Raw genomic sequence first — 67,590 nt, forward strand, 5'->3', positions numbered from 1 at the left:
TCTTACAATGGTGTCATTTTTATATGACTTATTTGCATGGTGTAATTGTATTTTCATGCCACAATTCCCTTCATGCAGTGCCACCATCGAGCAAAAGGAGGAAGGTGATCTGCATATTAACAAGTTGCATGGTGAGTAAGTATCTAATCTAACTGCTTCTGGATTATCATCCCAGCAGTGCAGCTGGCTTTCAATGAGACTTTGAGCTTCTTTAATTAACAGCAGGGCCACTGTGATTTAAAATCTATTAAATTAATCTCACTTTGAAAATGTGCACAATTTCTCTCAAATGCATTGCCATCCATTGAATCAAACAAAAGATGGCAACGGGTAATCGGGTAGCTGCTTACTTGTCGGTTTCTGCGTTTTGTTTTTGAAATGTGGGGGAAGACACACATCTGGAGGAATGATGTGAAATTCAACAACAGCGAAAATAAGACTTGGTGATTTGGAAAGCGCTTTTCAAATGTGAATGATTCCGTAAAAACATTCGATGTTTGTCAAAGGTTTAGTTTAATGTAAGAACGAAAGCCCTTTATTTTGTCATTGTAATGATTACGCACTGCAAACACACAACAAAATTACATTTACACCCTAGTACAGCAGGCCCCTTGAAACAGCCACACACTTGCATATACAGTATATACACATAGGGGCCGGAGAGGGAGTAGGGTGAGGGCGCCACCATCATTGGTGCGCCTGGAGCAGTTGGGGGGGACGGTGCCTTGCTCAAGGGCACCTCGGCAGTGCTCTGGAGGTCCACTGGTCCCTCTCCAGCCGCCAGCGCACACTCCACGTTTTGTCTAAGCAGGGACTCGAACCAGTGGACTTCTCCACTTCCCAGCCCAAGGCCCAACCCACGGAGCCACTGCCGCCCATAAAATAGCAAAACAAACAGCACTTTCTTGTGAAAAGGTCTTAATTTTACCTGATTTGATTGCCGCTACCACGGCTGGAATCACGGGTCCTTCGAGTCCCGTCTCAGCTCTATCAACCGTCCTGACCTGCATTACACCGAGCGTCCTTTTGGGGAACACAATAATGCGTTTCCATGTACGACACCGTCTCTGTCATGCATCCATTCCACACATTCCAGTTATGGTCTTGCAGCTATTATAAAGTCCACTCTTTGGATTGCCACTACCACCATCAGCTTCCCGGTTATGTTTGTGAGCCGTGGCCTAAACCAAATGTGAGGAACTTTGATTTTTATATCCCCCACTTCCAGCAAGGTTTGTCGCATTTTTCATTTTGCTATTTTGCATTTCTCATGTTCACACTGGATAATATTATAAATGAGTGGTTGTGACAATAATATTTGATCGAGGGAACGATAAACTCTTTTTCCCATCGGAGAATAAATTCCAAACTGCCTCATGTTCAGTTAGTTCCTGAATGTGGCTTTCTTATTACTGTCTCAGTAATCACTCAATTAGAGTTTCCCTGACTGAGCTGAAGTGAATTAGTCTGATTCTGGAGTTCATCTACTGTAGTTAACTCTGTATAAAGAGGCCATTCAACCTGCGAAAATGGGTTTTACCTCAGGGATGAAATCATTTTGCTGTTAGAAGAGACTCCACAGTTTCATTCACACATAAGGTGAAAGTTGGAGGACTAATAATAATGTTATCTGATGTGTTGAGGTTTTTTTTCAGTTTGTATCTTATTATATTTTCTAATAGGAACAAACAAACAACAGTAGGAACTTTTCTATTACAGTAATACCTCAAAATAAGAGCGCTTTGACATACAATCGTTCCAAGATACGAGCAAACCTGCGAGCAATAATTTTGCTTCAAGATGCGAGTATAAATTTGAGATACAAGCACACTTTGAAGCGCGATCCACTCGTTCAGTGATTTTGGCTGTGTCTGTGAGTATTCTTTATAAGTAATGGGTCCAAAGAAAGCGAGTGGTAAGGATGGCAGTGAGAAGGCAAGACGCAGGATGACGATGAAGCATGAAATTATCAATCAACGTGACCGTGGTGTCCGTGTGCTGTAAGTGATTTGGCATGCCAGTACGAGCGGAGTGCATCGACGATCTGTACAATCCTCAAACAGAAGGATGCTATCAAGAACACTAAGCCTTCCAAAGGCAGAACTATTATGTCTAAGTTTATGTAAGTGTACGTGTAAAAAGGTACAATTACGCTATAAAGTGTCTCCAACTCTCTCTCCCTCCCTCTTCCATTCCAACATTAAAAATGTTTTTTTCTTATGTATAGTGTGAAAATTTATACGTGTATTTAAAATGAATTGTATTAGCTATACTTTTAACTTTGTGGTGTAATATTTTACTTTCTGTTTGGAGTGGTGTTTTACTATAAATAGGCTTTACATTGATTGTGCTGTTTTTAATGGATTACTAACGTCTGCATTGTTAAAATGCCTCTGCTTCATGTCACAAAGATAAGGCACTGCAACGTCACTGTAGTTTGTTAAGTGAGACATCACGAGGCCGTTGCACTATTGATTGTGGCGGTGGTTCCTAATAAGGAAGAGAACACTTTTGGTTATGTTTTATTTTTACTTTTGTCAATTGGGATAAAATCTAGAAACCCTAATAGCTATTAATTCTGAAATCACTTTGAGTTGATGTGAAAGACAGAATGGAATTACCGAAGAAGCTGAGACCACAAAATGAAAATGTCTCGATGTCTGAACGGCATTAAAATTTCACTTGGTACAACTGTCATCAATCATGATGGAGGTGAGATGCCACGTGTGTTGTGATTGACACAGGGTGGCACAGCTGCTGTAAGGTTTGCATGCTAGCTCCTTAAACCGAGGTAATGACGATGGGAAACAGTAAAACCTGCAGGATAATAACAGTAAACTCAAAGCACCGCTGTGCCTTAATGCAGCACAAATCCTTGTCTTATTAACAAAATATTTCCCTCGAAAGTTTTAAGACACAATATCTAAGGAGACCAAAAAAAAAAGCCTCGTCATAAATAAATTCAAACAATATTTATCATGGTACACAATGTCCATATCTGTCCTTTACCTCCAAGGTAATTTTCTATTTTCTATCTGCACCTTTTCCCTCTCGACCCTCTGTGATATCCATCTATCCTGAGCTCTGGAGGGACACGCTCATTTCACAGGTCAATTAATTTTAATCAGAGTGAGTCAATTTAATCTGAGTTCAAACCGCTAGATGGACACTTTGTGAAGATCTCATTAACCTTCCCATGTCCAATCTGCTCCCTTCATCATCAGGGCAGAGCAATAACTCAGTCATTTTCGAAACCACACTTTTGACAGCAAACAAACTCCAGAATCGAGATAATGTCATTGGAAATGAGGTGTCTGGCAGGGGAAATGCACAGCATTCCCTCGCGCCAGATTTGACACTGAATTGGTCTCAGTTTTTTCTTTCTTAAAATAGAAGCACCAAGAAAATCTATTTATCAGTTTACGGTGAAGATTGAAAGATTGTTACGAAAAAAAAGCAAGAGAAGCAGGAAGTATAGAATATAGAATGCTTAACTAACAGGAAATGGATGGTAAGATCATGCAAAACATGGCTCAGGAGATTAGACCGAAATAATTAATTATAAAGAGTAATAATTATGAAAGAGGTTTGACTTTCTCCAGCTCACAGAAAACATTTCAAGTTGCATCAGACAGATGTTTTCGACTCAACAAAAAGTGTGACTGTCTGTAAAACATTAATGAAACACTTGATTGGATCATTCCAACCTTAAAACAGGTGATGATATCATGATGAATATGAAAGGGACGACCTCAATAGACTGTAAAATCAGATTTTACTCCTCGTCTTTCAAAGTAACAACAATGGTGCATGTTTAAGCAGCAAAATATGCAAATCAATGCAAAATAGACAAAAGCAAATGTCTTGTATTTTAAAGAGAGAAAAAATAACTGAATATTTTTATTATTATTAACTCTTATTATAATAACGCTCTCTCTCTCTCTTTGTCTCTTTCTCTCTCTCGGTCTCTATCATTGAACATATACTATAATTATAATTACAGTAATACCGGCTCATTATTTATTTACATGATATGGATGGATGGCGAGCTTATCACTTTAACAAGTACCACACTTTTCTCTTAAGTAGATATTGTACCACTTCAATATCGTCTCATCATAATTATAAAACAGAGCATTATACTGTAGAGATTTCAATGTGCTTGACAGACCAAATAAAGTGGAGAAGCCATCGTTGTTTGGACTTGCGTGTCGCAGAAAGTCAGCAAAATGTGAGCTCATTTGTGCGAGAGGCCAAGACTCACTGCCCGCCTGCCGTGGCTGGCATGGCTCTTTCTTCTCTATCCATATTTATTTTATTCTCCAAATTGTCTTTTTTCAGAAGAGAACATTCTCATGCAGTCGGGCACAAAAGAGCAACAAGCATGAGCTGCAAAAGAGACGAGGATGTGAAGGGATGTTTGGTGCTATCCAAGCTTGTCAGACTTATTTTGAGAATCATTCAGTCAAGTGACTCTCCTCCGAGACTCCCAGCAAAATATGAACCATTTCAGGACATTTGCTTCTAAAAAGATAACCTTCCTCAGAGGTTTTCTTTTTTCCGGGGGTGGGGGGGTCTTCATGAATATTCCCTTAGAACGGTAACTCTCCTAGGATTTTAAATTATAGTGGAATTCAGGAAAACGAGCAGCAGCAAAACTGCACAAAAACACCCTGAATTAAAAGTGATCATTCCTGTTACAAAGCATAAGCTTTTATTTTGTTTTACAGTGTAGAAATATGAGGACATGAACACTCACCTTTCATACCTGCACTCTCTTTATCGCCCTCTTCCATATAAAGGCACTCTGGCCTCTTTAGTATTCGGATGTGGTTTGTGAATCTGTCAACATTTGGCTTCCCAGGCGGTGGCGGATCAGACTCGGACAGAGACAGGTTAACCACCTGCCTCTCGGCGCCGCGGGCGACTTTAGGAAGGGATGACATGGACAGAGAGATGGACTGATGGAATGGCAAACACACGCAGACTCCCCTTACCCCTGGAGTAAAGAGAATCTAATCTAAACCTAACTACAACGGTGGCGTGGAACTGTGAAGTCAGATCATCACAAAGGAGATAAATAAGTTAGATAATTACAGCGGAGGCCTTTATCAAAGCCCTGCATATATATTACAGTCATTTTGTGCAAGGAGGCAATAACAGAATTACTTATAGCCCCTTTAACATTCATCTCACACCCACTTTGCTTCTGGATATGACTCGGCTGAAGTACATTCACGCCTGACATTAAAATGCTGCTGAAGAACAGAGAGTGAAATTGGATTTCTCTGTTCCTCGCCGAAATGCAGATTGTGTCCTTTACACCCTTCAAAAGTGACAGTAAACATCTCATCTCACTTGTTGTTCGAGCAGAGGAATCTTTTTGTTTTGTTTTATTTTGTCTTTAGACTTTTTGTGTTTTTTTTTGTGCATTGTAGTTACTTTACATTAACTATTTAGACCACCTCAGGGGGGTCTGGGAAGGGGAAGAGACGCCCTGTACATGAACACAGATATTGCACAAAGCAATGCATTTATGTGCTTTATAAGCTGAATGTTTATGGTTCAAACCTCAGGCTGAGATGTTGCTTCCTCAGCATCAGTCACTGCAGTGTCTCGGAGCAAAACTCTTCATGTCTAATACTTGTTGTGATTTTGCTCTAAACATGGATTAGAAATATCCAAATGTGTTTTTCTCATTGTGGTTTAACCGTAAGCTCCCAAACCCGTTCTCTCTTAGCACAGACTTAGCACAGAATAAAGAGGAATGAACAGAATTATATTGGGCTTCCAGCATGTTCTCAAACATGCTAAACCTGTTTAGTATGTTCCGGATCCTTCACAATGACTTTACATTAACATCCTTATTTAAACACAAAAGATGATGTTTGACTGAACCAAACAAAATATGTTTAATGGCAATACCCTAAAGCAACTGTCACTTTTTTTAAAAATTTATTTACATCATTAATGACAATCTAAAAGTTACAGTATTGATATTAAGTGAAATATTTCGAAGAAAGCGTAGTATATTTTTCATTCTTACTGATAAAGAAGACGTAAGCAGAGCATCATAGTTCAAAGATTTGCTCTTTCTGGTGAGTTAGTAGTGAACAGGTTTTCCGCTGTAGCCGACCCCAGCTGACATGGGGCAGGAGGCGAGGTACAGCCTGGACAAGTCACCAGTTTATCGCAGGGCCATAGAAAGACAAGCACCAACTCACACTCAGTCATACTTATTTAGAGCAACCATTTCAACTCAGTTGCATGTTTTTGGTGGTGTGAGGAAGTCAGAGAACCTGCAGAGAACCCATGCAGACACGGGGAGAACATGCAAAGTCCACACATAAATGCTCCAGGTGGAATCGATCGAAGGACCTTCTTGCTGTGAGGCAACAGCTCTACCCACTGCACCACCGTACTGCCCCTCTTTGGCTTAAGTGTTTCTAAATTAAGAGGTTTTCTACTAATGTGAGTAATCACTTGAATAATGAATAGCCACAATCTTCTTTATTACATGACTTCCAACAAGTCACTTTTTATACAGCCCATGATAATATATGATTCCCTCTATTTCTGGATACTCAGAATGCTAAAGATTATAGCGCCGACCTCTAACCAAGTTCTTTTTTTGGGGGGGATTTTTGTCATTGTTGGTTTGCTTTGTCAGTACCAAGTACTTCGAGACTGATCAGCGACTTTTTGACTTTAAATTCTGTTTCCACTTATAATACACGTGGGTGAACCGGTTAATTCATTTAATTAATTTAGATCTACTTAAAACACTTCCACCAGTATAAATTTTACTGCCGACTTTCTGTATCATATCTTGCGCTTCTATTTCACAAGCTTTTCCGCAGAGAGCATTGTGTGAGTGTGTGTGCGCGTGTGCCCATTCTGCTTCTATTAGCTACCCCTCGTCTGCTATCACCCAAAGGCATGGGCCACCACCACAGCCATCATATTCATAAAGGAGATAAAATTAATTTGCTTTCTCTATCTCTGACAGCCACCCTCCACCTCTTTTATCTCCCTGTACTCCCGTCTTCCCTCTTCCCCACACTGATCATGCTATTTATCTCTAAAGTCGAGTATGCCTATTCCAACTTCTCTCTCTCTCTCTCTCTCTCTCCCTTTATTTGTTGTTTTACCACCTCACATCAACTCAGACAGTAACCTATGTCAGGTTTATTTACCTAGTGGAGAGGAAGGCTATTAGCCACTGCGTGCTTGTGCTTGTTCGTCCTTATCAGGAATGCACCATGGTACCACACATTCATCTCGTCTTCTGTCGGTTGTATTGTGTTATGCAGAAAGCTTTGTTTTCCTTATGCCGCCTAGGCCAATGAATTATCTCTAATGAGCTGTATGAGTCTGCAGTTGTTGTTTTAAATACTAAGATGAATTCCCAAAGCCACTGTACTTTGACGTAAGGTTTTCAGTGAAACCTCAAAACCAGATGTATTAATGCAAAAAGGTAACATGCAATGAAGTCTGGAAAAAATGTACCCAGAGCCCTTTAAGAAAAGAGAAGCTTGAGCAGACACATTACACGTCCTACCACTTGTCTCGGATGTTCAGAGCATGAAGAGGCAACATCCATCCATCCAACATCAAATCTTGGCTATACGAGGAGGATAATCATGTTGAGCATGGAACACTTTTACATATCAGTTGTTTGAGAAAAATGTAATAAGTATTTTTTCTTGATGCACTATGGTGACTATAAAGAACTCTGCTGATGTGATGCATAAATCAACTCTTATAAAAGCAGAGAAGAAAAAAAATTCATTTGATTGCACAACATGACTATACAAGGAAATATAATAAGAGCTCCCTCATCACCACCCACTCTTTTAATAAAAGCATTGCCACGCTGAATATTTAGCACACTTATGTTCCCTGCCATACCACAGTCACTCTGAACTGATTTCACGCATCAGCCCTTAGAGCTTGTGTAAAATTGTATTGTTTTGTTTAATAGGAAATGGGGGCATGATTCCGTGAAAATTATCCTGCAGTTTTGCCCCGGAATATTCATGCAGGGAAATGATGATGAGATGTCATTAAGCAGACAGTTGTGTATGAAAAGCTCTTGGTTCCCTCAGGGATGTGGAATGGGTTAATCACCGTGTAAAACAAAAAGGATTTTGTAATAATGGAGGCTTTCACGGATTAACTATGGTGGGAGTTCAGAGTCAGCTGATTTCTAGTTGTACTTTATTTCACATTCACAATATATTTTGCATAGAATGCAGTTGGAGTCCAACCATCGGTCAGCAGCACTGCTCATGTAATTAAACAAAAAGTGTTTCCTCTGGCATCTGGAGCTTCTCTAGGCTTAGGATTTTATTATGAATTTGTCATTGTGAGTGTGTGTGTGTGAATGATTGTCTGTCTGTGTGTCGCCCTGTGTGTCGCCCTGTGATGAACTGGCGGCTTGTCCAGGGTGTACCACGCCTCTCGCCCTTTGACTGCTGGGATAGGCTCCAGCATGACCCGGTAACAGACAAAGCAGTCAAAAAGGTGAATGAATGAATATTCAACTGTAATACATGTTTGAATTGAGCGTGAGAGTAGTCGTTATTCATAAACATGTCGTCCAATCACAGTGTTGCCCGGCACAGGGAATGGACAATAACACCAAACACATTAAATGTACCATGCAACTTGGTTTAATATAACATCTAAACATTACTACCATGTTAAAGGTAGAGTTAGTAAGACATCAATTTGCAAAATACACATAAATGTAATAATAGGCTAAAAAGAAAAAAAGGTATTGGCGACTTATGATGTTCCACCATTATGCAAATTTGGATGTACATCTGAATCACTATCAGTTTTAAAATGCTTGTATTGTGTGTTTTTATTTACTGTGCATAATGTATAATTGAATAAATCATAACTTAATTATTTACATTTTTTGTCCTCGTTGTTACATTGAAGAATTTTCTTTTGACGTCGCCTGGAAACAAATACCGATTCAGGGTTTTGTGATTTGGAGCTCTCTGCTCGCCGTCCAGTTTGTTGCAGTAAGTAGTAACAGTTCACGACAGTGGAGAGCTACGACAGTACACAAAGGCGTTTTACGGCAACCATGTGTCTGTGGAAAAGTTGCATTTAGCTCGGGGAATAAAAAAGTGAAGCGTACGCTTTAACTTATTTCCAACGCTTGAACAGGACATTTTCGAAGTTAAGATTTATCATCGGTAGAAATGGATGTTGGGGAGCTCCTGAATTATCAGGTAAATGTTTTATTCTGCGCATCAATGTGAAGGAACGCTAACTTAGCGCATTCATTGAGTTGCATGCAAAAGTAACACTTGCAGTTGCTGGTGAACGCTATAAACAATCTTGGTCTAGTTATTATTAACTTTATGTCTGTTTGTCTTCGTGCGTTGTCCACCAGTGAATAGCATCTAGCATCAGCGTTTGTTCTGTTCTGCTCTTGTTCTTAGCAATAAATAACGTTAGCAATTAGCGTGCTAGCAGTATAAGATGTTATTCCGTGTTCAGGAATACATTTGACTTTTCTACGGTCGAATAAAAATGTAACTTGTTTATTTTAGTAGACTAAGTAACAAAAAATATTTAAATGTTTATTTCTCGCCCGAATTTAAGACAAAATGCTAGTTTTAGCACTGCGTTCTCAAAATTATTCGCTTCAGTCTGTAGCATACCTCATAAGAGCTAACGCATCTATGTGTCGAATGCTGCATTGTACCAGCATTCACAACTCTCCATCAGATGCCTAAAGTTTATAATGTATTGGCCTACATTTACGTCTAGACCGCATGAAATGTTAAACTCTGCTGTCAAATGGATTCTCTCAAGTGTCGGGAAATTCTAGAAGAAATAGTCACCCCCTGTGAAGAAAATGAAGCGTTGATGTCACTTTCCAAAAAAGGAAAGTTATCGCAACAAGGTCTCAAAATCCATTAAGGCTCAGTTTTAGAAGATGTTGTGGGTCGTTCTAGATCGACCTACGTTGACCATCACAGGTGCATCATAGCGAAAAAGGTTTTATTGGATTTGAAGAAGGTGGTTCTGATATATTTTTTCAACTTGATGAGAAATGCGTTAAGATTCTTCAGTGAAACGGACGAAATTGACGTGCATTGCTTTTGTTTTATGCCATAGAAGGATGCACCATACTGGAGATGCTTGTCCTCGAGGGTTCAATCATTTTGAGACTGCAGTAATCAGGAGCACTTTGTTCCCAATTGATTTGGTAGTTGAAAGCAGCTGGAAAAATATTGTGTTTTGCTAATAAACCTAATATACAATAGTGTGGAGTCATTTTGCTTCTAACAGAACATGTTGCATCATTTTACCCTTCATTCCTGTTGACAGTAAATACTCGAATAAGAAGTGGCCCACTTATTAACACTTTCATCGCAGTAAAATATCCGTTCACTATTCTATGAAATGCATTTAATTTTTTTCCAAGTTTTATTGTCTCGAAATGAGAGGTGCCGATCAAAACACTTGGATACATCCAATGTTAACATATTTATCTTCAATTTCTTTCATCTCCTAGCCCGATAGAGGGGCAAAGCGACCCAGGGAAGGGGATGGAGGAGCAGCTGGAGGAGAGGATGATTCCAGAGGAGGAAAGCAGCTGAGAGGCGCGAGTGCCAGGGAGCTGGCTCGATACCGAGAAGCAGCAGGGATTGGATTTGAAGCAGGAGGTGAAATGAAAGAGCCCGAGGAGCTGATTGGGGATCGGAGGAAGATTCTGGATAAGCTGATGGACCAGGATGGAGAGGAACCTGAGGTAATTCAGATACCATACTCCTGTTTAAGTGTCACAAGTCAGTTACTCCCTTTCTAAAAATCAGTAATGTTACAATTGTGGGTTTGAGTATTTTTTGTTGCTGCATTTTTTAATTGATTATTTTGAGATGCAAGATTCTGTCACACTAACACACACATGCGTTTTATTCGTAATCACAACCTGAACCATTCCTCTTATGAGAATAAGTGTGTGCTCCGGTGCTTTTAAAGGTTCAAAAGGAAATCTACAATATTTGTTGCCCAGAGATAACATTTTAAAAGTGGGGCTTATTTTGTTTTTGTTTTTAGGTTTATCAAAACGTGGAGCATTCGGAGCTCGGTGGAGATGCAGGATATGTTGTAGCATTGTAGTCGTGTCCTGCTGCATCCTTTTCCCTGCTGAATTCTGCTTCATACTCATACATGTCAGACTCTTAGTAGCTGGCTGAATCCAGAAGTGAATCCCAGCCTGGCTCACCCTGGATTCGCAGATAAACTTCTCCATACACACCATGATGTCTGACCTTTCTTAAGGGAATGTCCGTCTTTCAACTACCGTCTAGTCTTTTGTCACGTTCAATCTATGACCTTTAAATATCAGCCACACAATTAGAGTGGAGCCAAAGACTAATGTGTACGGTACATTACTGTTAAGGAGCAGAGTCGAAGTTGAGCTTTTACACTCATGAGACACTGTGATGCAATCCGACACCAGTGCCATTTGGACACATGTGCATACTGACATTTATGGGCAACACATTTTCTGGTGAAGTAATCTTGAATGTCAGGCAAAATGGTAAAAAAAAAAAGAAGATTTTCTTAAGAAGCAGCTCAGATTGATGCTGTAGTTGGGATGGCTGATCCCAACTACAGCAGGCGTTGTGTTTTGTTCCCATTATGGATGTCCCGATCAGGTTTTCTTTGACCCCGAGTCATTTGACTCCAGATCTGACAAAAGGTCATGACAATAACGATCCATCCATATATAGCCAAGTCCCATTCTGATCCGAGCCCAATCCATTCCGAGTCCGCAAGCTCGTGATCGGGCCCGATTTCCGATCAGAAGATCGGATCGGGGCATCCCTAGTTGCCGTTCACCGGTCATTGTTTATGCCTTTTCCGGTGCTTGTTGCTCCCTGACATGCTTTTTACCTCAGGAGGTTATGGTTTTTCTGGCATGATCTGTTTGTCTGCCTGTTAGCGAGTAAAAGGTTTCAGGAAGTATTGGGAATGTTACCTGGAACAGATTACTATTACTATAATTTTGGTGATGATACTGAACAGATCCTGGATTCGGGATCACTTTGAAATGTTCATTAATATTGCAGTAAATGGAGCTTCAAAATGTGTTGCTCAATAGCTCTGTGGATTATTGACCGATGTTTATGGAATTTGACACAATCATGTAGGGTAAGGATCTCTATCTCACCACCGAATTTCATCCGGATCGGTTCCGGATTGCAAATATGTTTGAGATTATTCATAAAATGGGGGGTGCACTTGCGTTTTGGCCTGCTGTGCATTTAATATTAGAGAGAGAGATTTCTAACAAGCGCCGTCTACTAGCTGAGTCAATTCCACATCGGAACAAGTCACCGGATTTGTTCTATCTTTAATACCTGAGGAAACAGATCCAAATTGTTTTCACAACAAAACAATTTGTTTTTGGACCCTTTGAGTATTATCTCTCTTATTACCTCCACAGAGGAGGCTCTGTGGAGTCCAGTGTAATTTCCTAACCTGTCATCATCTGACCAGCACTTTACAAGCTTTTAAGCCAGCAGCGGTCAAATACTTGAGCTGTTCTCTGACACACAGAGAACATTTCTTTCTACTTTTCTCCACTTACATACCCCTTATTTCCATTCATTGTTATTCCAGCAGACTTTTTCTCCCTTCATTTCATTTCATCTTTGCTTTTAACCTTTCTCCCCTCCCTTTCTCCTTCCATTTTGTAATAATCAAACAGGCAGAACTAGTGGATGAGACTTCAGTGAAGAAAATGATCCTGACCTTTGAGAAAAGGTCGTACAAAAACCAGGAACTGAGGATTAAGTTTCCAGACAACCCAGAGAAGTAAGTCCATTTCTGGTTCGCAATCTTTTGCTTTCTTGCTCGTGTATTTTATTACTGGCACACACTTATATGAATTAAGGTAAGCAGGCTAACTGATGGATGCATACAGTGCTATAAAAACATTTCTTCTGTTCTTTGTGTTTATCAAACTGTCGCGACAAAATTGCGTGCTAAATTCTACACACAGTTCACCTGGACAAGCACAACGTTATACAGACACCAGACATCAAAGGTGGAATGTTCTTTTAATGGATTGCTTAAACCAGATGTGACAACACCCCCAGTTCAGACTCACCAGTCCGCAAAATAATCACCAAAAGTTCTGAGGATCACAAAAGAGGTGTTCAAAGATCAGCTTTCATGTTCTTCTGGCTTTCAAGGGGCCTTTCTCCACCACCGCTCTCCCATGGATGTCTTTTGGCCTGGTGGCTTTTAATGGTGGATCCACCAACACTGCCCCATATCAGGATGATGGAGGGATGCAGATCAGTGGAGACCCAGAGCCTTAGAAATAGCTTCTCATACTTTCACCTTATTCCTCGTCTGTTCTGGTATTTAGTCACAAAATAGTTGTGATCAATTTGGCTGCTTTTCTTTCATGTTATAGATCAGGAGTAGAATAAATCACAAGATCTTACAGTATGTTTTCCTAGCACTGTCGTGCAGTCACACACTCCCAACGCATTGTGCTGTGTGACTCACAATCACCAAGGTGAACTGTGCAGAAAGGACTGCTGCTGAAGTTCCTGACATAACACTGTACCTCTGTAAGAAATGCTCAAATTATTCTACTGCACTTTTAGACGCCAAGTAGTAAGCATGCTAATTATGCTTCTTTTCCTTCTCTGATCCAGATTCATGGAGTCGGAGCTGGATCTGAACGACATTATCCAGGAAATGCACGTCATCGCCACAATGCCAGACCTCTATCACCTGCTGGTGGAGCTTAATGCTGTCCACTCACTGCTGAGCCTCCTCAGTCATGAAAATACTGATATCCTTTCAGTAAAGATTGTTTTTTTAAACTATCTGATGAAAACAAATATGTTTTGCACATTTTGTCTGACAGCTGATTTTTATTCTAGCTAGCACCCCGCAAAAAAAACAACAACTAACAAACCATCAGCGAGCCACACATGAATTGCTTGTTTGGAATGTTTGAGGAGTGCGTAACTCTTTCAGCTCCAAGTCCGTTTGTCTCTGATAATCAGATCAGCATGTGCAACCATGATGTTTGTGATCTATTTCCAGAACTATTACAGTTGTAACAATTAATGTATATGTGCAGCTGAAGCTTCGGCGTCATTTTTCAATGATAGATTTCCTTAGCTGGTGTCACTTCATCTCAGAATTTGAAAGAAGTGAGCTCATTTGACCTCTGCAGAATTCTAAATGCTAAATCAGCTGAGTGCTCTTTTAACACAAAGCTTCTTGTCCTTAACCCGAATCACATGTTGCCATCGCAGTGGTGGACCTCCTGCAGGAGCTGACGGATATCGACACACTCCAAGAGAGCGAGGAGGGTGCAGAGGTGCTCATAGACGCTCTGGTAAGTGCATCAATATTAGACTGTATTGATGAAGCAGCACATTGTCAAGTTTGCTCTCTAAAACATGAATATTGATTAACTGGGACTATAAATTGCATTGTTCACAAAATGCGTCATGGGAAAAAAAAAATATATACCGGTATAAGTCGCAGTTTATTGGGAAATTTAATTTACGAAATCCAGGCGTACACAACAAGCTAATTAAGTGTCCAGTATGTTAATGTCATACATTATCAGTTATTCAGCTACACGTAGCATACACAGCAAGCTAAATAGGTGTCCAGCGTGTTAACGTTATACATTAACAGTTATTCAGCTCCACAATAGCATAAATAACATACCTGGGAGGCTGAAAAGGCAGAATTAACATAACAAGCTCGCGAGTCCAACAAGCAAATTATCGGTAATCAAGTTTACCAAAACTCTTGATGTCATTCCACATCACTGAATGCATTGAACATTGTTGTTCAAGCTCTTATCTGTGGACTCCTTCCTCCATATCTGGCCAGCTTGCTTTTAGCCCGCGATTAGCTTTTTTTGTTTTGTTCATTGCATTAAGCATATCCTCAGCTTTTCGCTAGTCCCTCGCATATTGCTCACTCACTCCAAACTCTCTTTCTGATGCTCCACTAACATTTTCAGATGCATATTTTACTACCGTTGGCTTGCAATCGGCATAATAAGATTTTCTTTTGGGGGTATTTGTGTTTACTCTTTCAGTTGTCTATAATTTAATGTTACATGAGTATCACGTACCTGAAGTTGTCATAAGCCTAGAGCGCCCTCTCGCAGCGCCTTCTCCAGAATAGATGTATGAAATGTAGAAGTATTTTAAAATAATCATAGAACCAGATTTTCACTTTTTACTATGAGAACAAATCGAAACATGTTAGAAAGTAACTTGGCCAGAAATAGGGAATTTATTTGTGCTTTTTGTCACCGTAAAAAAAATAAAATCATTAGTTCAACCAGTTGGCTCTTTTTAGCGGGATGCCAATGTGAATTGTTGTGGTAATTAAATACATTTGAGATTTAATTTGGAAAGTGACACGAATTTAGTCAAGGGAACAAAAACTCATTTCAATGTGTAATGTCAGCCATATCATTATAGCATCTCCTCTCACACCGTTTACTCTGTCACCCTCCAGCTGTGTCTGTTGGCATCAGCTCTGTCTTTAACATCCTCTCTCGCTCTCTCTGTGTCTCTGCCTCTCTCACTCCTTTTTGAGGTTTGGACTCGTGCCGTCTATGGAATGGGAAAGTTATTTTTTATACTTTTTTTTTTATGTGTGCTGACATTTAGAGCAACATAAACAAAGGTCAAACGACAATGATGTGCAGATACAGCTATTAAGGAGAAAAGAACTTTATGCCCATCACGATTACGCTTCATCCAAAAATCTTAACTTATCGATTCTCACTACAGTGAATGAAATTTAGTGGCTCTATATATGAAATTTAAATATTAGGACTTCTGTGTTATCAGATGCATCATTTAACTACTGTAATAATTGTTATAGGAATTTTCTTACAGAGAGGGACAGACATCCTTTTAAAACATGCACTCATGATCTGTACTGAGGGAAGAAAATGTTGGCCTAGTTAATAAATACATCTTTTAAAAGCCTGATTACAAGCCATTCGTTTAATAAGCTTTAATCAGTGTATTTGTGGAGTGAAATATCTAAATCATGCAGGGAAGTTAGACAATCTTCAATTTAAGAAGTGAAATAATTATTGTTTAGACTGTCAACCAACGCCCATGTATTTATCTCCTGTCTTTCAACTCCAAATGCATCTTGGCTCTAATTTGCAAAAATCGCATTTCTCACATTCTACTTGTGTCCAGACAAAACCACGGTAGATTGGGTGGCTTTGTAACACTGGGGACAAAATGCATCTAATAAATCCAGTCCATTTACTGCCCAATGGCGCGCCCACGCTCTTCTTTACGGCTACTTCCAAGGGAAACGGTTTGAGGGCAGCAAGGGTTGGTTGAATCCATTTGTCTCTCCTCTTTGAGGTACTGCTTCCAGCTCCTTTGTCCTTGTTGCCAGAAGGCCAGGTGTTATCCTTGATACGATGAATCAAAATGATCCACGGCGGTCTCTGGTGGCTCATAAATCTGCGTCGACTGTCTGTCTGCTTTCATCTGTAATAGTACTTTTCTCCAGCCAGGCGGAACCCCGCGGCGCGAGCTCTGTTTGGTTATGAGTTTCCAAACTTGACTTGACTGAAAACACATGGAAATGCTCAGAGACGCTCAGACAGGAACCAGGTTTCCTCTGCCAAGGGTGAAGCTTAACAAAAAAACAATCGTCGCATTAACATCATGCCTCCACATTTTGTAAGCTTTCTTCTGAAGTGCTGCATCATTATGCAGACCACATGGGATAACAATAGGGATGGCATCTGTTTGGTATTTTGACCAAAGACTGTCACAGATATTTCGTGTAAGTGTTTGGGAACTACCTTAAGCATAAAGTGTCCGAACATCATATTTCATAGCAGTCAAGATCAGCAGAGAAAATATGTTCTCTTGTCGAACGACAAAAATGTACGGTATAGAGGCGCTGGACTAAGTCTTTGTCCTTGAATGTGAACCGTTCCTCGATCAACCCTGATAACTTTTCCAGATGGAGGAATAATGTCTGCCATGCCTGATGGAACGGGTTCACATCTTGGTAAAATGTTGGACTTCACCTGTCTGTCTGCAGCTGGAGGGTCAGGTGGTGGCATTGCTGGTGCAGAACATGGAGCGGCTCGATGAACAGGTGAAAGAGGAGGCTGACGGCGTCTTCAACACATTGGGTAAGGGAACGCACTTCAGCGCTGCGTTTCGGTTGGTGATGTGATCAGTTTTGATTTGATTCGCCGACTCGCCGCTTCTTGTTGCTGAAAGCACAGTGAGCTAACATGAGCTAACATACCCATAAACATATCCCAGCAGCTGTATAGCAACTAAAGAAGATGCCCTCTGTGTCTGCACGGCTCCGTGTCTTCATTTATATTCCAAACATGCGAGACAAATATCTGGGACAGATTTCAGTGCTGATGATTACAAATCAGGCTCTGATTAAGACAGCGGCTCAACAACATTTGGAGCCCTCGTCTCGTTTGGGCTCAAAACGTGATGAGCTCTTCTGGAGAGCGGCGACGGCCGCTCCTCCTGGATTTGGGTTTGACATTACAAAGAGGACGTATGTCTTAACTCTATCTGTGTTCTTTAAGCATTAACAATGAAAAGGGCCCTTGACTTTATCAAGGAGGACGACGGAAAGACGCAAAGACTCATTTCAAAGTTTTCACCGAAGGAAGAAGCGTAGCGTTTGTATCTGTGGTGACAGGCCGCTGTAAATGCGAGTAAGAGTCAGTGTTTGTGTCACAACGCTGCATGCGGGCATGAGGTGCAGGAGCGAGGGGGCACATCTGAGGAGTCATGGGCTATTTAGCCTCATATGAACCTGACTTTTCTGCCTCCCTCGGCGTTGAATGAGTCCTCTGAGAATTTTTTTTTCTTCTTCCCTTTCTTGCCGGATTGAGGCCGGGTGTCAGGAGAGCTGTTTAGGTGTTGTGTGTTTGGCTCTGTGCGAATGTGTTATATTGAGGGAGCAGTGCTTGTGCATCTTCTATTCATGTATGTGACAATGTGTTATCAAGGGAGCCCTCCAAGCTTGAATAAGCCTTTTGTCTGCCTTGGCTGCTCTGCTCTCTGAGCCTGCTGTCCTGCAGGAGCCTGTCGGTCTGCTCGGTTTGAAACGCTGATAAAGGCGCTCCCTCCCTCCCTCCCTCCCTCGGCACCCTCCTTCTCCATTTCTCAACATTTCACTTCAGCCCCTTTCTTCAGATCTATTTATTTTTTGGACAGAGGGGGGTTGATTTTGTTTTTGCATGTTTCTTACACTGTCTCTTATTCTCTCAACTTTCCATCCTTCTTCTTTTACTGCTCTGTTTTTCCTTTTCTCCTTCCAGTCATATCACACCACGGCTCCTTTCCTTTCTCTCTTCCCCTGCTGCAGTCTCCAGTGATGGGCACATCATATAGCAGAAGTGGCTTTGTTAATAAATACAAACTTACGATGCGGAATTATTCCACAGCACGAATGTTCCCAGATTATGTTTTTCATCCAGCCTCCTGTGTTTGAGTTGTGCTTGTCGCTCTGTCCAGAACATACCTCACAAACTACAAACCAAACGAATATAAATCATGATAAATATGTTGATGTGTCATTTTCTACAAGTTGTATTCTTTTGGTTTTCATGGAAACACGATTTCTACGTTTTATCTCAAATGTGGTCTTTGTTTCCACACACACACACACACGCACACATGCGCCCTTTGGCATTTTGAAACTAATGCTAATGATGGTGACTCTGAGCGATCCAGAACGTTCAGTTCTTGACCAACATTTGCAAAAACTAGTTCTGCATGGTTGGTGTTTGCAGTGGTTTTTAATGCACCCACATACGGCAGAGTGGGTTTGATTCCGGCTCACGGCCGTTTGACGTTATGTGGCTCAGCGTTCATCTTCTTATCTGTTGGTCAGTAGTTCGAACCCCGGTTCTGCAGCAGTGCGGTATATTATACTTCTCTAGGCTCACCAGGGGAATGGAAGATGTGTGCTTTTCAGAAGTGTGCTGTTTGATGTTGTTATCGTCTTCCTCAGCTATCACTGAAAACATGGCAGAGTTCAGACCCGGCTTGTGCACGGAGGCAGCTCAGCAGGGACTCATGCAGTGGCTACTTAAAAGGATCAAGGTGAGACACAACACTTCATTTCAGAGCTGCTGCAGAAACAGAACATCAACTGGTAGGTTTTGGAATCAATGAATTACCCCTATATTGAATATTTGTAATTCTCTGATAATGATAATATTCAAGCAGAAAACAAAAGAAAAAAGTTGCAAAGTAGGTTATAAATGATAAACCATAAAAAAATATTTAAATGAAAACTTAACAGATATTTATTGGGTGTTCAATTTAGAATAATTTATCATGCATTAAATTTCTGTACACATCTGCGCGTTTTAAATTCTTTGATGATGCCACGGACCAAACCGTCATTAAATAACCTTTCCTGTAAAACCCTCCTCACAGTTCTTATCAGTAATTTGTAAGACATTTTAGAAACAAATTGAAAGCTGTTAATAAAAAATGTGACTGTAAATGTTGAGGATGAGCTGAAGTAGTTCTGGTTGCATCTGGAGAATCGTTGAAACGGCATCCCAGGTAAAGAAGCCAATCCACAAATGTGAAAATTTAAAAGATTTGTTAAAACTTTCTGTACACCAAAAACAGAATCTTCTTATATCCTTTGTTTTCCATTCTCGTACTCTGGACTCAGTCATGGAGTTTCCCAGCTGGAGTGGCTAAAATTAATCCCTTCTTCCAGATAAAGATGCCGTTTGACGCCAACAAGCTGTACTGCAGTGAAATCCTGGCTATCCTGCTGCAGAACAACGACAGTAAGTGCATCTCTATAAATGATGTTCATTACAGCATTAATTTCATCATTATCTGATTTATAAGTTCCATTTATATGAGCCAAGTTAAATTAAACTAAACCGTTTGTTTGTCCGTCCTTCCGTCTGTTAGCAAGATAACTTAAAAGGTTCTGGATGGATCTTGATGAAAGTTTCAGGAAGTGTTTGGAATGTTACCAGGAGCGGATGATTAATTTTGGTGATGATCCAGAAGAGATCCTGGATTCTGGATCAGTTTGAAATCTTCGGTAACATTGCCGTCAATGGAACTTCAGCATTTGTTCCTCTATGCCGGTTTGTTATTGACCGATGTTTATGGAGTTTGACACAGAATGAAGTTCGTTTAAAATATTACATTTTAACATTGAAAACCCGTAACATTAAAAAAATCTATTACAAATCAACTCCGATTCACTTTTAACTTTTCATGGTTGGTGTATAAAGATACCAAAAACAATTTAGAACCTTTTGGCGATGATCCAGATCACCATGTGGGACAGTGTAAATCCAATTAGGAGGGGAATGAGCTGCTTGGTGGAGGTCTGCGCTCTCTGTTATTATTATTTAAATAACAATTACTACATGTGACAATATATATTATCTTCCATTCTTATCCATTTTTATTTTTAATCCTAGTTCATAAATGTTAAATTATTCTTGTTCTCTTTTACTCCTTCTCCCTCCTCTCTTTTTTAATATTTTCCATCCTTTTCTTTCTTTAATCACTCCTGACATTGTCTATCATTCCCTCATATCCTCTTTGTCGTTTTCCTCCATTGCTCCTTGATTTCATGTCTCCTCTCCCTCTTCCCATTCATCTCTCTCTCTCTCATTCCTCTTTGGTCTTTCCATGCCTGTTCTCCTCTTCATCACCTTGTCAATTTGCTGTCTTCTCCACTCTCGGATCCTTGCATGAGTTCTCATTAATAGTATGGGTCATATTGCTATTTCGTGGGACTCATTTTTCATTTTACATCAATTCTCAAATGCAAAATAAAATGTCAAAAAATGTCTTTCTTCTTTTCCCCTTAACACCTTTTCAATTTTAATCAATGGGAATAAGACAAATGACACCACTACTATTGCAGAAATTAGAATTTTGGACAATCCTCCATGAGCTAATTTGAATGTCATTATTGCTTTGTGCTGTTATACATGATTTAAAACCCTAAAATAGGTGCTGCTGTGAATAAGATGAGCTTCCGATTCCCTGCTGATTAGACTGCTTGGTATTTTACCTTGTGGAGGGCCTTAGGAGGGGAGCCAAGTATCTTAGCTGACTATTTTGATTTGTCTGGGTGTGTGTCTGTTAGCAGGACTGCACAAAAACAGCTTTACACATTTCCATGAAAAATGTTGTGCGTAAGTCTCCCCCCCCCCCCCCCCCCCCGAACATTGCATCATGCGTCTCTAGGTTTAAAAGAAGCGTGGTTTAAAGGTTTAGCCCCTAAAAATGAAGATTCTACTCAGGATATTAATAAAATGTTGTTTGACATTTTATTGTCAGTTACACTTAAAGCAGTCGACAAATTACCATGAAACTGAGGCCATGTACACATGTAGCCGGGTATCTCCAAAAACAAATATTTTTCTATGGTTTTGCCTATCACCTACACGAAAACGCATATTTCCGTCTTTAAAAACGAAGGTTTTTGAACGCGTCTGTATATTGACGCCAGTAAAGGGAGTTTTAGGTTTTGTAACGTCACTGCTGTGACAAAAACTACTGTGACATCATAGATGTGCAACCTGCATGTAAGGAGGAATGTGGAACTCTTTAATGCCAAGGCTCGGCCTCGGCAGGTTTTTGTGTTCTCACAACAAAAAGTTGCTTACTGCCCAATCTTTGTCTTAAAGCGGAAATAGGTAACTACTATAAAAAAATAAACATGTCAAAAATATAAAACTATATAGTTGTTAGGATAATTATTTATTTTTACACAGGGTGTCAGGGAAACTAATGTCAATAGTCTATACATCTTGGACAACCATAGAGTGTGTAATCTGCGTTCTTCATACTTTACCTCACATAGATTTCAGATTGTCATTCAGTCCACTGTCTAATTACACATCCTGTGGAATTAACAGCAGCTCGTCTCCACTGTGTTTCTCTGTTCGTACTCATCTTATACTTTTGACTGGCATCCCCTCTCTTGGTTTCTCTTTTTCTTGTGTCCTTTTTCTCAGGTCTTTCCTTTTCTTTTTTGTAGCCATCTTGATTTAATGTCCTCGTTTTCCAGTTACTCCATTTTTATTTATCAGCCTTCCTCCTCTTTTCTATCTCTTGTCCACAGATACCAGAGAACTGCTGGGAGAGATGGACGGCATTGATGTGTTGCTGCAGCAGTTATCGGTAAGATATTTGCTTTTACGGTCTATTTATAGTTTCATCCACGACACCACGCTTTTATTTACCAGCCATTCAAGTGGGGCTAAAACACAATAATAATAAAAAAGAGTTTCTATGCATACTTTGTTGTAGCCAAGTCCAATAAGATATTTATTTATTAATCCCACCAGGTGAAAGTCCAAATTACTGCTGGCATTTTCTCACCTTGCATCTTCCTCCGCTTAATTGGATCCCTGACCCGACTAAGATTTCTGTCATGCTAGGTTTCTTCCCTCTTGCTAAAAGTGCACATATTCAACACATTCCCAAATTTCTAATCCTAATGCAACATTACCGTCGTGTTTTCTTTCTCTTTCTAAACGCTCCCTTTTTATTGATTTCCCGCCCTCCTTCCATCTCAGGTGTTCAAACGTCACAACCCGTCCACGGCGGAAGAACAGGAGATGATGGAGAACCTCTTTGATGCTTTGTGTTCCTGCCTCATGCTTTCAGCCAATCGGGACCGATTCCTCAGAGGAGAAGGGCTTCAGCTAATGAATCTCATGCTCAGGTGTGACTGCACTACACTATGAGAAATGACAGCAACAGGGTTCGCTGTTTTGCTGCTTGATTCAGAACCATCACCGTCAGAAGGGCGATAAAATACTTTGTTAGCTGGTAGGGGTGACAGAGCATCCTCGGTCATCCCAGGGCGGGAGGTTCCCTGCTTGGTAAAACACAGGATTATATTTGCAAATGATTGTAACCTGTTTATGTTTACAGTAATAGATGGCATCCACGTCTCTTTGGAAGCAGGAATGCATTTGATGCTCAGCTTACATGAGCGTCAGTCTCCTCCCTTGCTCTTAGTTTCTGTTTTTACAATTTGGGTTTAATCACTATCCTTGTTGAACAATTATTGTCGGCTATTTTTGTCATTAATTGGTAGCCCAGCAAGTGTGGCTACTTTGAAATGAGCACCGACAACAGTGCTCAGCAGTAGCAGTCCAGAAATGCAGAGGCAATTGCAGACTATTTTGTTAAACTCTAAAAACCATCATTTTATCATTCTTGGAAAACAAAATGAAAATCTCGATGGGACAGGGAATTGTTGGAGTTTATTTTTCTCATGCATTACTACTGAAAATACTTTTTTTTAGCTTGAGGGAAGCTCGAATAAAATGATATTTGAAGTAATCTGCCAAAACGGGAAGCTTTGCAATAAGTACTCATAAGCGATGAGTGCCTCAATGCTATAAAATATGTTCTTTAAAAGGCAAGCATCTGAAGCAGAGCCCAGCTCAGAACGTCTCTGGAGCTACGAGTCTGGACCAGGGTCCGATCAGTGCCTTTGCCTTCTGGTGCTTAGAAGAACATTAATATTATATTATATTATATTAGAACAGGAAGAAGCGCTGCACTGAACATGTCTTCTGTCAGCGCTAATGCTAAAGAGACAGCCAGCCGAATCCAGTCTGCAGTCTGGACCAGAGAAAAGCATGAGACGTAGCCTCAAAGATTTGTAAAGACACGTTGAAGAAATCTTCACAACTGTTGTAGAAGTAAGGTTTGGATCAATATCTCATTATTGGAATGCAAAACCTGAATTCAGTTTAAACGTTAACCAGGGAAAGAGGATTGATAAACTGGAGGAGGAGCACGCAGACATGTGGCTATTAAGAATGAGTTGGAAAATTTTTTTAGTGGTGGAGTAACCTGGTTACAGCACCAGGGTTTTCGCTACTTCTCTTTATCAGTTTTATTAGTGTTTTCATTTGATGACTTCTTGCTTTCTAACTGAAATGCAACTAAGACAACATCTATCCATCCATCCATCCATCCTCTCGTAGACGAGATGACCTCACTCGTCTCGTCGCCACCCGTTTGGATTGGCCACAGCAGAGTTCATGACACTCGGGACACCACAGTTGGTCAGCTGTCTGCTGACTGGATTGCTCAGTTTTCCTTTAAAAAATTCACTATGTATCACTTCCCCTGGCCTCTCCAGCCGTCCATCACATCTAATGTGTCTCTCTGGAGCACCGGATGCAACTGCCTGAAATATGTGTCCCTCCTCTGAGATAAACGCTGTCTTCTGTCATTGGAGGGAATGGAAGAAGTGACATGACAGACAGCTACATTTCCTGAGAAAGGGGTGTAAAAGGTGCTGGTGGGGTGTCAAGAGAGCGGAGAATGAGTCGGCCTCTCCTTGATGCCAGCACTTGCATGATGGAAAACAGATGTAAGCTTGAGGGAACACAGAGTTACTGGTTAATGGCTGTACTATAATGTAGGGTACGTCTGTAGTTTAGTCGATAAAAGTTGTGAGCATTTTTTGTTGATTTTATGCACAGTAACTTTTTTTTGGCCGTTGGCACAGGTGCTACAGAATGCTACAGAAGTTCCTGCTTCAATGGACCATGGCCTTAAAGGGACGGTTGTCAGGAGGATGTGGTTGTCACGGAGATGGTTAATGGGGGGATGCTTTTCTTACTAGTGAAGATCCCACAACACATTGAACGTGGTTGTACTCGTCATTCTTGAAAAAGTGATATTTCTAGAAACTCAAGAATCTTTTTACAAAGAAACATTCATTGATTTGTGGTGTATATACACATTACACAACATTAATTATCGTTGACTTCAGCATTATTTCCTCTCTCTTTGCTGCAGAGAAAAGAAGATGTCTCGGACCAGCGCTCTGAAGGTCCTGGACCATGGGATGATTGGACCGGAGGGAGCCGATAACTGTCATAAATTTGTTGACATTCTGGGCCTGCGAACCATCTTTCCTCTTTTCATGAAAACTCCCAAGAAGATGAAGAAAACTGGTACCACAGAGAAGGAGCATGAAGGTTGGTCACTAATAAAACCATGAAAAGGCTGCAATCAGCTCCATTCGCCCTTTCGCTAGCCCCCACAATAGAGCTGTACTTGCATAATTTATGGGCGTATGTCTGTACACATCGAAATGCCCAACAGGCTAGTGTCTATCCATTAGTCTGTCATGTACTGAAATAATATATACTCTAAATTCCATGAACATGAGGCAAAGCAACAGCTGAGAGTGACAAGTATTCTCGAAGGCAGCAAGGAATCACAATATTTTTAGTCTGTTAGTTGTCCTGTGGTGCTAATCCAAACTTTAAGAAGCTTAGTTGCCTTTGGTTTGGTGTGTTTTATATAAATACATACTTTAATTTGTGTCAATTCATCCAATTCTTTAAAGCCATTAACATTCCGTATTTGTTTCCAGCTCTGGATACTTGACATCTCATTTAACAACCATTTAAAGAAATAATTCTTCTGATTTGCTGATTTCAAAACTAAATCCATCATTATTATTTTTTACATTAGCAATTCAATTTATTCCTATGAAATGGAATGTGGATGTGATCAAGTGCTATTTGATCTAATGTAATAAGGTGTACAAACCCAGAAGTTCACTTTAGCAATTATTTTAACAGGTATATATTGTACATATTTAGAATACATTTGGTGCTTGCCCAGATAAATCTGTTTTACATAAGAGAATTTGTTTCAGCTATTTGTTTTCATATATTTAAATTATTTACTCCTTGCCGATCATCAAAGAATAGCATTTATGCTACTTTAAAGTTTTATTTGAGCTCTAAATTTTTTTTTTTTTAATATGCACCGGTATATGTATATATATGTTTTGTAGTCTAGATGATGATTGATGGTGTGATGCTCATTTCTCTAACAACCTTCACACATCATAAATTGTATTTTTCAAGATTAAAAATCCATAGCTTGCAGAAATGCACTAATTTAAGTGAGTGCACTTATCACGGCAGAGTAGTTTGTGTTCCCGCTCTGAGTTTTCTGCATGTAGTTACGCCCATTTCCTCCTAATCTGCTCATGTATCACGGTTTTCTGCCTCTTCAGCCTGTCAGTTTACACTATCAATCCAATCTCGAATGATTTTCCTGACTGCGCTCTGGAGCCTCCCTTTGTCTATGAGTGGAAGATAAGTGCAAATGAAAGCCAGAGAGAGAGAAAAATATAGGATGTCTCTGTGAAACAGGATGATGGAATTCAATGGAGAATAAACTGAAACAAAAATGGGTAGAAACCAGGTCCATCGTTCTGCCTTTTTGATGTCCAAACGGTGGAATCCTGCCTCACTCCCTGTCTGTATTCATTACGTTTGATCCCAGGGCTTCCCCACCCTGCAGAGAAGGAAAAGTGGTCTTTCCTTTGTGTCCTGACTCACCAACAGATAGAATAAATCAACCTTTGAACTCCACAAGCAACAGGAGGGAGAGTTGGGAAGATAACCCATCTTAGTGGTTAAGCCTCTCCCCACTGCACGTCGGAGCCCAAAGACAGATACACCTTGGAAGATTTTTTTACGTTTAAATTTGAATGCCTGATGCTATGTTGCCAGGCTCCAAATAATAGCAAATGTGATCATGTCAATTACTGTCAGAGAGGATCATCACTACCATGAATCGCCACAGAGAGACAGGACAAATGGAAAGACAAACTGCATGTACCATGTGCAGTCATTTTGTGTTTCTTGAAATGCGGTATACTGTACATTGTGGATTGCTGTAATCATTTGTTATGGTGGTGCAGAAATCCACGGCGTGATCATGGAGACGGTGTTTTTTTTGTCTGGTGGCACGGCGTCTGTGTGTGTCGTGTTGAAAACGGCATTCGCAATGTTTGTAGTGCGTTGATATTCCAGCGTCGAAGCCAAACGACAAACAATCTGACAATGACTTTACCTTTGGAGAAGGCAAAAACAATAGTGTTTTTTTCTTCTTCTCCACAGTCATATTAAGTCCAGTCGTTAATAGATGATGAAGTCAGCTTCAAAGTAATGTTCATATTCATTCTTATTTGTTCTTCAGTCATTTTTCAAATGCAGGATTAATAATCATGTCACGTGGGACATAATCATGATGCTACATTGTCATATAATACAGTAATTAAAACACGCGGCCCCATCTGGTAATTGAAGCAGCATTGAGAAACATGACTGGACATCAGTTGGCCTGCAGTAATGACTGTTGGAAGAGAGCCCAATAAATACATCATTTGGCAGTTAGTGTCTGTAAAATGATGCAATTTAGAAGTTTTAACAATTAAATATGTACATGTTCGGCATTGGAAAAGGTTTTTCATTATTATTATTAGTTCTGATTGGTATTGTTTGCGATGAGAATTTCAGCCTGTTTATGATTTTCCATCATGTTTCCATTGATTCGTCAAACAGCTCAAGGCTTAATGACATCCCTGTCATAATATAACGTGTATTGAGTGGACCCGCCTCCTCAGTAAGACTACTAATTAAAAGTGCCGTGAATCAAGTGGTTCTCCAGGGGAACACAATAACAATGTAGATTAATTAACTATCATCCGCCTCGAACAAAATTAATTAGTAGGTACGGTCCTGTCTGTACTTCAGTTCTTACATTCACACCGCGATGCCGTCCTCCATAAACACCCGGAGCAAAGATTGATCCCTGTGAAATCCCTTTTGAAATTGACACAGTGCGAATGACCGGGGATTGTCAGGCCACTTGAGCATAAAGAATGACATAATTAACAGAGACATTTATAAGTGGGGGAAGAAATATCCAAACAAAAAAAAAAAAAGGGACAGATTTCTGCTCATGAGTATTCCTGTTGCAATGCTGCTGTTCTCCTTGTTTTTAACAGTCTCCATTTATTGTTTCATGGACTCTGTCATTAATGGCGAAGTGAGATTGTATGGTGGAAATTGGTGGCAGCCGGCTGTTATATTTAGGCAGCTAATGATGCAAGCAAACCCGAGAGGCACCAGAAGTAAACAACTAATTTACACGCTGAGGCACAATAGTCGTCGTTCTGTCTCTGGATCCAACTCTGGAAAAAGTGCTTCTTTGTGCTCTCATGAGCTTGTTGGCTTTTGATTGGTGGAGAGATGGTGAATTGGGAGGGAACAGAGGCACCTGCTGTTTTTTAATGCAACGCCAACACCTTCAAGTGTCGTGAATGTCCTCATCATGACCTGTATTTGCAATTAAATGCAGTAACTCGCATAAAATGCAGTGATGAATGCGGCTTGAGCGTGGGCTCAGGTCTGTGTTCGATGAAACTATTTTGTGGATCGACTGTCGGAAATGTGCAGCAAAGGTCCAAAGATGGGCGACGATGCTTCTAATAAGGGCGTTTCATTACCAAGATAACGCATGGAATTTAATCAGCCCATTACTTTATCATTATTATCTACTCTGATATTAACGCATGGATTTAGAATGTATGACTGCATGGCAGAACTCTAAGAGACGAGATAAGGTAGCGTAATGCAGAAAACTCCATTAAATAAATCGTATTTCAAAGGCAAGACGTTCAGATGCAGCGCTCGTGTGTTCGTCCCAGCTCCCCGAACAGAGCGCCTGTGGCGCAGATTGAGATCAGTAGCGTTTTACATGATACAAGTTTGATTATAATCCTTGTTGTCAGTCGTGCAGTGTAATCCTATTATTAGTGTTTCAGTGGGAGAGATTTGCTGTTGGATCCCTGTGTAAAGACGCTTCTAATTAACTTCTTCACATTTGCCCTTTACGCGAGTGTGGATTGATTGTGCTCTATCTCTATATGCCCGCGCTGTAATGAGACATTCCGCAGTATATTTTACAGCTCAAGACTCCGCAGAGGACAGGATGCACTCCACCTTTAGAATCAGATATCAGTGCATGAAGTCCCACTGGAAAATATATCGTATGCTTTTACTGCTACTGTACACGTTTGCATTTTCAAGTGCTTTTTCCTTTGTTCTCCTTGGAGAAAGTCAGAAACCAAAATGCATAAATTACCAGTCTAGATAAATAGTGAACCAAATTCTATACAGGACATTGAATCTTTATAACAGTTGCATTATTGTTTTATCATTGACAGATCAGACAGAGGTCACAGTCAGAGGTTCAGAAAGCACCTTATGACATTACGACGATGTCACAGACTTGGAATAATAACTATGGATGTCCTGACCAGTCATTTGATTTTGAGTCCCAATCCGATACTTCTATAATTCACAAAAAAAAAAGTTTTTTATCATCTTATTTCAACATTTAACTCTTAAACAGGGCACTTCTGTGGCATAGCTTGAACATTCAAGTAATAAGTAAAATACTTTGGACTTGGACTAGTGCAACAGGAAGTATTAAACACAAATATTTAAAATAAAATCAACAGCACCTCAATTGCAAGGCTTTTGTCAGCCACTTCAAAATACTTCCACGCCGCAGACGTACACGTGCGACTAGCTTCAAGCTGCTTCCCTGTTTTACATTGCTTGACGGCATTCAACCAATAGCGTCACAGGAAGTGATGTCACGTCGCACGCTCTGCTGTTTCTGTGGAGCAGAGATGGCTTTCTCCGTGACTCTGCGTAACTCCAGATCTGATAAAAAGATAGCTCATTGGCTGCTCAGCTGCAGCACAATAAACATTTAAACATGTTTTTAAATGCCACTTAGGCTCAGATGCAGCAGATCGTGTGGACTATAGTTTTTGTTTACGTTCTTTTTTTTTTTTTTTACACACCATTACAAGCATATCATCTTTCATATAAACCTTTAAAAGAAGCATAGCTAACTTTAATTGCATTTGGGCTTAAGTAGCTCAGACATTTTCTTGTTATTGTGAAAGCATTGCAGGTTTTTGAAGTGGAACTTATTAAATTATGTGGATCAATTTTAATGGCGGGCAAGTTTTGTGGGGCATTAATATGAAAGCCAGAATGCTTTAATTAATTGTTGGTAAACTAGTGCTGTACACTGAAATACAAAATATGAATACTTTGTCCCACGTTTTGTCGTCAAAATTCAACCCTTGGTTCCAGCATGCAGCCGCGTAAATGAACTTGGAGGCTGTTTTCAGCCTTCACCTCTCTGCGCTCTCCCTGCCATGCGCTCTCTCCTCTTTTGTATGTTGTCAAACCTGGAGTCGACATGGCTGAAACACAAATGGCGCGTACATCATGTTCTACTGATCATTTATCCTGAATTTCCTGTTCTTGGCATTCTCTGAAAACTCAGAGCTACAATTCATTCCTGGTCCCAAAGACAGTGGACGCAGTCTCCATGAACCCTGGGGGGCTGATTGCTATCCCCAGGGCGCAGTTAGTTCACACCATATCTGTCTCCTGTTGAAGTAGCTCCAACATGTTATCCTCTGTCATTCAGAGGTGTTCTGCACCTCCTCGGGCTGTCAATCAATAAACTAATGCAGGCCCACCCACTCTGGGTTATTTGCATGTAATGCTGTTTGTCCCCATGGGGCAAAGATAAGACAAACAGTGGCTGCTTAGTGAAGGATGACTGAATACAAGCATTTGAACATGATTGTTGTTCACTGACCACAAATAACCCTCTATCAAAAGTTGGCTGAGAAGTTATGTGCTGCTGTGAAGTAGTTCCAGATGATGGGTTGATTTTATGCATTGTCCATTTTTGGAGGTGCCAACTACAACAACAGTTGTTCATTGTTGGCCATTGTGCATGTTTGTTGGAGCAGATTCAGTTTAACAGCAAGCAGGCGTTGGATGCTAAAGTGTAATTACATTCTGTGATTCTGCAGGTCTGTGCAGTAAATGCTGAGATTTGTTCATCATTTAATGGATAAACACCTGCAGATGATCCTACAAATACCACCGGCCCCCATCAGAGGTTGTAATTGTTTGAATCTTGATTGTGTTGACACCAAGTGAAGCCCGGTTCCATGTTATTGCCTCTCGCGACAGTGACGCCACATCTTGTCTGGATTTAGCCGTAATACGTCTTTCATGGCCCTCAGGGCTTTTGACAGAATGTCTAAATTTGCACTGTTTTGAAAACCGGGCTCTCGTTGCAAACCAAACAGCAAAGCACGAACGGAACAGACCTTCGATCAAGCATGGAGGTGTCTGTATAATGATGCGGGGATGCTTTGCTGCTTCGGGGCCGGGATGACGTGTCGCAATTGAGGGGGAACATGAATTCTCTTTTCTACCAGAAGATCCTAAAGGGAGAATGTCAGGTTGTCACTCTGTGAGTTGGAGCTCAAACAGAAGTGGGTCATGCAGTGAGACAATAATCCCAACCACAAGGGCGAGGACCACCTCTGAAATGAATGCCTTTAAAGTTTTGGAGTGATCGTGTCCAAAGCCCCATTCAGCCCATTTGTTTTATGTTAAAAATCCAAGAGTTTATTCTGTTACAAATAAAACGAAGCAAGGATTTTTCATGCCACCATGGTTTTTGTGCTTTTTTGTCCAATAATCGTCCAAACTTCATCTTCGTTGCCCACCTTTTTAAGATGTTGTACAAAAAAACGCTCTCATAGGTTGTGAGATTCTCGATTTAACCAACCGTATAATTATTATCTGATAAGTGGCAGCAGCGTCCATTCATCATCATCGGTGTGAAAATTGGTCTTGCTTGTGCACATTTTCCATGTAAAATCACTTTAGTGCTGCATTGTCGTGGCTTATGTCTCAGATCCGTTGGTACATGTTCTTTGTATCAAAGGACAATATGGTAGCAATGGCCATTGTTCACTTTCTCGTTCCTTTGTTTTTTGTTTATGCCTCCATGACAGCAAAAAGCATGGCCAGGTACATTTCATACTTGGACTGTTTACGGTATTTGGCTCAAGTGCCTTGAATCCAAGCAGATTCAAGGATGAACTGATTTAGTTTTGGTGAATAAAAATCACATTATCTGGTACTTTGAATTTAGCCATGCATTACCTTTTTTTTTTTTTTTAGCAATTGATGGAAACATTTTGCAACTCCACCCAAATATCTATTGGACTAAAATGAAGTGATATATATTCTATATTCAGGAACAGGTGGGGACCAGTGACTGTATTTCGGTCAGATAGGGAACATCTATCTTGGGGGCTACATTGAAACTCTGGTGGTAGTTCGATCTTTTCTATATGAAGATACGACAAACCATGTAGCCGTGTCTGTGCCTACAGATACCATGTATCTGTATATAATGAATATTTGTGTAGTGAATCTATGGCTGTGTGTGTGTGAAACATTTTAGTTTCGCTTCATTTCTATCACTTAATGAATTAAGCCTGAACAGTCAAAAACAAAAAAACTTCATTTTGGTTGGTGCACAGACTTTCAACACTCTCAAAAGGCATTAATTGCAGTTACATTCACCATTCAAGTGTGAAGCCAAGCATATAAATGAAGTATTGATTGCCCCTTTTCAAAGCCTTGCCCTCCATCTTGTTCCTACAGTGTAATCTCACCTTCACCCCGTGACAGCTCTCAACACAGCAGGAGCTGTTTCCTTTCAAACTCAGCGATCAATAGATTCCCCTCCGGGGTGCGGAGGTGGTGGCATCAATTACCGCTTTGATCAAGTTGATAAAGTAGTGCCCTTTTGGAAAAGGCCTCCATGTCATTGTGTACAGGAAGTAAGCCTTGTCTACATCAAAATGAAGGAACCTCTGACCAAACATGTGTGACGTGCATCCATGACACACAGTACTGACTTGTACGTCCTACTTCATCTGCTGCTTCTGACATCCCATAATATTACAGAATTTTACAGAAATTCTGATCGTATCCTTACACTATCATGAAATAAAATCTAATTAACCCGCCTCAGCAAATTTAATAAACCGCTTTATTAACTCATTGAGTGCCAGCCAGTGGCCCAGGTTTCGTGCATTTTTCCTGACTTTCCAAGCCCCACAGAATATTCTTTACTATGACTATGCAAACGCCGAACCTACCAAATGAAAGATTAAAGTCTCATCTAGAAAAATAAATGTGTTCCAATCATTTTTTCATTCTGGAGTTATTGGCTTTTGAAGAGAGGCGGATTTCAATGTCAGGGTTGGCGTTGAATGTTGAGCGTTTTTGGACGTGAATGGCACTCAAAGAGTTAAAAGGCTCTGCTTTCCCTTCAAGCTTAGGTTTTATGATTTTGCTGAATAAAAATCACTTCATTTTATGGAATCGATCATTAACTTTACATAGTTTGAAGAGAAAACGTCAGGACTTTTCTTTGAGCCTGCACTGCTGTTGAGGTCCTTATTGATGAACCCTTATTTACTTCCTGGACCACTGTGTGAATAATGGCATTCCTGGCCCAGCTCTCAAAGTGTGTGTGTGTGTGTGTGAGCCGCTGAGATGTCTTCATAGACATTTTCAACAAGTTGTAGTTGCCACTTGTTTGAAACAGACCACATATCCCATGAAAGCGCAACCCCTCTTCCTACAGAGGTGAGGTCAGAGCCCTGGCAGCAAGATGCAGCATCTTGGGGGGGGGGGGGGGGGGGGGTGGTGGAAGTGGGATGGGCAGATGTGTTGCAGTCCACAGAGAATGGTGGCTAAGATCAAAGGCATGTGATGAGTTACATGTGAGACTGGCCACTAATGCTGAAAAGGAATTGTACAGGTGAGTGAGGCAAAAGGACCAGGCTGGGAAGGATGTGCAGCAGGTTAGGGGGATTAAGGAAATCTATTTCAAAGCTAATTGACATTTTTAGACGTTATTGGCATTTAATCAGTACATTCATTTCAGTGTCATTTTTTAATGATGTTTTACTTGACATTTCTTTGAAAGGAACACAGTCCAGTGCTGCAGTTTTTTGTGTTGCTGCTGTCAAGCAGATTTGTAGAAATCTGAAAGATTCGACATCAACAGCTGTTATGGCCTTTTAATTTTGTCAGCCTTCAAGTCTCATTAGGACGCTGCAGGTCGTTGGGGATTGCAGAAAGGCAGCTGACGGTAAACAAGATCCCTTTTCAAAAAGCAGAAAGCGGATTGATTCTTGTACTCTTGTTGCTTAGCAACTGCAGAGCCCTGTTGAGAGAGAATATTGACCTTGTTGATAAAGTCCAATTACGGTTTTCTCCCTTTGTAGTATATCCCGGAATTTCAGTGCCTCTCCAGTGTGCACAGTGCATTGTCATCCACGGGGGAATATTATCCTCTGTCACCTCTTTCTGCAGCCTTTGAGCAAGATTGTCTTTGAATAACATTTAACACCATACGGAGCATCAGTCAGGTTGACAAGGACACGCGATGAATGTAGTTTTTCTTTCAAATTTAGTCAATTCAAATGTTTAATGCCCCTCTCTTTGGAGAAATAGAAAATGTCCATTCCTATGAGAAGTGTAATTTAGCCCCATCCTAACCGCACGTCCAGCATGTGCCCTCAAATGAAAACTGTTTTCTAAAGTTGATCGTTGTTTGCTGCGCCTCCTATTCTCGGTGCTTTTTGTAAAAAGATAGCACGGCTGAGCTTGGAGAGTGTCATAATAATTTATCAAGTGTCAATCAATCATTCTTTTTACAGTTATTGGTGTGGATTAATATTTGTTTGGTGCTACATGATGCTTCTGAGCTAAAACAATTAGCTCTTTAATGAAATGTTATGTTGGAATATGCAATATGCTGAAATCTGCTTATTTGTTGTTACAGAGTCAATAATTTGCTTGACATGAGGAAATCACCATTGCATACTTGCATTTAAATGCCCTGCTGTTATGATAAATCACTGTAGCGTGAACATTTACTATTTCCATGAATTTACATACATGCAATTAACATCTTTGATCAATTTACAGTATGAGTGTGGAAGCTTTACTTGACATGTCACTTGACTTTCCCAGAACACGTCTGCTCCATCATCGCCTCTACGCTCAGAAATCTCAAGTCCCAGCAGAGAAACAGACTGCTCAACAAGTTCACAGAGAATGACTGTGAGAAGGTTAGTTTCTATCATCCTCGAGCTTCTCCTCCTCCTTCGACGTCTTTTGCTGCACAATTAGCAACTTGAAAAGAGAAGGCGTCATGGATTGTCTAGTTATGTTTCCCAAATACTCTGCTGCTCTGCTTGCATGAACCAGTTTTATCAGTTGTTTTAGGATGAAATTAATATCAATGTTTTGGATTTTTCATCATGTTTTGCAAAGTCAGCGTGGCTTAATTTATTTTAGTAATATAATATTTTAGGGTTGCACAATCGCAATAAATTGTTAACATTTGAATTCTTGTTTAGTGTAATTTATGCCTCAAAATGACTGATATTCTATCATAAATATGAACTTAAATACAATACTCTGAACTGGCTGAAGCAGTTTTTCCACATTTCAGATAAATCAATGATCAATTCAATGTACATTTCCTAAATTTCTGTAAACACAGATTGACTTAAAATTATGACCTCATTGATCAACTTTCTTAAATCAGGATATTAATGTCTTATATAATGTTACTTATTATGGATGTTAATATTTGAAAACCTAAATATGTCTAGAAGACTATAAAGAGTTGACGAATCGCTTTAACAGCTAATTATATAAAAAAAGGTACCTCTATTAATTAGTCGAGTATCATATATATAGAAGTTGACTATAATTGACAAATGGATGGCAAAGCAAATCAGACTGATGAAGCCCCGTTAGGCTGTATAAACGGACGGCTTTATGACACATAATATGTGAAATAGCTGGAACGGCACGGAAGACGTCTGTCTAATGTGTGATTATCATGGCGTCACTGTATGAAAGTGTTTATCATTCTACTGATGATAGCGGCCGCTTGCATGCATTCAGGTCACAGTCAGGAGTCTGCACTGCCCGGTCTATATTCAGTTCTGCCACATGTTCCAGAATTCATGAAAGAGATTAAAATATCAAACCTGACACCATGGCTGGATTTCATTGTTACTCCTGCATTCAATGCGCAAATCAAAAAGGACTGTCTTCGCCACCTCTAAAACCGTCCTCTGCTGTCTCATTTACATCACCCACTTCCTCGGTTATTTATATTTTACGTGACAGTTCAATGTCTTTGACTGCAGCTCTGCTTTCAAAAAAATTGGGGGCCCCTGATTTGAAAGCAGGACAGAGACGATATATTTATTTCCGGTTCATCAGCTTCAGGGATATTTTTTTTAGAAATGTATGCTAAATAAATGCCCGGTAACCCCTCAGACAGCACCTGATTGAAAACCAACATCATCAAGTGAAGCATATTGATACTACGATAACGATCAGAGATGCTGCCGACCTCTCCAGGCCCAGACTCTTCTAGGACAGACTGACAAAAGTCGAAGGAATGAAGACACATTTGTCGCCTTACAACAGCAAGACTTCAGAGCAAAAGAGTCTAGTGTCGATCTCTAGTCTAGACTGAGCTGCACACAGACCCTTTTTGAAAATGTGTCAAGTGTTACGAAGCACCAAATATGATGACGCTTTCACCCGGGAATCACTGAGCAGCAGTGGGACAGAATTCCTCTTTGAAAATGCCCCTCTTCCCAAATGCTTAATGAGTAACGTCGCAATAGTAAACGCAAAGATTAAAACATTTACAAATCATTGCATTCTGTTTTTCTGTTTTAAATCTCTACGGAGTTACATGCTTATGCGACAGATTTGCTCCTTCGCCTGTCCTGCTCTCGGCTTCATGAACCATAGCGGTCTAATCGTTAGGCAGAAAACAATTTAACAGAAATCTGTGTCATCTTGTTCCGTTTCTTCTTGGTGCTCTCGTATTTCTCCCAGTGTTCTTGAGTGCTGCACTTTCTCACTGTCTTTGCCTGCCTCTGCATTCTCTTTCCAGGTTGATCGACTGATGGAGCTGCATTTTAAGTACCTGGAGGCTGTTCAGCAGGCCGACAAGAGGATCGAAGGAGAGAAGCATGTAAGTTTCTCTGTTTTCCTCTCATGTCTCCCTCCCTCCTCATTGGTCCCCTCTGCGCGGTCTCTTTTTTACCTTGGCTCTGTATCGTTCAGCTTGTTGTTTTCATTTATTAGTTTGATGGTGACTGAGGAAAACCAGCGAATCAGCACAGTTGGAGCCGCAGTTTCATTTAATCTTCAGGTTCACTTGGATCCAGATCGAGCTCGTTCGCGTAAGATTTTAAGGGGATGATATGATGTAATTTCTGGTTTACCAACGTAGACATCAGTCCCCGTCGCATTAGTGAAGAATAAACTCTGGATTCAGATGATGATCTGGATCAATACCAGAATGCAGTGTATTAATCCTTTGGCCGCACTTGCCTTTTTATTTTCATCACATTTTGAATCCTGGAAAGAGACAAACAAGCCAACACCAGGAAAATCTATTTTTTTCTTACCAATAATAAAGTTATGTATTTCATTTTGAGTTCATATTGATCCTACTCACTTCGCATGCAGCATCTCTACGCCCCAATAATGCTCAGGTGGTATTATGCATTTAACCAGGTTGCGTTTGAGTGTCCTGCATTCACTACACAGCCGAACGCCACTGATGTGGACACGTGTTGTTTGTTCTCTACAAGTATACCAAGGATTCAGAAAGGAACCCTTGTTAAAAAAAATTGGAGTTTTTTAATAAGCAAAAATCGTAACTCCAAATATCACTCCATCTTAGCCTTTCTCAATCTTGGCTGTGCATAAATTGCAAGTTATTACAATAAATGATTGATGGTCTTGAAATAATTAGCAATGGAATGCAGATAAAAACTTTTCATTGTAGGTTGAAAAAGACTACATACCTGCATCAATCATTTATAATGTATATTTATTAGGAGCAAAATATGTGTGGAAATGAACGTTCATAGAAATGAGCGCTGCAGCAGAGGACAGATTTATTCCCTCCGCCAAGGAGGTTGTTTTTGATTACCTTTGTCTGATTGTTTCCAGGATTGCTGAAAAACTGCTGGATGGAATTTGATGGGGGGGGGGGAATGAAGTTGGGTCTTGGTCTAACTTAGATCCCATTACATTTTGAGAGCGATCTGGATACAAAAAACAAATCCAGATTTTCACATTTACTTATAATTGATGCCTTTTCAAAATATATATTGTGCAATATGCATTGAAGTCACTCACCAAAGATCCCAGTTATAAAGGGATCTGATATGCGCTATCGTGCAAAATGTCTTCTGGATCTGATCCAGCATGAGGTCTGGAAAAAATGGCATCACATGATTGGTGTAATTATATTGTATTTGTCGGTGTATTTATATCAAGGCAGGTGTCTCATTAAAAGCGAAGAAAAACACTGAAGAGGGCTTGATCCCCAAAAACATTTTTTAGCAGACATGATCTGTAACGTCGTCATCATAATCCAACGTTCTTTGTTGATTTTTAAGAAAAGACAAACCAAAGTAGAAAATGTTAACAACTTGGTTTCATTACTCCAAACCCCACCCCCACCATTGAATTCAATTGCAATCGAACCCACCTCTGCCCCAGGAAGCAGAGTTACAGCCAATAACAGAAAATGATTTCCCTTAAATTTATTAATCGAGCCTTTTGGTGAAAAACCTTTTCCAGCCAGCCTTAAATTATAAAGTACTTCCTTCATCCACAAATCATGGGGTGGGGGGGGGCAAGCTTCCACTTGGTAAAATAAGCCTATGAGCCAACAACTACTGTCATCATTCTAATTGTTACGGCCCCCACTGTGTATATAAATATACACACAATACAATTTGTTGAAACTGTCCAAATTATTTAATAATTTCAGCCTTTCATAGAAATAAATTAAACCACTAACCAAAGGAGAAATAACACTCGCACTATAAACCTGCAACGGTCACTGGCATTATTAAAACGAGGAGGAAGCACTCTTCTTTTTTTGTTAACGGAGAATAATGCATATCAAGAGATTGTTTTGAGTGTCAAGATTCTCTAAATATATAACCTCAATTCAACACGATGATGTACAAATGCTGCAGGGATGATGGCTTCCCGTAAGACTTGTCACATGGACGCAATCGCGTCGCAGTTTTATGGTTTTGCAATGGCATTATAGATTTCCTGATATCCAACAGTCACTGGCATAAAAGTGGTGATTGATTGAAATGTTGCTTCTTTTTTGGTAGATAAGATGGGCTGTTCCACCCAGTGTCAGATCCAAAGCCATGATCAGGGAAAACATCACAATCCGACTGATAGCGGTCTGAAGGTTTACACAGGGAGGATGCCTGATACCAGCACGTGTGAGCCGCATGGAGCGGTCTGCATAGTGTGTGTATGTGTGTGTGTGTGTGTGTGTGTGTATGTCAGTATGTTGAGCTGTGGCCTCGACAGACCAACGGGAGGATATGGATAGAAGATAAGTGCACAGGCAGGAATAATGACTTCAACAGAGAAAGAGCGTTCTGATCTGTTCCCAAGCTGCAGGAAGATGTCAACGAAAAGAAAAATTTAAATACTATCAATATCAGAAAGTGCAGCCGATGGGGAATCTGGGAAAAGGAGGAATATTAAAAGGAAGTGACAAGGAGCTAGATAAGTGTGAGCTTCCAATCTAAAGGTGACTGAAGATTAATATCTCAGACAGACATTTTGGCGGGTTTACCAAGAAAAGGCCATACAGATTGACATTTTATCTCCCTCTATCTTTTTCACTGTTTTCTTCTGTCGCTCTCACGCCATTTCCCCTGGGATGATGAAGGTAAGACTTTGATGACCTGATAGGAAGCCTTTTCTGTGCCCTCGCCTGCCTTTGGTCCTCCTTGCCCGGTTCAGAGCCACACGCTGAGCTGAAGACACAAGTGATGAAATATCAATTTGTGGATTGGATTTTTTTTAAATATATATATAGTTGTAATATCTGTTTTAACTTATCAGAAACCATCTCTATATTAGTTGGTCTCTAAATGTCTTGCTTTAATAAAACTCTTGATTCAATTTTTTTTTATCTACACAAATATGAGTATTACTTCTGTAAAGATATGTATATTAAATAGCCTCAGTTACTAAACCTTCATTAGATCTGTTTAACGTGTCCAGGCAAACCTCATTCAGAGAGTAGAGACGGCGTCTCGTACCAAAACACCGGCAACATTAACCCTGACATGACGAACGTGCAAACATTAAATGGATTGGATTGATTTTATGCACAAAGATGAGATGCAAACATGAGCGCCATGAGAGCATGAAGCATGGTGCAGCTATGAAGCCGTGCACGCCATAATATAACGTGTGGGAGGTTTAGTCAGAGAGCTGATATGGTGTTTTGTAAGCGTCGAAAATTGTAAATGCCTTATCACGGCAGAGCAACTGCTTCACGCGAAACACGTGAAACAGAGCATCCCTAAACGATTTGTCGAGACCAGAGACGGTTTCTGTTTTCTGTTTACTTAAATGGTCGTGTGTGGATGAAAAAAATGTTGCTAGTTAACTTTTTTACTCACTGAGGCAGGAGGCGGATATTGTTTGCTGGAATTTCCACTGCTTGTAGTGGAACATCTGCGGTTCAAGGAATATTTCCTTTTGCAATTCTTTTTTTTTTTTTTTTTAAGAGACAAAATTCTAGCATCTTTTGATGTAATTTTTATTCAGTGTTTTATTTTGTGTGCTCAGATCACGCTGTAACATTTCCCTATCTCAGCTATAATCAAGATATGATTTGCTTCAGGCGATTCTTGTTTATTTACTGCTCTTTCATTATGTTATTTTTATTTACCGGTAGTTATTTTGCCACAGCCAAAACCAGCCTGTAGGATTGCCCTTCTCTATCCACATATTCTTACATAATGCAGCATAGGATCCTAAATATGTCCATCTCATAATTGCTTTATTTTTAGACATATTTTAACTGTTGATTTCCATGGCGTTTGCTCACATTGACCTCTGATAAAGGTTGTGGTCCATCCCCATCAGTGCAGATTGAGTTTTTCCAGTCGCTGGACCCAGCATCGCTTTATTTTTTATTTTATTCTTTGTACAGGGTCTGCAATCCAGTAATACTATTTTGCTGCACTGCTGATTGGGTTTCTATGCATTAATCAGACGTATGTATGCACGTCTTGCAGGGTGGATTAAGAAGATGTGGTTTACTTTCCCCTGGTTTTAGTCTGGGTGCAGAAAACATTGAGATTTTGTAAGCCCAAGTGATTCAAAGATTCCATTAAATGCCGCATTATGTTAGATGAGGTGATGAGATGGCCGGCCCAGTTCTGTCCAGCACCTCGGCTGAATCGGCTGCTGTCAGCAGCAATGTTTTATCTCTCTCTGCTGGGCCTTTTGGGTTCTCCTTGTTAAGCCTCCTTTTAAGGACTGGTAAGCAAAATGTTTTTCCTCTACAACATATTACCCACAGATTTCTCAGGAGAATAGCAAAAGAAAAAGCTGCTGCTGCTGTTGCTGCTATTTCTCTGTCTTCAGCCCAGCCCTATTAATAAGCTGCTTATTTTCCTCCCACCTTGGTGTCTCTCTCTGTCCTTCCATCCGTCTGATTCCTTCTTTTTCCTCTTGTTTCCTCTTGTGTTGCTTTACTTGCTTTTTTCCTCCCTTCCTATATTTACTTGTATTTCTGCTTTGCTTTCTGTCTCCTCACCTCCTTCTGTGGTGCATCTCTCTTTCTCCAGACCTTCTCTCTGCTCTCAGCTTGTTGGTAAGAGCTCTTGGAGATTGATGAAGCTCAGCAAAACATGGCGGAGACTGACCTCAATACTGTAAAGTGCCTCAGTGCACTTTCCTAGTACCCAAGCACCAAGGTGTGTGTGTGTGTGTACTGGGCTGTTTGTAAAGTGTACAGATGAAATGGGTGGCTTAGCATTGCTGACAGACATTTTTAAAGAACATCTGTGCTAAGTTAGAATTGGTTTTGTGCCCGGTTCGAATATATTTAGTTGCCTTCTGAGGATTAATGTTCTCTTTCTCATTTGATTCATTTGTTGAGAACGTGCGGCTGCAGCACACAGCGAAATGTGCCCAACGTATACAGCTGCTGCAGTGCAGCCAGCACATACATAAGGGCGAGGGATGGGGCACACCCCACACATGTCGCCAGAGCATCACAGGGCCATACATAAACATAACCACTCGCGAACACACTCACACCGACGGACAATTTGCAGTGATCAATTCAGAGATGATCCTTTCAATCTAAACTGTAGCATTATTTTAAATACAGCGCATTTGTTCAAGAATACAAGGGAAAAGATACAAATGTAGGGGAAATTCACATAAATAATATATAAATAAAGGAATTCTTATTTTGAACATTATTTTTGAGTGTTCCCAATGGCTAAGATACACAGTATTCGCGGTAATTCGATACTATATGGGATCAAACAAACTGTCACAGCCGTGCAGACATCTCATTCCAAAGGAACCTATGCTTTTTGTGTTGAGAGATTTTACCATAATTACAAACACTAAATTGAATTGATAGTGAAGAAATCATACTGAGACATGAAAATTCCTGCAGGTAGATAGCAAGTGCAATTAACGTGGCTAAATGCGAAGGAGGCATCTAAAAATATCAGAAGTCGGCACAACTCCTTTGTATCAATTCTGTACATTTAATTTGGGTTTTCCTAACGCGTTTGCTGACAAAGGATTTATTTTTCCAGCACAAATTGAGCGACAAGGTGTTCTTCACATCGAGCACCTTTGCCCTCCTGGTGGCACTGCCGTGATGCTTTGCCCCACAAACGAATTATCGATCACCCGCAGCCCAAAGTTCTGTTTTATTTATTTTTCTGGGAAATTCCAACTTGAAATCCGCATGTTGTCTCGCACTCCTACAAAGTTCCAATTTTTCCTTAAAAGTCGACCTCATTATCAACCCTTATATCTCTCTCTTTTTAACGAGGGCATCAGACCTCTCTCTTCTGGTGGTTCCTTAAGCCTCATAAAGCGCATTACCTACCCTCACTGTAAGACACAGTCACAGGGGCTTTTTGTAAAATGCTGACAAAGAAATCACTTTAATTCTGCATCTCAGCATCCCAGAAGAAAAGAGGACAGGAATAACTGCCACACACACACACACACCCATAAATCATACTCGCCTCATAACTCAAACAAACACACATTCACAAAGCAACTGAGTTACAGTAAAGTGACTAAGACTGAAAATCGCTGCAGATGACTTTGTCCGTTCTGTGGCCGGCCTGCCAGGCTCCCCTGAGGATGCAGTAATTTACTTGTTCAATCTCTTCCGTTAACACGTTTGTCCAGGTTTTGCCAAAGATCCTGGAGCGGCAGGAGTGAACCCAAAGCTTCAGCACAGCTCACAGCTGCTGAGTTCACAGTTTAAATCAACTCGTACTGTGATCATGAGTTTACCCAGTCATCAGAAGTCTTATTTCAGTGAATCAGATGACTTGTCGGTTACTTACTGGTATTGGTGAGTTGTGTAATCTCCCTTTACTTCACCCAACCCCCACAGCGATTATGGAGTCCATTCACCATACAGTAGTAAATCACATTTTGAAGAGAAATAATAAAAAAAAACCAATACTTTAGAGTTGCGTGGCCTTCTCCTGAACCAAAACGAGATGAGTCACTTGCCGGTGGTTGCAAAACCTTTTGAAGTTCTTTTGCACCAAGCCTACTCCTCTCATGAATAACGAACCGTCCCTAATGCAGCATAGGTTTCTGTTTTGTTGCTAGCACCAAATGAGATCTGTCCCTAAAGCTATACTTCAGATGTAAGAAGTAGCATTAAGATAAAATGATTGCAGATTGTTAATGTTCATGTGGGAGGGAAATAAGTTAGGGGAGCATTTATCTAGATGGAATGCTGTGTCGACGAAATAAACATCCACAAATCAATTAATATAAGCAAGAGGGTGAAACAACGCTGATCCGAATTTGAGAAGAGAAACTGTATAAAAAGGAATAATGTACAAATAATTTTGCATATAATTTTAGCCGCTCTTACTTGCTTTCTTCGGTAGATAGTTTGCCCAGTTGTCATTGAAATAAATAGAGTAGGAGTTAGTTACGAAGGCTGATGGACATGTGGTTAATTTTGGAGGAATCTTATCATAAATCAAAGAAATGGATAAATAAGAAATGCTCGTTGACTCATTCAGCTACTATGATTATACTGAGAGGAGCATCGACGTGTGTGCCAAGTTTTAATGGCAGCTCATCCAATTGTTACGGGGGCATTTCACACAAATTCAAAAATGGCAACCTTATGGTGGCTCAAAAGAGAGAGTCGGATGAAAGCCGGTATGACATTCCACAACAGTCCAGCCAATAGTGGTTGAGATAATCCAGCCCGTAATAATCTGTCGGATCCTTTGTGCCACGGAACTGCCACCTAGAATTAGCGTATTATTTTCGCTTCCCTGCAGGGAGCTGATTCTGTGTCAGCTAAAAGCAGAATGCTTTGTTTCAGGGCTTCAGTTCGGTTGAAAGCATTTCAGAACCATCTCTTTTATACGTTTGTCACTTATTTTGATGGACAGGATTCTGACACTCATTCTGAGACACTGCTTGAATCCTGGCCAAACATAACAGAGCTGTTATCGTCTCAGCTGTCAGACTTGCCTTTCAGCTTGTTCAGCTTATTCAAAAACTTTATTCTTACTTCTACTGTGTTTTTATTTTTTTATTCTTCTATTATATTTGTGTTGGTGCAACACAACACAAGTTACTACTTAACATTATTTCTTTATCGCTAGCTTTACTCCTATTCCTCCTCTCATTCTACCATCAAGACTCCAAGACAGATTGGGCTTTATATTAGTCAGGGTTCCTTTTTATGAATGGAAAGAATTTATTGCAATGCAAATTTAGAGACAAGACAAGTATTTTCTTGTGAGCTCAACAAGGGAGGAGCATTCTCTTACAGGACCTCTTGCATTATTAAGTCGAAGACCTCCTAGTCTCCATCAGCTTTCTCTACCCTGTATCGATTTCATACGGCCAGTATACTGTATAGGTTTGCCAGGACATGAATCAGAAACCAAACTGCAGGAGGATCTTTCCTATGACTCCATGTCTGCAGCTCTTAAGCTGTAATGGAAGCATATGAGGATGTTCAATGATTTGCAATGGTGTCCATGAACAGTAATGAGGATGGCAGGAATTACACATCCCATGCATTACATCACCGTGCACCGAGCGTTGTCCTCTATCTAGCCTTTTAAGCTTGCATGCTGTATTTTATACCTTTGTTGAGGATGGAGTGTGAGATTAGTGTATTTTTGCCGCAAGCTACAGCATTGGCTCAGAATAACGAACAGTGTTGTCCTGGAAACTGAGATCATTCTTTTCCTGCAGGAAAGAGAATCGCAGTTAACATTCAAATAGATTTTTTTGTTTCTTGCATTATTAATGGGTGCTACTTGACAGCGCCAAGGCCAAGTTTTGAGACCGTTTTACATTACGATGGCGCTCGGCTTTTGTAGGAAAACAATCTCTCGTGTTTTGCCCTGGGGACACGGAGGAGACAAATGGCCCACATTCAGTGGCTTTATTATTAAAGATTCTTGTTTTAATTATCGGCATGTTTTGCATCTATAACAAGCTGAAGTTGACACTGTACAATTGAGCCTTGTTCTGAAGCAGAATCTGCAGGTCCTTTCTTCTATCAGGATGAAAGAATGCCAATGTCACGAAGCTGCATCTGTTGGTTTGCACCCCAGCTCTGCCGCCAGCAGCGCAAAGGGTTTTCCCAGAATAGTCCTGAGTGCTAGTCCTCAGGAGCGGCCCTTTGATTGAGGCCCGTTAATGAGCTGCACTTAAGCTATAATTGGATTTAAAGTGTAATTGATCTTTAAAGACGAGGCCTTTTGAAAGTTCTAATTTTCTTTGAGATTGAACCGTTTGGATGTAAATGTCATGCGTGGTACCCTTTAGCTCTGTGCTGCAAGCGATTTGTTTTCATTAGCATTGCTTTGAAAAGTTGATTTACAGGGTTGCAGAGCACCTTTCTTGTTGTTACTTTTTTAAATATGGTGTCCTTAACCTGTACTGTAATATATACAGATTGAATTAGAGGTGACGAAATGTTTTCAGGGAGATTTCTAGTACAAAAGTTAAACGTGTCAAAGTATTGGGTTTCTTAATATGAAATTAAACTGACTGGTTTGATTCTATTCGGGAATTCCACCCTCACTGTTCTATACTGCTGTACTTTAATATCAAGCAAGAACCAGAAGTGATTCCACTTTCTAAATTTAAACCATTAGTGTCATTGCTTCCAAACTTTTACTGTGTTTAAAAAAAAATGATGAAAAACAACAGTGAACCGTGAATCCCAACTTTTTGGAAACTTAACTCATTGCGTGCCATTGACGTGTAAATAAGTTTTTTTATAACGCAAACATTCACTGCCAAACCTGACGTCTGCCTCTCTTCAACGGCTAATAACTCCGGAACGCAAAATGGTGGTAGCATAAAATTTCTTTTTTCTTGATGAAAGAAGAGACTTTAGTCTTTCATACGGAAGGTTTGGTTTTTGCATAGTCATAGTAACGAATGTTCTGTGGGGCTTGGAAAATCGGGCAAAATGAGCGAGAACTGGGGCACTCAATGAGCATATTTAAAAAATGTTAATCTTGAAAATGAAATGTTTCTGTTTTCATTTGCATTTCGGTAGCAAAGGAGTCGCACATCAGGGCATAATGTCACCACATTTTTGGAAAGAGGATCTACCGCTAATTGTTTAATGTCAATTTTAAGAGGAAGTCACCAATTGATGCACGTTGCATTTTATATTATTTGCTGCAGTAGTTCAAAGGCTTTAACTTTCCTCCTGCTGTTACACATGGAGGTAAAACATTATATTTCTGTGATACTCCAGTGGCTCACGCTCCACTCTCCCCCCTCAGGGTCGGCTTCTTAATCTCTAATGATGATTAATGTGGCTTGTGTGGGTATTGGCAGTGCGATGTTATTGGCGTACTGACAGGATTGTTAAGATGGATAACTATGCGAGAGTGTGTAGTACGCGTGTGAGTTTGTGAGCATTGGCGACTGAACACACTCTTCTGTGAAATCAATTGATTTGTATGGTCAATGGAGAAAATGGATTTGTGGAGAAAGCTGAAAAACACACCTAAATTCCACTTGGTCCAGTTTTCTGTTTGTTGTATCTATTTTAAGTGGACAAAGAACAATAGGAACCCTTTAAAAGCACAGTAAATTGTGATTTATTCGCCTCACCATGCAAAAGAAAGTTTTTTTTTTTTTTATACCACGCCACGGACAAAGGGAATATACTGCTGAAGTACCTTTTAGATATTTAGTTCAATTCATAATTTTTTACTTTTTTCTGAACTCTGCAATGAACAGTCATTGTAACAAACTGATACAATGTGCATCTCTTCTCTCTCTCTGTTCTCATTGAAAAGCACCCACATCAGGGATTGTTTCAAGCTTGTCGATTGTGTTAACGTGTGTGTGTGTGTGTGTGTGTTTGTCTTTGGTGTGTGCAGGAGATGGTTCGGAGGGGGGAGATCCTCGATGACAACATGGAGGACGAGTTCTACCTTCGGCGCCTGGACGCAGGACTGTTTGTCCTGCAGTTGATCTGCTATGTTATGGTGGAGATCAGCAATTCAGGGATATCACAGGTAAACACACGCACGCACACACACACACACACACGCAACGGCTCCGGCTTGCCCAATGATTTTTCCTTCTGACCATTGTTACGACCTCTGATTAGATCAACTCTAAAAGTAAGCAGGAGTCGGATGTTTTTTACGACCATTGCATCCACGTATTCCATGTACTTAATCTTTGTCTCTCAACACCACACCACTTCCTGCCTGCTGTTAGTAAAGCTGTTTAAGTCCTTAAATAATCTCCTCATGGTATAATATAACTGGGGATCCTTTACATTATGCTAATTAATGAAGACTTTTGACCTTACACACACGCACACACAAAAATCTTGTGCATATTTACGTAAACTAGAATGTAAGCTTCAGGAGACTCAAGTACCGGTAGGTGTTTCCCAGTGGTCAAAGCCAGATGCTGTCGATTGACTTTTAGGATGACTCAATCAAGGTCTGAGGAAGTGATCCAAATTTGTAAACCTAGCTGACTATATACATTACCGGTACTTTGTGCTCACTAGCATGGAAACTGGATGTTTTACAGTGTCGTGACCTCTATGAAATGAGTCGTTTCACTTTTAGAACTACAGTAAGGCAACAAACATGCCCTTACACAGCCCATCTTTTTAAGATTTAATGATGTCAGTTACATCAGTGCAGGGAATTTCTGTACCAGATGGAAATTCCACAACGTGATTACATGGCGACACTGCACCAGGAACACACAGCATTTAGTTTGGTATTGCTATGACTGATTTCCATTGAACATCTCATTAGTGACGTCACACAACACAGATAAACATGGGCTTATGATTGGTCGGGGCAAAGCCCCACCTTCAGGGGAAGGACTGACGGCATGACGAAGGAGGAAGTATCTTCATTCCACCATGAGTCAGACACGAGGAACATGGTCGAATCTCAGCGCTGATATCTGAACCAACATGTAACTGATCTGTTAATTATATAAATATCTCAATCTTAACCCACATTCTCCTCATTGACTACGCACCAACGACGGAGAACGAGAACCGGAAGAGGGGTTTAGAAATCCCTTACAATCAGATTGTAATTATATATTCTATCTATTTTACCCACATTGAGAGCGAACAAAAGAGAAACAACAGCAGAATACTGCCTTTTACCTGATGGGGACGTTTGCATGTCTGTGGCATATTCCATGCAGTAGAGACATTGGCACTCTTTTGACGTCGGTTTGATGGTAATCAGATCATAAAATTGTAAATGAACTATATTTATACAGCATCATCCAAGTCTGTCCGACCACGGATGTGTACAGCATAAGCTGGCATTCTCCCAGGTTTCAATAAGTGGATGAATGTCCACATGGATGCTAAAATGAAAAGCTGGTGGCGAAGGAGATGCTCTTACTGCTCACAGATGCATGTGCTACAAAATATATGTACAATCACGTTTTCACCAACTAAAATAAATGTCAAATTGTACAAATTGCTTGGTCAAAAAAGTCACTTCAGTTTTTTTCTCTACTTGTAGCTTCAGCAGAGGGTCCATCAAATACTCAACCTAAGAGGGGGTTCTGTAAAAGTAGTGCGCCACATCATGAGAGGTAAGTAGCTCTGTTTCCTCCAATGCCATCACTTCTCAAATAAAATCCAAATCTCATTACCGGGATTTCTGCAAATACCATCAAATAAATACTAGCGCAGAAGCGGAAGCATCGTTTTCAGTCACTGATTTTATCACTTGTGCTTTCCTTGGTTCTCGGCTTTCTTTTTAGTAATCTGCTGTAATTTTACTTACACACACACACTGCTGGGGGCTTAATGTGAAACATCTGGTTGTGAACAAATTAATGTAACACATTACTGAAGTAATCCACATTTCAAAGGGATACATTATAAATACAGCCATATCTCTGTTAATAGCCCGTCTCAAAGGAAGTGGCTTCTTGAGTGAAGGGACATATTCGACTTTTAAAAATAAGATTACCGGTATGTATAGTAATTGTCAAAGAGTAGTACCACCGGCAAACGCGAAAAAAATACTGGGAGTTGTCAGGAATGCCATCCGATGTAAAAAAATTGGCCAAATTGAAGATGCGAATCAACGTAAACTAGAAAGACAATCAGAGATTGCAGACCCTCGCCTCCAATCGACTCTTCGATCTTGTGAGACAGTAAACAGGGCTTCCGGATCAGAGGGGCCAAACCTGCTCTAGCTTGCTGCCCCGGAACGTACTACAAGACTCCTTCTGGACTCTTTTTCCCATCATGCCATTCGTGTCCCTTCCTCTTAAAGTGGCAGTTTACAGCACAGGCACAATTCCAGATGTAAAAATAAGCTTGAAAAGAATAGATGGCATGCAAACGAGATGGTGCTGGAGACTGACCAACAAGAGCAGCATGTCCGAGCAACCTGAAACCGAAACGGTTTAAGGCCATCTGATGGCGTGCTTGTTATTTAACAATTTCCTGGCATCGCTTTGATGTTTCTACAGAACAAGAACATCACTTTTGCGGTTTTATTTTTTTGGTGAACTGGTAAGTTTACGTAATATTATTTCAATATGGAGGCGAAGCTCCATAAAGATATCACTGGTGACGCATTCAGTTGTCTACGTAAAACGTGACACACTGTGCATAGAGAGAAGTTCCACCTCACAGCGGTGTGTGGATGTCAGCAATATGGCTTTCTAATTAGTTTTTGTTATCAGCTGTACTTGTTCATGGTAATGTTATTGGAAAAACCTTGGAAGTGATTGATCCAATTAGCTGATTACTTTGTTTCTCTTTGAAATTACATTTTACTGGTGTCTTTGCAGTATGCATTGTGCCAGACATTACCTCTGGTTATCTTCATGCGTTTGCAAATATGATTGTGGTTCGATTACCACACTTGAGGAACATCTGCGCCGGCTGTCCGTTGTGAAGTTGGATCAGATGAGCTTCACCCTGGTAGCGTTTTAAATGCGTCACGGTGTCCCAGCTGCAGCTGTGATCAGACGATAACTCCTACGATAAGTCGCTATCCTTGGCTGCTGTTACAGAAACTGTCCTGGAAATGATTATCCTCTGTATTCTTGGCCGATGAGTCCCAGTCACTGACCTGAGTAAAGATATTGCTCAGTATATTGTCCTCTGCCTCGTTGCCGTGGTGACAAAAGGAGAGTGCGCCAGCTAACCAAAGAAAAGGTTGTGCGGGAGTTGAAGAGTCACTGAGTCTCTGACCTTTCTGTCTCTGCAGCTGACGGCACAACCATTTATAGACACGGAGACACAAACACAGACACAATGGACAGACTCTCAGTGAACGAGTGTGCGTAGGTTTTCCTGTTGTGGTTGAGCCCCTCCATCCATCTCCCCATTCCTGCTTCTCTAAGATAATACAGGTACTATCCGAGGTGCGACCTTCACGACTTACAACCGGCCGTACTTATGACCGGTACCGGGCCGTGCGACATTTGTTACCGGGCGCACAGAAAGAATACATCATTTGTATAGTTTCCGTTGTATTGATTATCAGAGTCTCACGGGGGTTTTATTTTGAAAAACGATCAGATGTTCTCCAAGGTAACAATTGCCTGTGAATCTTCATGGGTCACCTGATACGTTACTCAATATTGTATTATCATTATTATTCTAGGAGGGAATATGATCAGCACTATATATATATGAGACAACTTTTAACACAGGCCTTATTGAAAGATCTGTACTTCTGCCATGCGACATTATGCATTACAAATTCACAGAGCACTGGAAATGTTATAAATGGAATCTCACTATCATTGTGGATGATTGAATTCTGCTTTTTTTGAGTGAATTGTTTCATCAGTCAGAAGACTTGATTAGTGGATGAGGTGACAATGCAGATTAAGTTGAAATGAACAATAAGCTTTTAAACAAATCCCCAGTCTTCTGGAGCTTTGTTAACAAAGATGAATTGTAAGTTAATCATTCAGCACTCTAGTTGTTTGTTCTCTACAGGTTAGGCTCTTTTACATTCATTTAAGTTACTACAACTATGTCGTATGAGCTGTCTTATAATATGAAAATGCCCCTCGAAGTCAACAACGGCCACGCTTCACCCTTCTAAACCCTGCGGGCTCTTGTCTGGACAGCACCCCCCCCTTCATTTTCTTCTCACTGCAGAGAAAGTAGTCTTCATCTTTAATGCGTAATCCCTGCCTCAGAGGCTGGCTGAGAGACAGAGCGAATGCCTGGACACCGCCGGGACTGCGGCAGCTGCAACTATCTCTTTCTACACATTAGACTCACAAATCCACCGGCTGATGGTCTCGAAGGCCTTGTGTGGGAGGCAGACTCAACAAATTGCGAAAACAGAAGCATGCAATAAAGAAGGAGCACTACGCAGTAGCTGGAATTGTTACTGTTCACGTCCAGGATTTAAGGTGGATACACAAGACTTTTGACTAATGGTAGCACTGAAACGCTGTGTCTCACCGTAACAATACATTTCAAAGACTCTAATTTTACTATATTCCCCCAGTTACAGCAACAGTCTTTTAAATGGAGTACGGGGGGGAATGATTTGCAAATATCCCACTGTGAACCAAGGCTTTATTACCAAAGGCACTTCGGTCCTGTGTAGCAGTGGGTTGAGGATAACAATGCATTTGGTAATAATCAGGCTGTACCTGTTTTCCAGTTGGAACATCGATTCTCCTTAGGCCTTTTTCCATCAAACTAAACGCATAGATCCACCCATACCTCAGATAGTAAATATCGATAAAAACTATTTAGAAATCTGTCAAAAATTCTGATGTTTTACCTTAGTATCAGATTTTGTTTGTTTTTGTTTTTCCATATTTTAGTAATCGATTTCTAATTTTATTTCATGGACATTTCAGTTTTCATCATTTCATGTACAGTACTTCCTGTCTCCTCTTCTGACTATCGTATCCTCTCTTTTTTTTTTCTTTAATCGAGTCATCATAGACGTTTCAGATTCAACTAGACACCAGCGCCCCTTTTATTCTACTTTCAAGTAATTTTCTGTCCCCTTATGGTTTGCATATTTGCACACAGGTTATGAACAAATAAATGAAGTAAAACTGCTGGTTTCCGTTTCTCAGCTTCTCTTATATTGTTGTAACCTGAGATAATTTTGTGAGCTCTTGTCATGCTCAGCTGCCATTAAGGCTTCCATTTCTGCATAATTCTTCCATCAGCTGTAGTTTATAAACAGAGGCATTCGTCTTGCACTGCTCGTTTTTAGTGACCAACAGCTCGCTCTCAGGTAAATCCCAAGGCATGTTTTATTTTCCTATTCAAATTTATCTCCAGAGTTTTGGGGATAGTTTAGTGGATCAAAAAGGCTCTCTACAACCTCCCAGGTTGAACAGCAACCACGGTGTTCACAATGGTGCTGACAAGTCGACTAATTGTGTGGCTTTTCTTTGATTTGTCTTTGCAGAGTATGCCGAGAGCATCGGAGACGGGAAGAGTGATGAGTTCAAAGAGGCTGAGCGCAAGAGGATCATGGACCTTGTAGAAAACTTCTAATGCTCTCTCTCTCTCGCTCTCTCACACACACACACACACATTCTTACATGCACAGTAATTCAGTAATTGCAAGTCTGTTAAAAGTAATAATTTATTTGTCTATTTTCATGAATATGTTTTAGAAAACATGCTTTATTTGCCTCTGTATCCTCCCACCTGACCCATGACTTTGACTTCCAAATGTTAGCAAAAGCCTGGTTACAATATTCTGACCAGCTGTCATCACCTACTTAATAATTTCAATGAAACTTACTGCTCCTAATTGAAAGTCAGTGCTAGCTGCTGATATCGCTACATTAGAGATGCATTTCATGAAAAAACTGGAGCACACGTCGAGCTTCCTCAGTGCCTCGTGTTCACCACGGGGTTGTAACTGTAACCAACAAGCTGCAAGCAGCCTGTTCTACCCCATCTTATCTACCCCTAGGGCCTAGCCTAGCACATAAGCTATTGTCTATCACAGTCCTGTCGCTACACATAGCCTTTTGTTCGTACCTGAACATTGATGTTCAATGACACAGCTTGATAGTGGTGTTGTTGTTGAATTCTGCTTTCCATTTGCCAGCTGTGCACATTGTTATTGACTTTAAATTGTGCTAGCATAACATTAGCTGTCTCTGACTCCGTATCAAAGCCAAAGGGATGTGTGAGAATAATCTCAGGTTTTGTCCTATTTAACAAGTAGAGAACAACATTTTCCATTGCATTAGGAGCCTTACAAAGAACACAGTCATTGATGCAGGTGCAATTTATTACCAGGAAGTGGACGACCTGTAAATGCAAATTGTTAATTCGTCACATTATTCATCTTTGGAAAGTTGTCCCTAATCAAGGATTAATACCTGATACTCCCCTCATTACATATTATCCATTTCCAAATTTGTATTCAGAATAAACACAATTTTAGCAGCAGAGGATTGGTTCGACTTTGAATATTGTTGTGCATGTAAACCCACTCACTGTGGAACAGGGTATTATGATTGGACTAAAACACAGAAAGCATAAGACATAGAGCTGCTGTTCATTTTCTGTACAGGGGTAATGAAAGCTGGCAGGTGATTATAGACAGACTCCACTTAGATCCACAAACTTAACACATCTCCCTAGGCGCTCCTGCTTTCCCTTTTGGATTTACCTGTATTTTCTTTTCTAATAAAACATTTAGTAATAAAATCCTGATTGCATGCTTGGCTTGCTTGATTAATGTCATACTACTCGGAGAGAGATTGGCACAGCTTGTTGATAACAGCCTCTGCCTACGCTTGGTTACTGTTGCACAGAGCCACAGATGGAGACAGCGCACCGATATCTGCAGCTCCTTTTGCAGAGCGAGATCTAGATGCCTCACAGAAAGGCAGATCTGCTGCTTCGGCGTATGTCTGAACCCGCCCACTACCCGGATCTCAGCAAGCTCCCAGAGTTCTCAGCCCACTACTATTTTTCTTTGTGACACTGTTTACACGCGTCTGTGCGGAGGCGTGATATGGTAGAGTTGCATTCACAAGCCCATATTATTGTCACATTGCTGTACTATTGCTGTAGACTGTCTTGATGTATTTTCAATTATTAGTGCATTGTGAGGGTGAGAGAGCCACGGGATCAGTCTTGTAGACTTGCAGTGACAAGCTTGAAATCATTTTTAGTCTAAACCTTGATTCATATTAAATTGTATATAATTTTGGATCGACTTCCATTACAAATATCACCAGGATGTTATCACTTGAGTTAAAGCATTAATATCCAAACGGGCTCTGACAAACTGCAGCATGCACTCATCTCCAGAAGATGAGGCTTATCGGCTACTTATCGGCAGAATTTAGTCTAAACAGGACAGTTCCAGCGGATTTAGAATCCAACACCCAGACTGCGATCATGCAAATGGTACGATACAATATCAACTTCCAGCTACTCTTGGTGCTCTATAATGTGCTTGGTAGTTCATCTCTGGTCATTAGGGGATGGTCTTCTAGCTGCGCCCGGAAATGAATTTCAGGCTGGTGAGGACAAGCTGAGGTCAACTGTTCTGAGTTACGTCATAGCTGAGTCCCCTTTATTTTTATACTTTGTTTTAGCTGTAATTTATTGGAAAGCATTTTGAATTCTTGTATTGAGAAACCGTCCTATGCATCTTGTTGCCCTACTTCCTGCAACGGTTGCGTTCGATGGAGGTTTCTTAGCTATGTCTGAATTGTTATGTATTTTCAAAGTCTCTAAAAATGCTCCCATATGAACTTGGATGCAGCATCCGTTTGTACGGTCTGCAGAATGTTTCTGCGCTATTAATCACTCACCAGTGTGGCACAACCTCTCTGGATCCTTGACCATAATCCTGGCGGGAGGGGAAAAGGGGGCGGCTCACTGACAGCTGTCACATCTGTTGCCTTTCCTAAGGAGTTTTATAAACTCGAATTTTGCTCGGTAACAAGATGAGTAGAACGGCGGGATGTCGTTTGCATATTGAATTGGCAGAGGAGGCCTGGCCCCCATGCATCTCTTATCAGTGATTATGACTGTGTCGTGTTTAACAGCGGTTATACGGCAATTTCACAGCCGAGGGGAGGGAGAATAATTGTATTTTCCAAATGACTGAGTGCAAACACTGTCGACTGCGGTGCATTTGGACTCCTTCCTATACGAGTCAGGACTCAGAAGAGAAGGTATTGCGTTAATGAGAATTACAACAGGGATTTGTAAAAATGTGTTAAATGGCCACACATCTGAAGCCGTTGGTGTAAAATGGCCTCCTGCAAGCTTTCCCGTCAGTCTCGGTTGTAATGACTTTGCTAAATGATTTTCTTTTCAGGAGCTTCGTCTGAGCTCCATGTTTCCAGGGTTCTGCGTGTGTGTGTGAGTGGACCAATGTCTAGGTAAATTGATTAATTGAAACAAACCAAAGCCTTTAAGCTCTAGTTTGTGTTCACTGCTCGTTTCTGTATTTTTTTTAAGCATGAAAATTAATTTGTCACATGGTAAACACTAAACTTGCGAGAAGCACATTAACACCAATGTCACCATTACGGTGTGTGAAGGTTCTGCCTCATATAGAGCAGCCAGCATGAATATTGGTCTTCTTTATCTGGTGTTCAAAGAATAAACCTGCCTCAAACTACAAATTTAATTCACAGGAGAAACGGGGCAAGAAACATCTTCTTAGTAGCCAAGTCAAACCAGGAATAAATAATATCGTAATCCATATGGACACACATTTGTCAACGTGATTGCCATGCTGGTGAGTTGCAGCTGCGCCTCTGACTGCATGTACAGAATTTCAGGGCAGGAAGACAATCCACAATGTCGTCATAACTCACCGAAACCTCTTTTGTCATACGTAAGAAGTCGGCTAATATTTTCTCTTACTGCTCACACGTTGCCATTATCCAATCTGATGAACCAGTCCTACGTTTGGTGTTGTGTGCTTATTGCCTATAAGATGATTTAATGCTGATGTCGTTTGAATGCCTAAAACATTTCTGACTGATTATATTTTTAGTGGGTCACTTAAATTAAAATTCAAACACTTTCCTCTCAGTAGAATATTTTAGATCAAGGTACCGGTATGTGAGATATATTTTTCTCAGTTCTTTGCTATTCACTGCATATCTTTAACCTTCATGACAGCACTGCCTTAGCTTCATGGTTAAGAAACAAATTTTAAAATACCCTGTCCAGAACTAAAGAAAAGAGCACCTCAGACAGTCTGCTGTCCAGACAGGCATTGTCCCTATGATAACTAAAGCAACATGATCGCCCACCTGTGTCCACAGCCATGTCAGATAACTGTCTGTGACAGGTGTCTGTGTTCAGCCCCACCAGCAGGCCTTGGGACTGACACATTCTGCCATGAACATACTGGCGCAGACAGCCAGCACTCAGTCAGTGTCTCGATGCCGACTGTCAGACCGGCCTCTTCCATATTAATAACGGTCCCTTGAAAATAAAAGAAGAGACGGTGGGAGAACCAAAACCGACATATTTCAGCTGTGTGTGCGAGTAAGAGCTCAGATGTGGTGCAGGTTATTAGCGGGCCTTTTCACTGCCTGCACATTTAACAGCAGACGTTAATGAAGGTATTTTGTGTCTTGCTGACGTTCAGATTCATCAGGTTTGCTTTTCAAAGGTCAGTTGCTGGGAGATGAAGCATTTCTCTATCAAAGAGACTAAGACGAAAAGGCTGGTGTTCGTGGACAGGAATCCCTGCCTGGAGTCAACACTTCTAAGTCTGCTTCCTTCTCTCCCAAATGGAGCCAGGCAGCACAAATCGGAACATTTTTGTGTGAAATTCCTGAATCCTTTGATGCAAGGTCGAGAATCTGTGAGCATTTTAAAGCTTAAATGGTATCTTCAAGTACAAATGTGTAGGGATTCAATGAAACGCTGTGAATATGTCTACCTGTGTACGTTTGTGTATATTTTGTCCACATGCTTGAATGTTGAAAAGCCTTGCTGTGTAGTTTTATTAATGGACACATTAATGTTTTTGTTTTTGACAGTGTACCGTATTCCCCCCTGCATTACTGAATGAAACAGGAAGTCTGCATGTTGCACTGAATCTTCTTACATTTCTTTATTTTTCTAAAACGAATGTTCAAGATGTGTTTATTATTGTTACTAGAAGAATTCTGTAATAAATAATAATTTATTCAACAAATGCTCAACTCTGAGGCAGGCGTTTTAAATCCACTTTGCATAGCTTTTTGAGCACCATCATGTTGTGTATTTGGTTGTTTATCTGTTTATTTCTATTAACATTGATCAATAAACAGCTTAACAATTGCATGTTAGCCCCATGGACATATTTCCCCATAAAATGTTTTTTGTTGACTACATTTTCGTGTTTCTGATATTCTCCAAAGAAAGACGCAGCACCGCCCATTTGGGAGACTGTGTCCCTCCGCCGCATGTAGAGCCGACTGACGGGGAGGAGAGCCAGTCAGTGTGCTGGCACGCACCGAGGCTTCCACCACTTCATCCCGTCTTTATTCCTCGCAGGAGTCTCTCTCTCTCTCTCTCTCTCTCTCTCTCTCTCTCTCTCTCTCGCTCTCTCTCTCGCTCCTTCCTCGCAAGAACAAGTCACCGGGAATAAAAGAAAAGGCAAATCTTTTCCGACGTCCGCTCCACCCGATGTGAAAAAAAGGAGAGCAAATAAAAATAAAGAAACCAAGCGAAATGGGAGCGTTCCGAGTGCTGCTGGGGAGTTTACACTGCATGGGACTCTACATGCAACTTAGTATCTCCATCAGGCAAGCCGGACACGGCGAGATTGAGAACCGCGTCTCTGGGAACGGTAGGTGCGACTCCCGACCCTCTGAGTCATGTTGCTGATGAGAGGATGATGATGATGATGATGATGATGATGGTGGTGCCATCTGCTCACACGCGGTGGGCGAGTTGCACAAAGAGCAGCGCGCAGGCTGAGGCGGATGCTGTTAATGTGTTCCCCGATTGTGTGCGGGTCCCCCCCCCCCAGATGAAACAGGTTAGAACGTCTGCCCATCTTACCAGAGGTTTGTGGTCTGATTTCTAAAGCCCTGAGGATTGTTTGGTGGGGGCCATTAGTGGGGTCTGCTTGGTGCACAGCCCAGCCTCCACTCACGACTGGCATGAATTCACCAGCGTTCATCGTGGCCCCCTCCTCCTGAGCAGAAGGCGACTGATCCGGGCTGTGCAGAGGTGAGGTCAGCTGACGGATGGAAGTTAATATTCTCTTTTAGTGTGCCCGTAAAAGCATGTGCTCGGTGTCCTCCTCCATCGCTGTCACCAGGAGCCCCCCCTCAAATGTCCACCCCGTCCCGTGGACTCACGGTGTGCTGCTGCAGCTCTCTGGGATGTTTCAGCAACTCGGGGTCGGCCTGCCGATCTCTACAGGTGTCATATTTTGTACCAAAATGAAACGGCACAGTTTCAGCTACACTTTGCCTCAGGCAAGTCTGTGTCGTCATTATTTATCTCATCTTAGTGCATTTTCTGAGAGCCCAAATTGAAATTTGGATCCTGAGTATCACTTAAATCCACGTGTTCTAGATCTTGTCATTTTGTCATTTTCTCCGTTCTAGAATTATCCATGAAGTTAGAAGAAGAAAAAGATCGCAACAACTTCCCGTTTCTACAATAAATAAGGAACCTTTAATGATAAAAATGCGAACATGATTATCCGCAAACAAACAAACAAATGAATGGCAATTCAAACAAAAACAAAAACAAAAATATTACAGTTAAAAACATTTAGGAAATGAAAAGATTCGCTTTCTTGCAGAGAGCCAGCTATTTATCGATACCACTCAGGCATACTGTCTGGGACTGTTAGCTTAGCATGACGACTCACGAGCTGAATTATAAACACATGAGACATTAGTTTTTTGTTTTTTAGGAGAAAACTACAAACAATAAACTTTTGCATTGTGATTTGTATTTATTTATGTATTTATTTGTTTGCTTAGCTGGGATTAAAAGCTTTCCGAACAGCACTTTCTATACCTCTAGCAACGGTTCATCACTTCTGGTCAATTTTCACAGCACAAGTAAAATAGAATACCGGTAAATAATAATAATGAATAGTTCTAATTGATCAAATCGAATTCATGAGCCCTGCCAACGATGCTGGCTCTCGGTCGACCTCTTACAAAGACAAAGAGAACGAAGAGAACGAGCCTTCTCTACTCTGGAGAGAGTTTTCTCAGTTGCCATGAGGATGATGACGCAACATGACCCCGAGGACCCTGCAGGGCCACGCTGTGTAGAGTGGAGTTGTACCGCGTCCCAGTTTAAAGGTCTGCCATTAGAATAATGTTCCCTTGGATCGTTCTCGGGCGTCCGCTGAGTCCTGATCGATGATCTCTTGACTCCCTCAATCGATGCCGTCTCTGCTGATGTCCATCCAGAGTGTCCATGTTGTCTCTGATCATCGTGGCTGCTTCAGTGCAGCGTCGCGTACAGCTTGTTAACTTGTTGTCGGTATAGCGTCGGTTCTGGTCGTTAGATTCTCATCATCTGTCGTACATCACAAAGGCCTTCTCATGCCCACGTGCTTTCCACGGCGTCCTCCGAGGCCTTCCTCTTTGATATGACTCTGATCGACTTCTGCGTGGTTAAAGTTTCTTTTCCCCTCCGTCTGTCGCTACTTGGAGCAAAATGAGCAATGTCTCAGAGCAGAATCCATAACATAGCACATCTGAATCTGTTCTCAGAGGGAAACATGAGTTTGTTAAAGTGGGTGTGTGGGATTGTTATAGACATCAGCGTGTGCACATTTACTCGTTTTTGTTTTGCTCTGTGGGTGGAATGAGAGAAAAGAAAGCTGAAGCTTACAGATGGGGGCTCATTATTGGTTCCATGTTCTGTTGTTCTTGTTTGAAAATCAAGTGGATTTCAGGCTCATATGGAATGAAATGCAGGAGTAATTATCTGAAGACAGGAATTCATGCACATCAGGGACATAGGTGTGCATCAGGCCACACAGTTATGTCTGCAGAATAAATTGATGACTGTACTTCTTAGACCGCCATCCAGAGTGATGAGGTCGGCGGGCGGTGTCGCCCCGTCCTCAGTGAGTATTATTGCGTGAATACAAAGTGGAGTCAGATTGAGAAACCGCTTTTTTTTTTGCTGTCTGCCGAAAATACAATTTACATTTGGCTCACGCTGTTGGTTTACGAGCTCAACTGGGGGGGGGGGGCGTAATTTATCAGTCTCCCGCTTCATCCTCGCCTCGCAAAAGAGGATAGTGGGGAGAAGATAAAAGAATATGAGGGAAGTGATGGAAATCTGTTCACATTTGCTCAAGTTTCATAATGTTCTGGCCTGCATATATATATATATATTCTATCTAATATATATATATATATATGCACATGCTTCTTTATTCATTGCATTAACTCCCAATTAGAGCGTGGTTATCCAGCAAAGAGATTATTCCAGACAATCAATTGCCTTAATTAATCAGTGAAGGGCAAATGAGCCATTCTGCCATTAAGGTACTAAAACTCTGTGAAGGAAAAAAGACTCGGAAGCATCGTGAACAGACTTTTTGGAGAGCGGGATTTCATCCCACCCTCAAAAACCTGTATCGCTGTTTGTTCAACATCGATATGACTTAAAACACATTAGTACAAGGTGACTCGAGAAAAAAAAATCGAGCTGTCATTCAGGGCCGGTCTAATATCTTCACCCTGCCCCGACCTCCTTCAGCAGAGAAATCGGCCCGTCTGACTCCCATTATGATTCGATTTGAACAATTTATTTTCTAATTCGGCAGTTGAATCATTTTCCATTCTGTGAAGAAGAATCTTTTATTGTTCCTGCGTCATCTTTATAGGTTTCAGGCATGACTGCTCCACGACACGATGGAAGTATTTGAGAGGAGTATTGGATGAGTAATCATCTGGCACAGATGTGATCACATCCTGTAAACAGCCTCCTTTTAATTCTTCTTTATGCCCTGAAATGCACTTCTTTGATGGGCGGTGTGATGAATATATAGCAGTGGTTACGGTAGGCGCATGCAAGCCGTCCCTGAGGCGATGACATCACACTACTGTTGGACTGTTAAGCACTTAACTATAGCAGTGCAGTGGAGTGATGGTGGGATTCCACACATCGTCACAGTACTGAGTAGAGTAAAACAACATCCATGAAAAATCCTTGAAGCAGGTCTCACATTTTAAACACTAATGTATAAATGAATCGCCGTATTCTCAATGAGGGTTCACAGACTAGGAATTGTTTTCGGTACAATCATGCAACATGTAACATAAGTTATAATAAAATGCAAACTACAGTGAGTTTAAATCCAGAGACTTTAAATACCGGTGCTTACATTTTGAGAAAAAAAAATAGCACCGCTTCAGAGAAGTAATTTTTCTTCTTTATTAAAGGGACAGCAACAAATTGAATTTTTACTTTAAAAATGCAATAGCCCATTTACAGATATTATTCAGTGACTTCCTGGTTTGAAACCAGGAAGTCCAACCTTAAAAATACATGTTTTGTTTTTTGTTTTTTTAATACTCAATGCTACTATAAAGAATATCAATGAAATGAGACCTGGGTATTTTTTATTTTTTTTGTTTTTTACTCCTAGCATACATATATGCTGCCCGAATTAAATCTACTAATTGATGCCTTTTAGTGTTGATACAAATTAAACTGTAATTGCTGATCAATATTATTTACCTGATGATGATGATGAATATATTTATTAGATAGAATGTTAGAGCAGTACAGTCAAACACACTAAGAGGAGCATTTAAAAAAAGCCCTTGCAGTCTTGTTTCTGTTGAAAGTCCTAGGTACATAAATCACCGACATGTAACAATACCAATAAAACTACAAATAAACTACTCAATTGATGCAAAATAACAATAAAATAAAAAGACACATAATATGTACAACGTAGGTGGACAAAAAAAGAGGGGCCCAGCCTCTGGACAGAGAGGCTATGGTTTCCTCATTTCCTCACTTGGAGTAAATTCATTGAACCCTGACTAGTTTTGTCTTTAGCATACAGATTATTTGTTGATGTGTATTTATAACTGATTTTTGAATCTGTAAATGGTGTTTTCATGTTAAAATGTAAACATTTTTACTGACTCCATTCTCGATCCCATCTGGATGAAATTCGGGGGTGAGATAGACATCAGTCAATAATCAACCGAGATATTGAGGAACACATTTTGAAGCTCCATTGAATGCAATGTTACAAAAATTTCAAAGTGATCCAGAATCCAGAATCTCTTCTGGATAATCACCAAAATGTAACATTCCCAACATTTCATCCATATCCATCCAGGACTTTTGGAATTTTCTTGCTAACAGACAGACAGACAGACAGACTGACAGACTCCAGCGATGACATTAACCTCCGCCTCACCTCGGCGGAGTTAATCAATCAGTTCTTTCCGCATATCGCTTCAGTTTAAGCAATACGTTTGCCTCAAACTAGCGATACCCGGAGCGTCTTCACTTTCTGACTGTCTGTCAGGGAATACAAACATAAATCGACAGAAGAAGGAAATGTCTGAACAAACAAGGAGGGGAGAGAGGCAGGCTGACAGTTTTAAAGCTTTTTGGCGCTCAGCAGTCGGTAGCGCTGATGCATTTAGGTCCTGACCTCACTATACACACCTCGCTGTGAAGACATGTGCTGAAGGGCAGCCTGGGATAAACTATAGAGGGAGGGAAATGATTATAGTCGATGCACCCGGCTTCCTCACAGTGTGGAGCTCAGTTGTCACAGGACATAAAAATTAATCTGGTACACATCTCCTGGATTTGTCTGCGTATCCTTCCCTGAGGAAAGCGCACTCAAAGCAATAATTCACGACAGTTTCATTTTAATACACGCTGATGCTGCTGCTGTCCAATTAGGATAAAGGTTACATGTTCTTCACACTGGATTTCAAAGGGGTCTATAACAGAACATTTATTTTTCAATAGACACATACAGAAACTGATGAGAGCAAAAATATCAAGAAAATGCATGCAGCGCCGTGTTGGAGGCAACAGCCTGAACGCCGGCTCAATTGGATTCGCTGCATCCACAGAAAATGAGCTGAAAACAAACAAGCAGGGGCCATGCAAAAGTAAACACAAAAAACAAGGAAGACGTGGTAAAAAGACGGCATGACCTCCATGAGCGAAACGCTGGTCCCAACAGTTACAACACGAGCTGAGATAGGAGGAGGAGGATGCAAACTGAAATAGGGACAGAACGGAAAGGACTGCCTCATGGGAACCCATTGGACAGAACCGCCAGATTAGAACGAGCAGACACTCTACTGCCGATAACAGCAACACACACACAGATTAGGCTTTTCGGCAGTGGAATGAAAACGGAATTTGTGTGTTAAAAAATCTGTTGGACGACCGAGTCATTCGAAAACCGAGTTTCCTCTATTTCACGTCCAACAGAAACTACAGCACCTGGATCAGATTTGATCCATTCATCTAAAGAGGCGTAACAATCCAGTGTTCGGTTGATCCAACTTGGCCAAACGGGTTCGATACCTTGAAGGCAATGAGTTAGCAGCATGTTGAATAATATATAAATATGATAGAAACAATAATGATCCATTGTTCTCCATCTTGGCTGAATTCAGAGCAGCTTGGGGCTGTTTCACACACACAATCAGCAACACCATGCTTTCTTCAGAAACACAGAGGAAGAGCACATTGAATATTTAAGATGCTGTGTGAAAAAACAATGATGCACAGAAACAAATAATCTGACTGTGGATTAGTAGGTGACTGAACCCCTCCATGTCAGGAATATATATCCTCCTCCAGGACTGGCTCACTTCACTAATATGTTAATCCGAGGTGTTTTCTTACACCGCTCAGACGTGAGTCTCAGAGTTTACGTTTCTTGGATTTCACTAGCAAATACATTCTGCTGGCTAACAGCCGAAAGCATTTTAGATTCAGCTGCTTTGCAATAAATTGGCAGGTACCTTTTAAAAAAGGAAAAAAGCTTCATTAAGGTGGCTCAGTTTCCCAATGAAGCTCTGTGGCTGCATTTCAATCGACCTGCGGAGCACCTTTCCTTTCTAAATAAATCTGCATGGCGCTCGTGTCCACAGGCGCCAGGCGCCCTCTCGAATCATCTCTACGATTAACAGCTTGAGGAAGCAGTGAGTCAGGACGGGAGAACCGATTTTGTAGCGATCCATTGATCCAGATCAAAGAATGTCCTCAAAGTCTGTTAATAAGTTTCAAGTAAGCCGACAGTCAAAACATCAGCGCCTTGGTAGGGGTTTGTAAATGTCATTAATTATGTAATTAACCAAAAAGTGCATTTTCTTGTGTGGGACACATGAAGAAAGATTTCATTACGGTCGACAAAACAAGGATTTGCAGCTTAAGGTGAGGCATCGCAATCAACAGTCTAAATGTGCTGCAGGAGGAAGTCTGTAAAGAATCAGTGAATGAAAAAATATACAATGGATCAAAGTGAAGTTAAACTTCACTGGGGGTTTAGTGCAGCCGCGGCCAGAGAGGAAGTCACATGATCGGACGGCGCCGCCTGGCTGGGTTTTGATGCACCCAGATGATTTATCACCCCAGCGCTTCGAGAAAAAACAAAAACATGGCGGCTGTTCAGGTGTCGTAGTCATCGCTTGACAATGTAGACACAGACCTCTGGTGCCCTCCATCACTCTCCCTTTCCCCCCGCCTGTCAGCGCTCGATGTGTTGTGTGTAATAAACTCTGAATCCTCTCCGGCCCCCTCCATCAGAACGCGCTCGACAAAATCAGCACAAACAAGCTACGGGGTCAGCCGGCAGTCAAGGACTCTTCCTCTTTCTCTCTCTATAAGTGCCTTCTGCCTTCGACCTGCTCTGTCTCACCAAGCACTTCAAGTGTGTGTGTGTGTGTGTGTGTGAGTGTGTGTGGGGGTGGGGATATACTCTAGAGGAGAGAGAATGATTGTGGCAGTTTTGAACATGGCGATCCAACGCTTTACTTTCTCTGAGATGTTCCTCGATAACTGAAACTCATCTCCCGGACTCACCATCCAATCATCCACCTGCTGGGGTGTGTGTGTGTGTGTGTGTGTGTGTGTGTGTGTGTTTTTCCATGCGTATGCACCAAGAGATGGAGTGCGGTGTAGTTCTGCCTCCATCGCACTCAGCATGATGGTGTTTGGCCGTCCATGAGAGTGTTGCTTATCTTCCATTAGACACATTACTGTCAGTGTTTCCATCAAAGGGGGGAGACACACACACACACACACACACATGCACTCAGCTTTAGAGGAGTACACTCGGGCCTCTCTCGGGGAGGTGCTTGGCAGGAGTCATCTGTTGGCAGTCTCACTGAGGGAGGGAAGAGGAGGAAGAGGAGGACCGACAGGCGAATCGTAGAATGTGATGCATCTGTGGTCCAGGATCAGTCATTTCATCAAAGAGCTCCTCATGATTTAGTGCAGAGAGTCTCTTATGTGTGTTTAGTAAAACAAGATGAGGGAAATATAGAAAGGAGAACGTGAAACCCGTCCAAATGTACTGTGTATGAAAAACCAAACGCAAACACATAATGATTGTTAAAGTAAACCAGTTACATGCCGAGATGCTAATTTGAAACTTTATTTACATTTATTTTACATGTGTGAAACTGTCTGTATGTCTGTCTCAAATTCAGACAGTAAGGTGCAGCAGTGGTGTCCAAGGTGAGAGGGTTGTCCAGGGCTGCCCACTGCACCACCAGGATGGTTCAAATGCAGAGGACTAGCTTTCCCCCTCTACCAATAAGATCAATAAATATAGCGAATCATCCTTTTCTTCTGTAGGGTTGTGTTAAAAAGGATGAAAATCAAAAGTGTCTTTGCAATGCATGGTGATATAGCAACACATACGTCAGAGGGAATCTGAAGAATGTAAATGAACGCCTAACCGTTGACTGTTTGATGCATTTTGAAAGAATGGAGCCTCGGCAGCCTGTTACAAGATATTTAGAATTTGCATAATGTTGAGACGCAGGTGGCAATTTTGCATCTTCTGCTAGTTTTTTTACACGCTGCCTTTTCAGTGACAGGTTGAAGTCAGATGTTATAACTTTACCGTCCTGATATCTGAATTATTAACGTCTATTTTCAAACTGTGGGTCATGTGTTACTTATATTCTATGTGCACCCCACCCCTCTGTCATAGCCTATACTGATTCCTCACCATGGCAACTGTCTCGTGTTGGGCTCACGCTCAGAGAGGACTATATTGAACTGTTCTATGTGGAGTGATGACAGGGACCTGTGTTAGTCCTCTGGATCAATCCATCACACAAACAGCAGGAAACATCCCACGACTCAGAGCATATGGGGAAACTGCCTTTGAAGGCTGCTTCACTGTGTTTGCTTCTTATGCCGACTTTCATGTGGCTCATGAAGCAAACATTTACATTTTGATGGGTTTCCGAAGCGCAGGAGCTCCACGGCTGGCATAGAAATGCTAGATAATTTTTTTTTTAGAACTCCCTGCAGCATGAAACAGTTTTTTCTAGACGCCATTTAACACCATTAAAATCAGTAAACTCAGGAAATGTCAAGTTCCACAGAGCAATGTCACGCTAAATTTAGAGGATTACTTAAAAAATAACGTCTTTTTTTTTTCCTTTTGCCTTAATATTGTGGACTCATTGCTGAGTTGAAATGTTATGGATCTTGTTAAAGTGTCGGGAGTTAAATAATATGTCAGGATATATATCGTGTTTTGTGTGTAGATTTAAAGCAATAATGCACATGATATGTTACATGTTTTTGCAATTGTTGCAAAATGAGGAATCTAAACACATTCTTTCTCTCTGGGAGACAATAACTGCGAATGTAAAAGTCTTTGTACTTAAGCGTGAGTTGCTTTGGATGCATCGCCATCATTACTTTCAACATCATGAAGCTGCATGAAGAGTTGTGCCTCTTATTCCTGTGAAACCACAATCCATTCATCATCTTATTTACTCAAAGTCATCTCTCAAACATTTTTGTTCATTTCTAATTAAATCAGAAATAATGATTTTAGTCTCAATAAAGGTTTGATTTAGTTTGGACATTTTTAGACACTGCATTGTTGTGCAGGCAACACAGAGCGAGCGAGCGA

The 67,590-nt window shown here is 40.8% G+C and overlaps 1 protein-coding gene across 1 annotated transcript; it reads left to right on the forward strand.

Annotated features, from left to right (window-relative positions):
• Nucleotides 1-9,218: 9,218 nt before the first annotated feature.
• On the forward strand, nucleotides 9,219-54,182 carry LOC137916181 (beta-catenin-like protein 1). The gene is made up of 16 exons (XM_068759260.1): nucleotides 9,219-9,248; nucleotides 10,544-10,780; nucleotides 12,749-12,855; nucleotides 13,710-13,849; nucleotides 14,307-14,404; nucleotides 17,122-17,215; nucleotides 19,072-19,163; nucleotides 19,798-19,870; nucleotides 22,183-22,241; nucleotides 22,640-22,788; nucleotides 24,891-25,072; nucleotides 34,859-34,956; nucleotides 36,816-36,896; nucleotides 47,383-47,520; nucleotides 49,021-49,093; nucleotides 52,921-54,182. The coding sequence occupies exons 1-16, from the start codon at nucleotides 9,219-9,221 to the stop codon at nucleotides 53,007-53,009; spliced, it is 1,740 nt and encodes a 579-aa protein (XP_068615361.1). The 3' UTR covers nucleotides 53,010-54,182.
• The last annotated feature ends 13,408 nt before the right edge of the window (nucleotides 54,183-67,590 follow it).

Source organism: Brachionichthys hirsutus, unplaced genomic scaffold (genome assembly GCF_040956055.1).
Source record: "Brachionichthys hirsutus isolate HB-005 unplaced genomic scaffold, CSIRO-AGI_Bhir_v1 contig_307, whole genome shotgun sequence".
Classification (NCBI taxonomy): domain Eukaryota; kingdom Metazoa; phylum Chordata; class Actinopteri; order Lophiiformes; family Brachionichthyidae; genus Brachionichthys; species Brachionichthys hirsutus.

Coding starts and splice junctions, on each gene's coding strand:
- LOC137916181 (XM_068759260.1), top strand. CDS start 9,219: ATGGATGTTGGGGAGCTCCTGAATTATCAG. Junction 17,216..19,071: donor CGGCGTCTTCAACACATTGG/GTAAGGGAACGC, acceptor CGTCTTCCTCAG/CTATCACTGAAAACATGGCA. Junction 25,073..34,858: donor CACAGAGAAGGAGCATGAAG/GTTGGTCACTAA, acceptor TGACTTTCCCAG/AACACGTCTGCTCCATCATC.